This window comes from Pecten maximus, chromosome 10 (genome assembly GCF_902652985.1).
Source record: "Pecten maximus chromosome 10, xPecMax1.1, whole genome shotgun sequence".
Classification (NCBI taxonomy): Eukaryota; Metazoa; Mollusca; class Bivalvia; order Pectinida; family Pectinidae; genus Pecten; species Pecten maximus.
The window spans coordinates 42,149,501-42,221,589 of NC_047024.1; the positions used below are offsets into that span (position 1 = coordinate 42,149,501).

At 34.9% G+C, this 72,089-nt stretch overlaps 4 protein-coding genes across 7 annotated transcripts; 3 read left to right on the forward strand and 1 right to left on the reverse strand.

Annotated features, from left to right (window-relative positions):
* The first annotated feature begins 312 nt into the window (after nucleotides 1-312).
* LOC117336097 lies at nucleotides 313-36,453 on the forward strand. 4 transcript variants are annotated; one of them, XM_033896476.1, is made up of 12 exons: nucleotides 313-834; nucleotides 10,686-10,889; nucleotides 22,242-22,329; nucleotides 22,714-22,892; nucleotides 23,499-23,808; nucleotides 24,235-24,351; nucleotides 25,141-25,289; nucleotides 25,687-26,453; nucleotides 27,162-27,286; nucleotides 28,009-28,076; nucleotides 32,769-32,857; nucleotides 35,655-36,453. In XM_033896476.1, exons 2-12 carry the CDS (start codon nucleotides 10,742-10,744, stop codon nucleotides 35,760-35,762), a joined length of 2,148 nt encoding a protein of 715 aa, XP_033752367.1. In that variant the 5' UTR covers nucleotides 313-834; nucleotides 10,686-10,741; the 3' UTR covers nucleotides 35,763-36,453. The 4 variants fall into 4 exon arrangements, with proteins under 4 accessions (XP_033752367.1, XP_033752368.1, XP_033752364.1 ...); XM_033896473.1 differs by lacking the exon at nucleotides 313-834 and adding an exon at nucleotides 7,144-7,286; XM_033896475.1 differs by lacking the exons at nucleotides 313-834; nucleotides 28,009-28,076 and adding exons at nucleotides 7,144-7,286; nucleotides 27,796-27,844 and having other exon boundaries at nucleotides 35,655-36,157.
* A 10,586-nt stretch (nucleotides 36,454-47,039) lies between these two features.
* Nucleotides 47,040-61,972, forward strand: LOC117335945 (uridine 5'-monophosphate synthase-like). Its single transcript, XM_033896229.1, has 11 exons — nucleotides 47,040-47,199; nucleotides 48,927-49,025; nucleotides 50,022-50,183; nucleotides 51,056-51,159; nucleotides 52,050-52,203; nucleotides 53,169-53,300; nucleotides 55,108-55,241; nucleotides 55,844-55,973; nucleotides 59,138-59,222; nucleotides 59,948-60,046; nucleotides 60,641-61,972. The coding sequence occupies exons 1-11, from the start codon at nucleotides 47,050-47,052 to the stop codon at nucleotides 60,829-60,831; spliced, it is 1,440 nt and encodes a 479-aa protein (XP_033752120.1). The 5' UTR covers nucleotides 47,040-47,049; the 3' UTR covers nucleotides 60,832-61,972.
* A 525-nt stretch (nucleotides 61,973-62,497) lies between these two features.
* Nucleotides 62,498-66,048, reverse strand: LOC117335946 (DNA-directed RNA polymerase II subunit RPB4-like). Its single transcript, XM_033896230.1, has 5 exons — nucleotides 65,928-66,048; nucleotides 65,176-65,233; nucleotides 64,299-64,421; nucleotides 63,921-64,016; nucleotides 62,498-63,408 (listed from the first exon to the last, which is right to left on the reverse strand). The coding sequence occupies exons 1-5, from the start codon at nucleotides 65,992-65,994 to the stop codon at nucleotides 63,330-63,332; spliced, it is 423 nt and encodes a 140-aa protein (XP_033752121.1). The 5' UTR covers nucleotides 65,995-66,048; the 3' UTR covers nucleotides 62,498-63,329.
* A 1,870-nt stretch (nucleotides 66,049-67,918) lies between these two features.
* On the forward strand, nucleotides 67,919-70,790 carry LOC117335841. Its single transcript, XM_033896082.1, is given in 6 exon segments — nucleotides 67,919-68,109; nucleotides 68,399-68,625; nucleotides 68,627-68,848; nucleotides 69,115-69,285; nucleotides 69,470-69,742; nucleotides 69,975-70,790. Coding segments are annotated over 5 exon segments (1,407 nt in total). The 5' UTR covers nucleotides 67,919-68,109; nucleotides 68,399-68,406; the 3' UTR covers nucleotides 70,497-70,790.
* Nucleotides 70,791-72,089: the final 1,299 nt, after the last annotated feature.

A 72,089-nucleotide genomic window follows, 5' to 3' on the forward strand; every position in this document is an offset into this window, starting at 1 on the left:
TTTGATTCAGGAAGGTCATTGATATTTATTGATTTGTAAGCTAGCTAGGAAAACGTAGGTTAGTTTAGTTAAAGTTGGTTCTAATAAACGTCCTTGGTTGTTATTGATAAGGACGGCTATATTTTAATTGATTACGTTCGGGAAAACTCGGTGATTTTAATGGATTAAGTTCGATCGGGAAAACCATGTGATTATAATTGATTTAGTGGGTTTGCGAAAACTCTGATTTTAATTGATTGAGATGGATATGAGAAAGTCGGTGTATAATTTATACATTAATGAACACATAGGTCGAATAGCCAGTAGATTTCACTAGCTATCTAGGGAATGATCCCAAGCTGAAGAACCAATGATCGTGAAGCAATTCTGTCATAAACTGAAAGCGAGGATTTTACGTGGAATAGAAACTATTTAACACCAACGACCGTTTCATTCAACCCCGCTTTAACCAGACACGGCAGACGTTTCAAAGTCCATAAGAGTGACACGGATGCTCGAAATACACATTGATTCCCAATCTTTTTTATTTGTGGTGGTCACAATAGTACTACGTCGCTATAGATACGGTGATGATTGTGCAACACGCTAAGATTCTCGGCTGAATTCCTGTATTAATAAGGAAACTGTGCGGCTAAGCGATATCAAAATATCCTCTAATAATGCCATCCCAGCATCGCTTATAGATTTACCTGTAGTATGATGCTGTTGGATACACTCTGTGCCAGCCCTGATACACTTTTAAACTAGTCGATACCATATACCTGTTGTAAAGAGCTCTGTAGCGTGCTATAGGAATCCGTTATAGGAAGGACCAGGGATTTAACTATCGGACAGGTAAGGCAGAAAATTATTTTTTCTTAATTTTTTTTTTAACTCCCTATGTTTTGATCACACGAGGCTGCTGATCATGATACAGGCACCACATGAGGGTATCCTTTTCCTTAATTTATCATTTTTGTGGTTATTGGTAGTGAATGATCAATCCAAATCATACGAAGCTCCCTTATTAGTGTTAATGGTCATAGTATACGGGTCTATAGACTGAGGACGTATATATACTAACTAACGGCCATCGTGAATATACAGGGATACAAGGAATATTCAGGGAGCTTAATTTGCATCCGCATCATAATCAGTTATTTATTTGCATATCATGGTTTGATAATATCATTTGGTTTGATTAATTGTTTATTGAAAATAGCAATGTTCCTTGAAATTTTCGCTATGTCATGTTTTATAGCCATTGAAGTCTTATTTCCATATTCAATAGAAAGAGTTTCATAAGTTTTTTTTATTGTTGTTTTTTTAATTTGCATGTATACCGTATATTCATTATGAATAGTATATAATAGATTCATAAATGGCTTTGTTGTCTCGGTTGGTAGTTTTATAACTAGTTAAAGCTGGTTACATATTCATGATAACGATCTATGATCGTGTTATAACCATTTAAACCTTATTTAAATAATCGTGATAATCGGCATTATCAGATTTCGAATAGGTATATTACAATTACGATAATTGTTAGTAGTTTCTGCTGTCATTCATTACATAATGCTTAATGACAATGACCTTCTATTGTATGTAAATATGTACCGTTTATGTATCAAACAATTGCTATCATTAAGCCAACGAATAATGTACGAAGTAATACATGGGGAAACTTTAGTATATGATTAAAGTAACACTTTAGAGAATATAAAATTATTGCAGTATTAAATATATTCACATCTAATGAAAATTGAAACAACCTCAACGGAAATGAATTAATTGTTGTCATGCTTTGGAAGATTTGTTTTTATTTGTTTTATTTTTATTATTGATTTGTTTATGTATATATCCCGAAAAATGGTAGGACACTAGCAAAATAGCAACCTTTTAGAAATATAGATATGTACTGTATTGTATTTATACATAATCTCAATTTTATGATACGTTCCCTTCTTAAAAGCATAAACGGTACAAGACAAATCCATTGTAGTCATCTCTAGACCTAGGGCATCTATTTGTGGTTATTTTCACTCTACCTGTACTTGATAGTCTCGTTCGTTAGCCATTGTTCGGGACAATGTAGCCAATGGAAAGTCCTGAAACCGTTTCCAAATTATGATTTTTCATTCGGATGACACTTTAAAGTGACAACGTCATCAGCTGAGGCAATCATTATCATCTACGGCTTTAGGTGCCACGAGTACATAAACAATTTCCCCCTTTTTTTATTTTTATTTTTTTTTTTTTGTAAACAAATTCGTTGTTAAGCTACCCTTCCTTTATCCATTGGTAAACCTTTGGGCAGGTGTTCGATTCCATGATGTTGACAGTTAATATCGACAAGTGAATCATGCTCCTCACGGGAATTAAAGTAATTATTAAAAATGGTCTAAGCGGGAAACTAAAGTACATGGACTTGGTGCTCCAATACCTACACAGAAAGGTATTCCCATATGGGATGAATGAGTGACTATAGCATGAAAGGACAAGAATGAAATGGAATTCCCAACAGCAATAACTGATATTTTATCAATTACAACATTTTTGATTTACCGTTAATGGGTTTCGGACACAGCCAACCTTGGATAGAAACGCGTTCATTATATCGGTGCTATAAAGCGCCCATACAAATCAACGCTATACCGCTAGATAGTGAAAGACAGTTTTGTGAACTCCGACCGAATACAAACACGATATTTAAATAGAGATTCTGTCAATCATATACATATCTTGTTTTGAAGTAAACACTATAATATTTATCACTGAATAGAGAAAATGAAGGTTATTTCAGATATTAGTTTGATATGATTTTTTCTGTGATCTGAAATAAATTTATAGGCAGATTTTTCAAGCGATATATGTGTTGCGTTAGTATGGGTGAAAAAAACTGGTAGATTGTTTTGCTCACCATACGGCGAAGTACAATGGCTAACATTCTTACTGAACTATTATACCATCATCAGCTGTTTGTAAGACTACCTGTCACAGCTTATTCGTGACTCGATAAACCATTATGTTTATCAGGGGTTCCCCCATAGAAGTTTCTAGTTAATTAGATATGTATGAAGTATACATAACGAATATTTGTGTTTGAAAATTGTAGACACCGTTATCAAATTGATTCCCTAGTAAGGTCATCAAGTGACCCTTAACAATATGAAGGTGTTGGTGACCATTTTCTAGCCTTTTCTCGGTTACTGGTTACTTCTCTGAAATAGTTCTGGTTCACGGAGAGGACTAATATGTCCGGTATCTCTCTAACGAGATCGTGGATGTACTTTTTGTTCAGTAGATTAATATGTTTTATTGTAAAGCCCAAGCTATGACATCAAAGCACAGCCGTATTGAATAAACACATAGATTGATTCTTGGTGTTTCTCTGGCTAAAATGTTTTAAACCATTTCTCGTACATATTTACCATGACAAGCATGATCATCCAATACCAAGGGGAAATGAAGATGCAGCGTACCTAACTACTGTATAGTTAGTAATATTCATGGGGGTTCAATTTCGCTTCCTTCGCGGTCATTAATATAGCGTGAAAATAAGATCCCAGTGATTTTTAATTGTTTACAGGAAATTGTTTACAAGGCATGACTCCACGAAATTTGCTGCCCGCAAACTAGGTTCATCAGGGACAACCTTGAAATATGCAGTACTCTGTTGCATTCTGACCAATGCCAATACGATTATAGTCAATACGCTTTCAATAGCGGCAAGTCTTGCCTATGTTCGACACGTGAACATGTACAAAAGGGGTGAATGTCTTGATTGGATTAAAATGTTTACACAGGCATTGTTATTGGCTTTAAATATGTATATTGATATTAAGGTACTTATTTATGACTTTTTGTAGTTTTTGGCAGTTTTACAGGTAACAACAACACGTGATGATTTTAGTGTTGTTGTGTGTTTGTTAAATCCTAATTTACAAAGACAGAAGTACCTAACAGTTGTGAATACATGTTTAATGGCGACTATTGAGGTATCTAAATAATATTTCGACACACTTGTTCAATACTGATTATATGAGGGACCGATTGTGAACCTCGTATTGAAGGAGGTTGCAAGGATGTTCTTTTTAAGTCCTACTATTCTCTGACTATGACCACAATTGTGGCTTTTAATTAATTGAGGATCCGCCTTATTCACTTGATCTCGCTCCATCACATTTTCATCTATTGCCAAAACTGAAAACAGCTATTTCAGGCACCCTAACCTTAACCATAAGCTAACATGCAGTGGATGACTTTCTGAACAGCCAAGAAAAGGAGTTCGTTAAAAGTGGCATTGTGGCCCTCAAACACCACATAGATACTAAAGGGGTTATGCTGAAAAATTTTCGGCAAATATCAATTTTGCAGGTATTATTTTTTGTTACACACTTGTACACTCATATACATTAATATTTTAGTGTTTAGAAATATACAAATTCACTTATTTATCATACTATAAAGTTGCTATTCACTCCAGACACAACAGAAATGTATTTACCACTACCATTTGCAGGAACAAGGTGATGTAACAGGGACGGAAACATAATACACGTTTTCATCTTTTTATTTAACCATGTTTCCAGAATAGGTACTTGGTGTTGGTGGAATCATATTATAATTTACCGTCATTAAATATTTTATCTAATGAATTCGTCATCGTGGCATCACAAAGCTTTAAAGAAAAGTATATTGGTAAATTATGATATAAAAAAAACGTTAGTAAATATAGTTAAGGTGATACGCAAAAACGTGACATGGCGTTTAGGTTTACATTATCACACCGTTATTCTTGTGATAACATATATTCTATAACGTTGTTTATACACGGCGAAATCTAACTGAAAATTTGTCCGTTCCTACCCCGAGAAGTCCAGTTTTACAGTTTTACCCATAGACTCATATGTTTTACTTGTAACTCATTTGAATTATTCAATACATCTGAAATTCATATTAACATATATATTTAACTGCACTACGTATAATAAATTCGATTCGAGAATTAATTCTGAGATAAGTCAGCATATTCATGAGTTCTCAATTCATTTTCCCATTTTTCAGCGTAACAGCTTTCTTTTTCATCCAAGCGAAACTTATCGGCCATTTGCTCTTCGTATATATCGAAAAATAATTGGATATATGCCACACTCTCGCGGTTAGAAAACAACCAGGGTGTGATACACAGACCAGTGTGTGATACCTTTGTCTAGATCCTGGGATTACCTACAGCAGAGTCGTGGAAATGTTTGATCCACCCAGTCGACGTCTCTAAGATGTTTGTTACACAGTCCGGGTATTGTTCATTCAGTAAGGTGTACTCATAACAATCAGTGACCTTCTATGTGAACTCACTGACGCTAATAAAAGCAATCTCAACATTAATAAACATGGCTTTTGATATCAATAATCTTACCGCTGTTTATATAGGAATATATGCATCTCAATTTGATTATTGACGAGTAAAACCTATATCGGCATGCAAAAATGACTTGGTGTTCTGGCACATGATTGACTAGCCGCCATTGTTGATTCGAGTCATCAAAACGTTTTATTGCACGACACTCTTGTATTGGAGAGATATTATTGTGTCACTACTTAACGTTAAGTATTTTATTGATTATTCTGATATACACTTCATTGAAAAAAAGCTACGAAGCTTTGAAAAAAGAATAAACATTGTTTCACATTGCATAATATAATATAGTGTTTTTGGAAGTGTCTTCTAGATTTTGACCAGCTGGTATTAAAACGTTCGCTTTTGCTGTTTCTATTTGCATGCCTGCCATTTTCAAACCTGTTCTGTTCTGGCATAATCGTAGAACGCACGTTAGAGGAACAAAAACGTATATAATAAGTAAAGGGCCGTATCTCAAATTTATCTATTTTTTAGATTTTAAATAAATTACAACTACGAGTGACATTTTCTTAAAGAATTTGTACATTATATCAATTTAAATGGTCTAATTCTGTTAAAAGACAGTGTGATTCAAAAGAATTAGACAATTGCACTTGATATAAAGAACATATTCTATAAGAAAAGCTCAGTCGGAATTGTAATTCATCAAAATCTAAAAATTGATAAATATGAAATACGGCACTTTACTTCCAAGCAGGCCATGTTGGCGATACCGTACGTCCTTGTTCCTCTAAACAGTCGGTATCGAAGATACACCCCGATATTCTCTATCTTGGCGTGCATACCATTTACTAACCTGTTCTGTTCTGCCATTTGCTACCCTAATCTGACAGAACGATATGTTTTGTTAAATGTACTTGTGAAGTAAGCCGTTCTGTTCATGATTTGCACGGAGAGAAAGATATTTAACTACAGATGACGATTTAACCGATATATAGCATATACATGTATATTATAGAAAAGCTACTTTACTAAAAGAACACTCAGATTTTAAGAAACTGTATTAAACAAACAAATGGAACAGGCTGTCGATCAAAATGTTTTGGATTCGACAATTTTTACTATTCATTTTTTGTTTGTTATATATTTATTTAGATAAGAATATTTTAGATTTTTACATGTACACTAGTGAAATTCACTGCAATTCTAACCCTCAGTTATCAGAGCCAAGGAGGTGTACCTTGAAGTCAATCATTGATAAGTATATATCTTTTTGCAGGAAAAAATATTCAAATTTACACCCTCCTTTGATGTAAAAAGGAAGACCAATTCACACGTTATTTATGCATGACCATGCATGAAGGAGAGTGCTAATGGATCTGTTGATAAATGGTGACAGAATATTACACATTTTAGCATGACTAAATGCTCATCGTTAGTTGAAGCTGTTAACCGTAATGTATTCTAGAATTTGAAGGCATCAATACTATATTAGATATTGTTATATAAATAAGTATATGTAAACATGTGGTAAGTCTTCATAAACAGGTAACTATACTTAGTGGTCGGGTGGTCTTTAAATAAACAGGGATTTGCAGACGTCATAGGACGGAGAATTATGAAGATTCCGTACAGTAGAAGGTCACTGGTATTGCATTTTACTATGTGTCCTATCCCATAACGTAAAGTCCGATTAGGCGCCAGATCAATACACTGAACATTTAATCCTTATTTGTTAAATTCAGTGTAAATAAATCAAAAACAACCGAGCACTTATCGGCCTATAGTTTAGCTAACCACAGTGTGTTAATCAATGTTAGAGAGAGGAGTCTGCTACAGTAGTATTACACGGGAGTCTGCTGCTACAGTAGTATTACAAGGGAGTCTGGTACAATCGACATCATGACATCTATACAGAGCACTCCGAGATCCGCTCCTAAGGAAGGTTGTATATCAAAACTGTTGGCACGCACGATTCATTTAATGCGATCCCACACTTTTTATCTGTACCATGCTTTCAGAATTATCCAAAAAGGCTATTGATTCTTTTGTATTAGTTACACTTTTCTATTTGTTTTATATACATAGTAATGTTTGTAAACGTGAGTATAGAATTTCCAATATCTATTTCAAAATACGTAAACTGTAGTTGAATCAATATTTTTACCTTCAAAAGTTGGATTCAAAGGGATACATAGATAGTTCTGTATGCTGTCTGCTCACCGTGTAATTATATCTATCTGTTAAATAAACAATAAACAATAATAAAAACAAATGTGAAATTAATTCAATACGGGAAGGAAAATGATGAACATAACAAAATTTTAATTTAGATTTCAAACGGAATCAATCTAGGCTATGGTCCTAGATTGGAACCGTGAGCGAATGTAGTGTGGGGATGGTTAGATGGGGGACCTTGGCTCATTAGACAGTTACAGTAATTACTGATATCAAGTAATTATATGTCAACATATTAAATTGCTAAAATTGATAAAATCTGGATATTATGTTGCTGCTGATGTAAAGCATATGAAGAGTTGTTAGATCATATTGCTGATCGGGAATAGGTTTAATATGCCTCTTTTCTGGTTAAACTTCGGATAATGTAACTGACAGATCGGTGTTCTCTTTAGCAGTACCACTTCATAGCAATATCATACTTATATACTTCTTCTGAATCACACGTTTGGTCTAGCGAGGGTTTAGAAAGCTACTTTAGGTGCAGCCTTGACAAAAGCTGATAAAGTGACTTTGTCCATGTGTTTACAGCAGACTAGTTTTGTTATAGTTGGTTTGTGTTCCGTGTGTCGGGTGTGTGAGGAAAGCCAAACTAGAAATAAGTCCGTGTACATGGAGGATGGTTTAAAGCAGGCAGGCAATTGCTCATTTTGTTGAGCCTCTTTTGGGTTCAAAAGCTAATAAAATGATAATTCGATAATATAAAATCAATGTTCAACAAAATTATTTTAGAAAAGAAATCAAAAAGCTCCATTGAAAGATGGAGAATCAATATCGAGGAGGTCCCGAAGCTATTAAAAGACCAATGACTTATATAACTGAGTATCATACATCACATCAAGATAATGGAAGATTCTGTTTATCTAACAAACTAAAAAACTTTGCCAACTTTCTTAAAAACCACATGAATCAGAATTACACTATATTGTCACTCTATTCCTCTCCCTTTTGTGATGCAAGAGTTGAATCAACGTGAATCTGCAACTAATCAGAGCTCTCCTAAGTGTTACTACACACCATATGAACATTTATTACACTATATTTGGTATTACACATCACAACATCATTCATAGTATATACATTAAAAGCACTTCCTTCCCGGGATTGATTGCTGTAACTTTATTTGTGTCTATAAATTTTTTCTGGATTTCCAACAAATTTAGCCTCCCTGAATCGTCCTGGAAGGATTATGATTGTATAGTATAAATTATCTATTCTTCGTTATATCATCATTTAATACTAAAATTACATTTCAAAATATTACGCACTTTTTCTGTAGAATTCATTCAAAAGGTATGTTTTCCTTATGTTGATATACAAAAGATGGAGAGACAGACAAAAATTCAGAGGTAGTACGGAAATGTAAGCGAAACCGTAATGAAAATCGAGAGAAAAAAAAAGAAGAAAAAAGAATCTAAAGGTGGAAGACACTTGAAACAGTGATAATAAGACATTATGTTCCAGGAGGGAAGGCGTCTTCTGCTCCGTATATCAACAAGCATTGAACATATCTCACATTATGTATCTGACTCCATACAAGGAAACATTTCACAATAGGATGACACTGGCCATAAAGTTTTGCATTGTTTCATCAATCTGTACCTCTAGAAACCCTGTGTTGTTGGGGTTTCTTTTTCGTTAGCAGTCAACATCAGTCATGAAAAGATGGAAATTAGTCCTTGAATATTGAAACAGCAATGACCTGCCAATACCACACAAAGAAAATTAAAAATAACATTAATCATACATATCACATGTAGGGTGACCTGGAGAGGTTAAGATCTTGAAAAAGAAAATTAATCATTTGGAAGTAGAAATCGTCACGATTACATGTAAAACAGATATAACTCTAAATGTCCATTTGTATGGAAAGCGCTTCAACGTATGTTAAATCTATCCCTCCTTCCCTATATAATTGCTAAATACATATGATCGAGCAGACAAAACAATATATTAACCGTAAAATAGCTGGCCTAAATCATTTAAAACAACTAACGTTTCAAACGGAATTCATTAGATATCCAATACTCAATTTGTGCATAATTTACAGAGTCCCACAAAACTATTTCGCAGAGGTAGGTTAGTGATGTTTTTATAACTACTATTAGTCTTTAATATATGACACGAGTAAGAAGAATGGAGATATATGAGAACGTGCCAAGATATTTAAATACTTGGTAAAGATTCATCGTGAAGATAATCACTGTTTATCTTTAATGCAGTGTGAAAAGTCACATATTTAAATGTAGAGAATATTAACATCATAGAAAAAAGAAACTATTGAGAATTTGGTAATCTGAATAATTAGACTGTATCAGCTAAATAACGTGACAGTTTTGCATCTTTCATGGACGAAGCGTGTACTGCGATAGACATTCGACGAAACATGTTTCTAGCTTGATTTTACAACGAATGTATCAACTTATCTATATGGATATTTAAGGCTAATTTTCTTTGTGCTGATGTAGATTTTTAAAAGCATTTTGCACAGGAGGATTAACGAGAAATGGTTATACAAGGAGGAACTTTATCATGACAGAGGTGACAGGAATAGTTTCAGTAGATCTTACAGGAGACTGTGAGAATTACTGTCTGGTGCCGACGTTCAAATCTCACCGTTCTTATAACATACCGATAAACGTCAGTTGTATTTATAACAAAGGCCAAGCCCATTCCACTGCAACTTAAATGTATGTTATTCAACATACAATTGTTATTTAATGTGGACATTTGGACAGTTACACGAGTGACAGACGCAACAAAAGATAGCATACGGGTTTCCTTTTATATACGCGCGAGCGATGCTTTAACATATCACAAGTTTTCTGGATATAAATAACGACCTTGTTTGCCATCCAAATGTGTTGACACTGGTTGGCATCCATTTGGCAACATATAGGAGGATTAAAACTGAAGATATATAACATGTCATTGTTTTACGCAGCATTTGAACTTGTTTGGTGTTTACATAACGATAAGTAAATAACACAACGTTCCAGGAATATACTGATGCCGTGACCTCATTAAGGACATTTTTAATCTAGGATTTGTTTCTATTTTACTGTCTTGGAATCCGTGAAAATGAAAAAGTTCTCTTTATGTGCAGGTGTGGATATTTCCCATTTACCTGACAGTGCCATTCAAATCAACACCGCTTCCAAGATGCCTTCCGGAGATATGGCTTCCCACATCTACGACCAGGTGATTACAATCATCAAAAAGGATCCTACTGACCGCACGGAAGTGGAAATTGGAAGGATACTTCCCTGGTTCCGGAAAAAATCGGACTTATTCAAACCGTTGAAGAATGGTAAGCCATACTTTAATATATTAATTAATGTTATTAGTCCTTAATTATTTTTCTTACTCCGTATTTGACTTTTAATTCTATTAATAAGATTATTGCTCATCTTCTACTAAATTTGAGCATTTCTTCAGGCAATTTGTTTTTCTGGGGGCCGCGGTGACCGAGTGGTAAAGGTGTCCCGACACTTTATCACTAGCCCTCCACCTCTGGGTTGCCAGGTACTGACTGTAGGCCGGTGGTTTTTCTCCGGGTACTCCGGCTTTCGTCCACCTCCAAAACCTGGCACGTCCTTAAATGACCTTGGCTGTTAATAGGAAGTTAAAATAAACAAACCAAAAATTGTTTTTCTGACGTCCCTTTAGAATTTCCATGATTTGGCAGCTTGCATCAATATTGAGTCGTAGCAGTTTGGTACATGTATATGATGAATGTTTATATTTAAAAATCATTCCCGTGTGTGCGTGTCTTATATAAAGTATTTTCCATAATTGATGATTTAATTAGTTGTATTGATTTTGACTACAGACAAATGTAAATGGTGTTACCGTGTATACTTGTTCATTTAGTTCCTTAAAAACTCAAACGTAAACAAACATATGGTGTATGCAACTCTTCAGAAATTCTCTTTGTGGATTCTAAGATTAAGGTTTAACTGAAGATAAAGGACACGAACACCTTCATACTCAAACATTACTAACAAAGTGTAAACGTTTTAGGCTAAAATACGCTTATTATTGATTTCAAACGGTGTCGGTATGCATTATTTTGCTAAATATACACGCCCAAAAAATAAGGTTCATGATACAAAATGTGTTTACTATTGTCCATGTCAGGTTTTATATACTGTATTAAGGCTGTTATCAAGGATACAAAATGGCGATAATTTTTTAAAGAAGATTTTTTATATAATTTTCACAGTGGATGACAATGTAGACATATATATTTATTGTAACGTTTTGACGTTATGTGAAAGGGTTAATTTTTCAACAAAATTAGAAAAAGACGTGCAAAAGACGTTCAATAGATCTGTAACTAGCCTGTTAAAATAGCGTGTCATTCATACGTTGAACATTCATGTCGGACAATTACATTGTAATACACTCGTGTGTACACACATAAAGATATCTGAAAGTTTCACAGTTAGCGGGGGTGATCCTTTTCCTCGTTGGAGCACTCTATGTAACTTCTCTGTATGGACTACTTATCAATATGACAATCGGAGGTCAATGTGGCAGTTAATTATGGCTGAACTATGATGAATATTAACACATGATCCACATGTCTGTGATAAAGGTTACATGGTCAACAATGAGAGATAAAGGCATATTGTATTTATCAATTACTGAAAATTAGAATTATCGATTAATCGAATAATCGATTAGAATTCAAGAAAATCAATCGCCGAGAAAACGTTTCACTCACAGGTACAGTAGGTCTTATATGACTATCAATCGCGAAATGAAATCGACGCGAAAAAGTCGTTAGGCATGAAAACGAAATAAAAATAAGAGGCCGCGAAAATAGGTTGGTATACAGTATTAAATCGCCTGAAACAAATATTGGATACAAAAAGAATAAAAGGTTAAAATGTAAGTGTTTAATGTGTGATAAAGGTGCTAAAACAAAGAAATATAATATGGAAATTATAAATAAATTGTATACGTCAATAAAATAACAAATTATTTGTCAATGGTTGTTTAAGCTCAACAAATCTATTGTGTAAGTGAATTTTGCTGTTTGAACATGTCAGAATGGCAGACAAAACGTTATGTTATGCTTTTAACAGTCTTTTTTATTTCACGGCTGAATATTTGTAAATTTATTCTGCATAAACACAATCAATATTCCGTGACACGTGTAATCTCGGAAAGATCAATTTCAGACATTTACATATTATCTATTACGTCTTATTAGTATACAATTTCGGTGAATGGAATAAACTGCAGTGATTGTTATATATCGGTGACAAACGTTAATATTTATAGGTTATATCACCATATAGATGTTATATATATATATATATATATATATATTAACCGTAAAAAAACACAATACCTGTCAATAACTGCTTAAACCTTAACTATAAGAGCAATGCGTAGGCTCATCTCAAACCTTTAAAAACGCTTCGCGAAGGGAAATCCTTTGATAATTGTGAAAAGAAATTGTCCTTTTATAAGATTTAACTTTTTGTCTGTTCAAGAATGGTGTAGTTTTGAATGATGAACTAAACAGCTTCAAACAAGTCTGGTCCAATTCCCATTACTCCGAAAAGGACGTAAACTATATCATAAAAAAACTGTATTCGATAATACGGAAATCCGTTTGCATGCTATGGGAAACGTTCGTAATGGAAATAAATGTCACATACTTTGTAATAATCTTTCCAACAGACTAAACCTACTGATGAGTCTTATATGTGTGCCTTTAACTACAAAGTAGTGTTGCCTGTCTGGAATATTTGTAAAACATCACGTCTGACGAATTCTTAGTCAGTTGAAATATGATGGCATATCAATATTAATGTTCATGTATATTGACTGACTGCAGTGAAATACCTTCTTCGTTTATTCCACATTGGTCCCACTGTTGCTGTTCAAATTCAAAACACTGGATTATTAACGTCTATAATTCACGAAAGCTGTTGCCATTTAAAAATGACTGACGTCTTCTTAAGAATTCAGCAGGCCATTTTACTAATCGATTCGGAGAACAAATTATAATCAGAGTATATCATTCAATGCTCATTAGTAAAGGTTTGAAAAAAAAAGATGTGGATTTTTTTTCTGGCAATCGATAATACCGACGGTATTGAATAGGCAGTCGTTGGTATATTAGTGCTACTGCACTCAATAATTCCCCAGTATAGATTATGTTGCCAGCAATCTCTGTCACACATAACTATATCGGATTTAGCAGATAAGCTTGGGATCATCAACTCACAGTAATAGTGAACTTGTATCAGCTTTGCGATCCCCGATATTGTCCTGAAACTGGACCAAATAGGTTATCACAGTGCAAATGTATTCTCCTGATGTGTTCAACACACCAATTAATACGACACGGTGTTGTGGTTGATCTTGGTGTGTTTCTAATTGCTGTTGTAAGGACAAAACACATTTGTTACGTATAACAGAAAGTTCAGCTTTATCCCACCCCCCATTAATGTGGCTGCCATCAGATAAGACAATGGCATTTATCAAAACACCTTTTCGTTAATTAATCTTTTAGTATAATGATACATTGAAACAGTTGGTAATACGCAATTTACCGTTTGTCTTTGATAGTTGATTTCTATGAATTATAAGAGATATGAAAATTGGCAGTCATTACAACGAACGTAAAGCCAATAATTCAAAACATTATCACGGTGGTAATGGCGGCACTTCCGGTCGACGGTGTTCACTATCGTCAGACATCGGAAGGCAACTTCCGCCGTAACAGAATTAATTGGTGTACCGATGATATCGAGGCTGTTGTGTATATCAGCATGACCATGGTGACCTTTATAGGTACTCCGTCATTCCATAACCTTTGAAAAACAAAAAGAAATATCCACCATATTTTGCTTGCATACTCTGAAAACCCACTATGGCACATCATGTAATTGTCTGTATGCCTTTTGTAAATTTCTTTTTTATTCCGAAGGAGAAGTTCAGATTGATATATTGTTTAGTTTATAAAGAAATACACAACTTATTAATAACAGTAAGCGTTATTGTAGCATCCTTTCTAATGTATCATCCATTACTACCGAAAACATCAAGTCAATGCCAAAGCACACACCAAAATGGCAATTCTGACCAAAAGCAATAAACAGGTCCAGATAAACAATGTTATCACTTGGGGCAGGGAAGAGGCATACATTTAAGTGCAATAAGGCTCTTACAACGGTTACTCTTAAAACCATTAAAAATGGGGCGTTTCGTGATAACTGTACACTCCCCTTTTGATACGGACGGACACTAAAAAGAACCCGCTCACAAGACATATGAAGTAAATGTCTTTATCTCATTTACTTACTGGAGATAAAACTATGACACCATTTTCATTTTCTTAAAAGAAAAGGGCTCTATACCGATTCTGTGTTCGGTTGAGAAGTACTTTTAAGGTGGTTAATTTGAATCCTTGAAAATCCATTTATAGTAGTATTTAAATCATTAAGTTAATCTGTTTATAAAGCCCTGTGTCAATTATTGCGTACATTTAGAGGTGTCGAGTTCTTAATATTCTATTAATCCTGATTATGTCTCCTCTCAAGAGTCATATTTACTTTTCGAAAAATCCGATATCAAGCCTACTTGATAAACTATACTAGCCATTTTAAATCCTATTGCAGATTTCTAAATAATTCGAATGCATGTATATATCTTCATAATAGGTGTGTGTTGTATAAGAGCCAACGGGGTATTTAGCCGACGGGGTATTAAGCCAAGGGGGTATTTAAAGGCACGATATGTTCAGGACAGGGCGACAAGCATAAGATAATTAACTACTGAAATATCAGATAGTATAGGGTTACCAATGGAATGTAAAACTATATTGGGTTATCACTGAAATGTCAGACTATAGGGTTATAACTGAAATGTCAGACTATATAGGGTTATCACAGAAATGTCAGATTATAGGGTTATCACTGAAATGTCAGACTATATAGGGTTATCACTGAAATGTCAAATTTGATAGGATTATCACTGAAATGTCAGACTATATAGGGTTATAACTGAAATTTCAGACTATATAGGGTTATCACAGAAATGTCAGAGTATATAGGGTTATCACTGAAATGTCAGATTATATAGGGTTATCACTGAAATGTCAGATTATATAGGGTTATCACTGAAATGTCAGACTATATGGTTATCACTGAAATGTCAGACTATATAGGGCTATCACAGAAATGTCAGACTATATAGGGTTATCACTGAAATGTCAGACTATATAGGGTTATCACTGAAATGTCAGACTATATAGGGTTATCACTGAAATGTCAGACTATATAGGGTTATCACTGAAATGTCAGACTATAGGGTTATCACTGAAATGTCAGACTATATAGGTCTATCACAGAAATGTCAGACTATATAGGGTTATCACTGAAATGTCAGACTATATAGGGTTATCACTGAAATGTCACACTATATAGGGTTATCACTGAAATGTCAGACTATATAGGGTTATCACTGAAATGTCACACTATATAGGGTTATCACTGAAATGTCATACTATAGGGTTATCACAGTAATGTCAGACTATATAGGGTTATCACTGAAATGTCAGACTATATAGGGTTATCACTGAAATGTCAGAATATATAGGGTTATCACTGAAATGTCAGACTATAGGGTTATCACTGAAATGTCAGACTATATAGGGTTATCACTGAAATGTCAGATTTGATAGGGTTATCACTGAAATGTCAGATTTGATAGGGTTTTCACTGAAATGTCAGACTATATAGGGTTATCACTGAAATGTCAGACTATAGGGTTATCACTGAAATGTCAGACTATATAGGGTTATCACTGAAATGTCACACTATATAGGGTTATCACAGAAATGTCAGACTATATAGGGTTATCACTGAAATATCAGACTATATAGGGTTATCACTGAAATGTCAGATTATATAGGGTTATCACTGAAATGTCAGACTATATAGGGTTATCACTGAAATGTCAGACCATATAGGGTTATCACTGAAATGTCAGACTTAAGGGTTATCACTGAAATGTCAGACTTAAGGGTTATCACTGAAATGTCAGACTATATAGGGTTATCACTGAAATGTCAGACCATATAGGGTTATCACTGAAATGTCAGACTATAGGGTTATCACTGAAATGTCAGACTATATAGGGTTATCACAGAAATGTCACACTATATAGGGTTATCACTGAAATGTCAGACTATATAGGGTTATCACAGAAATGTCACACTATATAGGGTTATCACTGAAATGTCACACTATATAGGGTTATCACTGAAATGTCAGACTATATAGGGTTATCACTGAAATGTCAGACTATATAGGGTTATCACTGAAATGTCAGACTATAAAGGGTTATCACTGAAATGTCAGATTATATAGGGTTATCACAGAAATGTCAAAAATATGGTTTTCAACAAAATGTCAGACTTTAGGGTTTTCATGTAAATAACACAATAAGAGTTATTGCCGAAATACCAGACATCGAAGGATTGTCACCAAAACGTTATTTTAACTTTCTAACCCCTGCACACCGGGAAATTGCGAAATTTCCTTATTGTGTTCAAATCGATTCCTAGCGATGGCTATATTAGAGCTCCCATATATATCTGGAAACTCTCTATAATGATGTCTTTGAATGTGAATGTAAACACAAACAGACACAGCCTAGCTACCGAGCCGCATGGATCCTAATTACCTACCACCTCTTTCAATTGGCCATTTCACTTATCTCACGAAGCGCAATTGTCCAGAGACTGAAATCGAAATAGCACAATACTATCCTTGTTCATTCAGACAGGTAACATAAAGGAGAGATGACTTTTAAATACCAAAATTAATGTAAATTACCGTTTATTTCTTTGTTGTCGATCAATGTGCTGTTGGGGATTATAACGGCCACCTTGAATAACTTAATACATTTGTGGTGTAGTATTGTGTGTCCATTCATCATCAATTCATGGATTTCTGTTGTCGGTCGGACTCACTGCTGCGATAAAGTCGTTTACCCGGTGTCCTATGACATTTCCACAATTACGGAATATCACCAATCCATAATGATACATCTGATAACATGAATTCACACTGCACCCAACGATCCAAGTGACATTGTATATCACTTTGTCATCCGTGTTACATATACGTTAATACAGATATCTTATATGTCCAATATATATCCTGGTATATCTGAAACTCCTCCATTAATCTTAATCAGAATGTTTTCAATGACTGTAAAAAATAAACCACTTTGTACTAGGGGAAAAATATTGCTTTGCGTGAATACTGTTAACATATTTCCAGTTTTTCATTTTTAAATCATTTAAAAATATAGTAGACCATAGAACTATTTTTCTCTTATTTTTTCAGTATAAAAATAAATCAAGAAAAAAAAATAATCACATGCAGTCTACTAATTTTACTTTATCGTTATAAAGGTTCTTGGTAATGTCTACTGGTATTCCCTGAGAAATGAAATTATAGCTGTATAGCTTTTTTTCGGGAAAGCGATTTATTTTTTCATCAAAGCTAATACATATAAAAAAACTAGTATCATGTTTGTGATCCCAAAAATCTTATGAAAGATCTATGACAAAGCAAAAATTTCAGTTACATCACGGGCACACATTTACTAGCTAATACTCGACGCGATCACATGTGACCACACACTGAGGTCAGTCTTAGATTAATCCTTCATTGAATATATGTACTTATGACGTAGGCGTGTCCACATGAAATATAATTAGGGGATAATATAACTCTTGTATATCATTTAACTGACCACTTCAGAGGTTAAAGACCTCGAACGTCTGGTGCATATTTATGGAGCCAGACGCCTTAAGTTAATTCCATTAGCGGGCGGCCATACAAACATGGGATAGTCTAATTTAATACGGCTGATTGGGTGTGATAAGGAACTATAAAATACAATATCAAACACATTAATTGTAGTTAGTAGGTAAATGTATATATTATAATCGGGTTATGAAAAAAATGCACGTGCTCGAAATGTTAACCCATAACCTTTCCTAGATGAATTTAGAAAATGAACCCCGCCCTTTAGCTGGATGATTTACATGTCATCATATATGCCGCGCTGACATCTATTAATTGGTGCAAGAGGCTATCATGTTGAATAGATAAAGGAACAAATAATTAAAGGTCAACTGCGCGCGTCCATAGTTACAACATACCCCGGGTACTGAAGTCCCACAGCATTGCCTACCATGTGCATTTTCGAATTATACCACATTAATATTATTTCAATCTAAATTGGGAGTTGGTGTGGTAGTGGAACTGGTTTCGGACTCCACTGATTGGTCAACACGTTCTATACAAATGAACGTCCATATGATGGTACATTTCAGCGGCCGGGTCTGCTATGATGTTTGTTTCATTTTTGAACAGACATCTTGACCATGTGACTCGATTGTTTTTAGAATAAACGTCAGAGTTCACTGTTGTCTCCTCAAATTGCTTGTATCATTTGTAAGCATCTTTCGATATCAACGCAGCCAGTTACTCCGTAACGTGTACACCTACTGTACCTTATGTACTTGTGTGAAACAGTAATGAACAAAGATTGGCATACTTTGCATATGGCACGAAAAGTCAACACGATAGGTGAGTCAGACTATACCTCAGACGGAACGCGATAGAAGTTTATCGAGATGCAATTAATTATTTCTTTATTTCTCATTCACCAAATAGATATTGAACTTTTCGTGGCGGCAAAATTGTAAACAAGAGCTTATCCTTGAATTTTAACGATAAATCCATGAAAGCGTAAAGTGGGTAACGTTTGGTATTGTAGAACACAAGAGCTTATTCTTGATTTTTAATGATGAAACGGTTAAATCGTTAAATGTATAATTTTTGGTATTGTAGAGCAAGAGCTCATCTTTGATTTTAAACGATAAAATCAGTATTGGTTGGCGCTGTAATACTTTCAACAAGGTAGAATTTCTGTCACAAATGTTTATGACAGGAACACTCCCTTCATAATTTAAAGCGTAGTAAGGTGGTCAGCTATGATACAATGAGGTGAATATATCTGACCGGAAACAGAATTATTGATTACCAGCAGAGGTAAATAACGGCGAATATGAAAATCGGATTATGATGAATTAGTGGAAACATAGATGGTTCAGTTAAAATGCTGTATATACTAACGAAGTAGCGCGTGACGTTTACATGTACAGGTGACGTTAGCAAATCAGTAGTATACAGCCATATAGAATACGATGTATATTTCACTAAAAACAATTGGTAGTCATAGTGCTCAATGTTTTAATCAGTTTAGGCATTTAAATATTATGAATAGTAGTTGACGTTTTACGATATATCAGACACATTAGATGCAAATTACCCGACCCGATCCTTGGAATATGATTTTTCTCCTTACTTGTCCCCTACCTGTGCATGACACCCGGGCGACTTAAGGTTTCCTTCCATACCGCCCCCGTCTGCGAATGTATCTGTATACGTAACGCCAAAGTATGTCGGCGCTCTCTTGCAAGTTTGCAAGTCACATTTTTCTATTTTGTAGCAGGGGTCGGTAAGTGACAGGTATTACTTTGTCCATACCCTTTATGCTTGTTCTGGACTAGAATTAACCTTGACCGTGGTATCTCTGATGTTTGTCAAGTGGAAATAGAAAGAATATTTCTCTCTGATAATCATCAACCAAATCAAGATACCTTGTTTCTTTCAAATGGTTTTCTGCGATAACCATGAGCCGTGTTTTCTCTCTGATAATTGAATTGTATAATTGATGCTTAAATTGATCTCCCAAAAGCATGTGTGGGAGCTTGAATGACCTTTAATACAATATTGATCATTAAAAATATTATCTTAAAAAAATGAAAAAAGTAAAAAAAAAAAAAAAAAAAAAGTAAAAAAAAAAAAATTTAACATATGGTATATTGTAGCCAAGATGTTTTGCAGGAATAATCTGATTATATGAAGCGATTTTGAAAATTGCTGTTGAGTACATTGTAGATAGATCTTGCTATGCTTCCGATACTCTGTTCCTCACACATCCATATTTAAAGTTTGTTTCAAAATACCTGAAATGTAAAAATTATACGCAAAATATGCATTCATTATTGTTTCAAATACAGGTTATTAAATCTCACGACACATGTTAATCGGACTATAGTTTTACAACAGGAACGCCCCCTCCCGAAATCGATGTACCTGCAATTTATAAGCATTGTAATACAACTGACCAAAGTGAAATATCGTGATGAAATGACCGTTTAATACATGTCCCAATACCATATCTTAAAATAAACCTAATCACTACACCTGTTTCATACAGGTAGGTCAAATTGTTGCTAGAATCTGTCGCTGCCATCAGTTGCCAGCCACTGTTTGTTGACAAAGCTCGCCAGTCTATTAATCATTTCACTGTTATGAGAGACACACATGCCATCACGGATGTGACAGTTAACCTTTAACGATTAAATTCTTGTTTAAAATTGAATTTATATACATTTATGTTTTTGTTTTACTCTGGTATTCATAGCTCACGAGATAATGAGTGTTAAAAGCAATCAGTTCTCCCGATATGTAAAATTGAATATTCTTTTAAATAGGACAATAGACTAGTAGATGGAATTATGTCATATTCTACAGGACAACTAACGGTGACATATTCTCATTGTTACCATTGAAATTTTGGTGTTTTGTGATATAAAATTACACTCTGATATAAATATATAATTTATCATTCTATTATCACTTTAATGGCGATGTCTGTTCACAAACTAAAGATTGTGATAGATTCAAAATGGACGCCACTTATTCTTGTACTTCTTATATAAATATTCGCGAGGGATTTGAATTCGCATTTGACTCTCCTCGCGAATTAACGCGAAAATAAATCCCACGCGAAATATAAGTGATTTACAGTAATATACACCTCCCCGAATTATGATTAATGATACTTTACCAGATGTAAAGTAAGGGTAAACTCTGCAGCAATTGGTACCACGATGAAGAATGTACATTCCAATGTTGTCCAAATTAGAGTCTTTCCTATTTTATATAAATGACTTACAAACAGAAGATTGTGTACCATCGAGAGTTAATCGTTGATGGTAACAATACTTAAGTTACAAATTGTCATTGGAGTTCCACAGTGAGAATTGTGATTAATTTGTCTACAGCTATCCATTTGACATTGTGTTCTATACACATGTATAAACCATTACGACATGATCAGTGGTGTAGCTAGGCAAAAGTTATATGAATACTTTATAGACTTGTATCGCTCTTTCTTTCACGATGTTGTTTTTTGTTTTGTTTTTTTTCTTTTGTTTTTTTGTTGTTTTTTTCTGTTTTTTTTCTTCTGTTTTTTTGTTTTTGTTTTGGTGTTTGTTTTTTGTTTGTTTGTTGTTGTTATTTTAGCTGTTGTTGTTGTTTTTTTTGTTTTTGGTTTTTTTTTTTGTTTTTTTGTTTTTTTGTATTTTTTTTTTGTTTTTGGTTTTTTTTACTCATTTCTATTTTTTGAAAAAAAAATGTGAATGGTTTGGTATACAAACATACATTGTAGCTACGCCGCAAATGATATTAATGACAATGATATAGTTTACCTTGATCAGATAAGATAGCTAACCTGATGTTTACTTTATTTACTATATTTACAGAGGTTGTGCAGGATTTGGTGAAGAACTGTATATTCGAGTGTGTGGAGAGAGACACAGTGATTATAAAACAAGGGGACAAAGGGGACTGGTAAGTTTAGTACAACACCCTAGGGTAGATCTTGACAGGCGGATATAGAATCAAACAGGATATGTATATATATCTGTTAAAAAAAAAATTATGCCAAATACATTTTTAACATGTCTATTTCCCTATTTTAATTAACAAACAAAAAATGTCCCCTAAATTTGAAATATGCATCCATGAAATATTTTATCTTTTTTTTTTTTTAGATATATAATTTATTAATTTACAACAAATAAAGTTGAAAGTCAGAATTTTTTTTTTTGTTTTTTTGTTCTGTTTTGTTACAATTTTACAGATCTACTGTGATTCAGTACATTGAATAAGATTCTAGTACAAAAATATATAAGTTGATAGGATAAGATAATACATTCCTTGTTTTTTCTGCAGTTTCTTCATCATACTTAACGGCCTTGTATCCATACACATTAACACCACCTTTGGGTCGGATGATGATAATCCAGAGGATAGTGGTGGAGGGGAAGGAGGAGGAGAAAAGAAAGAGGAGAAAAAAGGCGAGGAGAAAAAACTCGACAGATCCAAATACGGCAATTACGTCGGGAAAATAGGTACAGGTTATCTGGTGCTAAGTGTCATTGTGACTTAAACGTTACAGAGACAAGTTTAGATATGATTTGTAGAATTAATATATGGAAATACAAATTATGTATGATTTGAAAATTCACTATGATACTATTTATAGCGAGACTTTCTGACAAAGGATTTGACAAATGTTACACAATTACATTGTAGATATTTATGAATTTTAGTAATAGATACTATTCAACATAAGAGGTCAATTTGTCGTAAGAATGATTAATCTGATCTGATTTAGAATTTTTTTTAAATACGATATTATTTGATAGTTTCATAGAGTATTTAACACAGAATTGGTTAGATTATATAAATCAAACGCACATTTTTAATTCCATAAAGATCTTCATATTGCTTGTTATTTATGCTATATATTCAAAACCGAATTGTGTAAGTTATAGAAATCCAACACAACTGTCGTTTTCATCTTTCGTTAAATAGGGATCTTCATATTGCTTACTATATAGTATGCTATATTGTCTAATACATTATAATAATATTTGAATTTCAATAGAATTTATAACACGTTTTGTGGATCCTGGAATTCATCGCCCGTTCTTTTATTTTTGATATTTTCTAAGAACCAGGAAAGAGTTTCGGAGAACTCGCTCTGATCAATGCCGACTGTGTCCGGAATGCCACGATCATTGCCGACGAGACCACGGACCTTGTCGTAGTTAACCGAGACCTTTATGATCGGTCGCTACACTACTTCCAAGCCAAGGAGTTTGAGGAGCGGAAGGCTTTCGTGGAAGGTAACCCAATGTTTTCGAACTGGCAGCCAAAGTACAAAAAGCAGATGGCGATGAGTTTAAGGAAGGAGAAGTTGACTTTCGAAGCTCCTATACTCCGGCAAGGGACACACGTTGATGGATTATGCTTCCTTCTCAGGTTGTTCACCATTTCACTCTTATTGATAAAATCCTGCTTAAAATGTTTAACTTAGAATCGAAAAATATGTGTAAGTTCTTGTGAAATGGCATTTTTTCGTTGACATTATCACTCAAAATGTGTAGTGAAGATAAAATCAAGTTTCTTCTGAAATAATCTTTAGACATTTACCTTCCAGGCGCTGATATCTTGACTAAGAAATGGACAAGTCCCGTAGATTCATTTTCAGGTGTTTGTACCGTATATGTTTATGTTCGGCATGTGGTAAAATTTCTTTCAAATATATCATTTATGATTTATGTATTAAATATATTCCAAGATATTTATTAAGTTTATTCTGATTTACTAAAGTAAAATCTAGAATTGTGTCATGAATCGTTCGCAAATAAAAAAAAAAAAATCATATTTCATCATTTTCTCCAAAAGTGGCCAGGCCAGAATAATAGCAGACAACTCGATGCACGCCACCCAATACCCAAGTTACTTTCCGCTGACAGATATTCAGGATTTACAGAAGGTGGAAGCTAGAGAATCACTACGCAGGTAATATTGTTTGTTAATTTGTTTTTGTTTAACGTCCTATCAACAGCCAGGGTCATTTAAGGACGTGCCAGGTTTTGGCGGTGGAGGAAATCCGGAGTACCCGGAGAAAAACCACCGACCTACGGTCAGTACCTGGCAACTGCCCCACGTAGGTTTCGAGCGCACAACCCAGAGGCGAAGGGCTAGTGATAAAGTGTCGGTACACCTTAACCACTCGGCCACATCATGAACAAAATACGAAAATGTCCACACAAAAATTCTCTAAGTTATGCATATCATGCAATGCACAGGTATGACTCTCTCATAGTAAATACAAATACAATACTAGTCTCTCTCAGCACAGGCGTTGGGCATCTGTTTACTATTAATAAAAGAAAATATTTGACCTTACTCCTTCTAATATATATTTTGTTGGCTATTACTACTAACCAGAAGCCGACGCCTGTGCACTCAGTGCAATTTTCTATTTCGTATAGTGTGAAAATGTCTCTTTTCCCGTCAAATCTTCTGAATCTTTCGATCATTTACATTTTTGCCTTAATTCAGTTACCGTAAGTGCGATAGAATTCTTACCAAAAAAATGATAGAATTTTGGTAATACCATTTCAGTAGAAGTTAACGAAAGCGATTTTCCCATAATCAGTAAATAGCGCACTTTTGTTATTGAAAGAATCGGGTGTATTTGGAAAATATTATGAAAATTACAAAAAGAAAAGAAAAAAAAAAACAATAATAATAACTTATTTCTATTAAATTTATAAAAATAATTATTTATTTTATAAATTTTAGGGAGCTCAGTATGCCGTCTCCAAAACCAGACGAATACAAGTATCTTTCCCGGCAGAAATCTCCGACACAAGAAACAAAAAGTGGAAAGAAGTCCCCACACATCCATCGACATGTGGAGATATGTCTCATAGGCGCCTTAGAAATCATAGGTATAAAAATATCATCTTTGAGCTTTGTATTCTTATCCTAATCAATCTGCTGATGCGATGTTGAACACATATATAGCACATATATAATAATCAATTGCAGCAATTTGCTGAATTTTTTTTATATCAAGAATCAAGAAATGATCGCTTTAAAACAATTTATATCATATACTTTAAACGTATATGTATTTTGGTGTATACATATGAAAAACAACCCAAAATAATGAAACTTCAATAAGCCTAATGCTAATTAACTGGATTTTTTTTTTTTTTTTTTTTTTTTGCAAATTCGTTAAAATAAGATACGAGTATCGCGCGAATATATATACATCCACATAAAACTGTATTACAGAATAGTTCCCTAGACAATCTACAATAAACAGTATACTCAATTTGACAGGTGACTTGGAACTGATAACTGGTCTGCCTACCTACGCTCAGACTGTCATTTGTACGCAAGAGGCCGAAGTGTATGTTCTTGACCAGAAGAACTATGATAGACTAATCGAGAAACGGAATCCTCAAGTAATTGAAATGATGAAAAGACTTCTGATGGAGAAGTATAAACTTCGGTTGTCATGGATACAAGACAAAGAACTTCCCTTAATCAGATACCTTTTGTACAAATTAGAGGAAAAGGAAAGACAAAAACGACAAAGATATTTACAACGAAACGTCACTGAAAAGGTGGCCGATTGGCCGTCAGATGGCGCCCGTCGCGGGCCATTCATTGATATGTACGGACCAGGAAGCGTCTTCTATTCCATTCGCATGAGAGAGAAACAGAAGAAACTCGAACGAATGCGATTTGGTCGACAGACTGCCAAAGAAAAGGCGGATAAAGCGTCAAATCTCAATTTAAATTCTTCTGGAATGATTACACAAATACAGTTGTCGAATTTAGAGGCGGATGAGAACTACCAAGATAACTTTGATGAAGATGGCTTTGGACTTACATCAGGAAGTCATCTGATATGTGATAATGCAAAGGAACGCGTGGAAGCTGCTGGAGATGCTTCTCCAGAGGACTTCCGGGACTTGGAAACCAGTGAGGACGCTCTTTCGAACCTGGAACAACGGATAGAGGCATGGCACACCAGTCTACCGTCCAAGGATTCCAAACGCCAATGCAAGAAGACAGTGAAATTGCATAGGTTACTGTTGGAGGTAAAGAATTGTTAGTCTATGAAAGATGACAGTCAAATCCTAGTATTTTATAAACGTACTTATTCTCGGATTCTCTACATCTAATACATACATTTCGTGTAGACGACACACTACTTATGGTGCATAGCTTTGGCCATTTTTTCCAGACTAGAGTGTATCAAGATCTGAAATATATCTTCCTTGTACCTGAAATTGTTATCATTGAAGAAATCTGTCAAATCCATTATTTTCTGGTAATCATTAAATTAAATGTTCGAACGATAATTATATGACAAGTATAATTAAATTAACGTCGAAATGTACAGTATAAAGGCATATTATTGATAATAAAAAAACAGTATGTCTTTGCGGTAATTAGTGATACCTTGGGTCGAATTAAGAAGTTTTTAGGATTTAATACTAGAAAAGGTTTGGTTTTTCTTGAGAGTAACATTGTCGTATTAATATAAAGATTATAACTTTTACTACTTGGAAAAAAAATCATATTTTCTAGTAAGTTTAATTTTGACAACATAAACTTTATTCAAACAAGGGAATGCCCCTTTAAAAGTGTTTTCTTGCTTTCCTGGTTGTCTTAATAGAGTTTTACACACACAAAAACACATTCCCTATGTTCTATTAAAGTATTACTTTAGACATATTCATCGGTTTAACATATTTGTTTAAGGTATTCACAGGATTATTTTATGAATCTTTCTTGCGTTGCAGGATAGTAGAAAACCACTCCCCGGTAAGAAAGTCTACCTCCGTCCAAAGACGAGACATAAGGCTAATTTTATACAGGATTTAAAGAATGAGCAAACACAAAGCCAGGACATGTCCCATATCTACAGGTCAGTATGCATTCCATGACGTCATCATCATTTTTGTCGTTTTTACGTTTTCGCACACGTGTAATTTTACAGTACTGTAAAATTGGACATTTTCTTATTCTGATTCATCCTGCTATTGGGAAAAGACACACACAATGCATTGGCAATGATATTGAAACGTAAATTTCGCAGTTAACTGTATGCTTTTATGTGAATAAGCTTTCGTGTCGCGAAACTCAAAACCGCGAAATGTCCTCTTTTATAGTATCTCCTTCATATTTTGTCGATTTCAAACCAATTTTAATAGCTACTAATTGTCCCTAGTACTGAAGCTTTTTTTCGACTACGATTTTCATTTTATCATATGAACTTTTTATCATATTTGCATTATTGAACCATATATGTTGTAAGATGACTTTCATACATTCTTCTCGATCTGATTAAGTTATATATGTGTTGTCAATCACCTTTTGAATGATATATTGTTTAAGCTACATCTGTATATAGAAATATGTTCTGTTGCGCTGCAGGGAAAGTGTCCCTTCCTCGAACCTCAAGTCGGAGATTTTCATTACTGAAGTAATTATTGTAGTGTTACCTGCCCGCTGTAATCCCATAGATATGGTTACGTTCACAAATCTATCGTTGTTTACTTTATTAACGCATGTTATTGTTGTTGTTGTTGTTCTGTATTGTTCACCTTAAGTTCACATTTTGATGACGTTGTTTGTTCTCCCCGTCAGTCCACCAATCAGCGACGTCCGTGCACATCACGTGACCGTGTGTTCACCGCACGAGACCCCCGATACAGGTGTGTCATTCTGTCCTCCACTCTAACGTTACCATGACGACAGCAGTCTGACGTTTATCATGACAATAGTGCATTTGAAATAGCAAGTGGCGCATTTACTAATAAAGCATACCCGTTAACGCGCATGCGTTTGAAACAACATGCTTACATATTATTTTTTGAATTATTCATCAATATGCTAAATATAGAATTGAGTCCATTAGTTAATTTGATATACATTCTAAAGGCAAATGATATATATATCCAGGATCATCATACTATACTTAAGAAATAATTAACGATGATTCGTGTATTATTGCAGGATATACAACGAGGACGAGGATATTTTGCAAGTAAATTAATAACGAAGGCCGCAGGCCTGAGTTATTAATTAAAATTGCAAAATATCTGAGTCCGAGTTGTATATCCTGCAACAATACACGAGTCAAAGTTGATTATTTCTATTCTACCATGTACTGTTTAGTTCTGAGATCGACCTCTTTCTAATAGAAAAACAGCAAAGAAACCCCGGAAAAACCTTGTAATTTATTTCTTGAGTATTGCATTATTTGTTGATGAAATATACAGGCAATACAGTTCTACGATCAAGAGCATCTATCATATGGCATTGATTTTGAAAATCAAAAAAAAAAGGATAAAAAAAAAGAAAAAAAAAGTGGGGGCCTCCGTAGGATTCGACCTCGCGTCGTGATAAAAATATATTGAAAGACTAACCCATTAGCCCACTCGACTATAGTAACCTTTTATGAAACGTGTGAATATTAGATATTTAAAATTGTAACAGCCGTGACTCACGAGCGTGTATTATTGGCACGAGCGTGGGTTATTGGAAAATAATACATGGTTTTTAACCAATCAAAACTGGCGTTACATAGCAAACATGGTAGAATAGTATTTAATTTCGTTGGGGTTATATGATTATTTATCATGATTATCATGATCAGAACTAGTTCGCGATTATCAAATTTAAACAATTTTGAAAGAATCAAATATTGTGAAATTTGTGTAATGTTGTAAGCCTTTCAGAGGTACAAAAATTGAATGTCATCAACTTGAATTACGTTAAGTTAATATTATATCAAATCTACAAATTTTATAATAAATTGAAGATAAGGAATTAATTGTCTACAATATTTGCAGAATCATGAATCTTTAAAATATATTCAAGTACTTTTGTTGTTGATGATCATGGCACACCTACATGTACCTAAGCAACCCTTAACAATAGTGTTTATACTTGTATATAAATATAATTATATACATATCTATACTTTATTTTAAACAATAGTTAAATTTTGTGGTATATTAAAATTCCCGTAAATATATACTTTATAAAACGTGAAATAAAACTACCAGGGAAAATGGTATTGAAAGAATTTAAAAGGACCACAACACTTAACTTTTTTTTAAATAATTTCGAAATACTTTATACAAATAAGTTCACGCCTAATGCGCCCCCTGGTGCATTATCTGCTGAAGCGGAAATGATGTCACTAAATTCTTGTGACTGAAACTCGTAACTTATAGCGTCCGGCTGTTGTTGTGTATATCCATAGACTTAATATCAAGTAAAATATTTCCTGAACTCATATTCGTCTCACACCTGTCTGCTACGTGACTCACCTGAACTCACACCTGTCTCCTATACTCATATACGTGACTCACCTGTACTCACACACGTTTCTACTCAGAAACACGACTCACCTATTCCTTCACCTGGCATGTGTGTCCTATTTAGTCCCGACCAGGCTTGATAGATGTGTGGCTTCTTTTTCAGAGACTCTTTTGTATTTATGTACTCACGGAGGGGAATCACGTGATCTGAAGATACAAATTCAAAATGGTGGCCACCAGTGTAGAAAGCATAAAATGAGATAAGACACTGAAAATAGTCACTTACATAGGCTTTTCATTGTAGCGAGCATATTCTATAACTCTAATCTAGACATATCCATACCTCATGTGTTCTGGAACAGTCCGTAGTTATCCGTAACATTCTGAGCAAAAATTTCGAATCGAATTCGTCAGTGGAATCCTTTCGATTCGAAATTTTGGTCAGAATGTTACGGATAACTACAAACTGTCCCAGCACACATGAGGTATGGATATGTCGAGATTATAGTATGACATATGCTCGCTACAATAAAGAAAAACCTATGTAATGAGCATTTTCAATTTCTTACCTCATTTTATGTTTTCTGCACTAGCGGCCGCCATTTTGAATTCGCATCTTCTGACCACGTGATTCCCATACCGTGGTACTTGTCGTGTTATATTCGTCGTAATGAAATAAATTTGATGGAATCCATCATATGAGAAACCTCAAGTCATCACTAAAGATTTGTTCGTTCAAGTCAACCTTTAGCTATTTCCGTCACTCCGATAGATAAAGTTTCTAACTATTGCGATTATCAGACTAAAGTTATAGTTTAACTGTTTTCGTTTTCTCAATTAGGTCCCTAATACAATTCTGTTTTTTTCGAGGGACGAAATTATACCATCATAACTAACGAAACAGATTCCGTATGAATGTTTCTCCTGCCTTCGCCATATCTTTACCGTAAATATTTCATTTTGTTTATTGTTGCAGTGATGTAAAATGTCCTGTTTCGATATTTATTATTATCATTATTGTTACATTTTTGTATTTCAAATTAGGAATCCAAAAGTATTCACCGTTCCTAGCTAATTTTAGTTTGATTTACTAAGTGAAAAATATAACAAAACCAAAACAAATTAATCCTATTATAAGCAGAAAAAATAATTGTTAATTGAATTCCAGTTTTTTCACACAGTACACAGATTGGGTACATCATGATTTATATAAAAGTCGAATTAAAGCGTAATAGTGATTGTAATAATAGGCAAAAACGCGCGTGATGAAGGAAATACTTGAAAGGTAATTACAAGTTAAACCATGAACGTTTATTTCGTTTCACTAAAGCTGTTCAATTCTTTACAGTTTCGAAATTTTCTGAAGTGTTTTGGGTATATACAAAAGATACATTGTATATCATATGTAATAGCATTAAATATGGATAACATTTACTTTTCGATTTATTCATCGGTGCATGTGATGAACTGTAGTGGTATAGTAGTATAATTATGGTAATACACAGTAATATCAGTATAGTGATATATATAGTAGTGTACAGTAGTATAAATACGGTAATATACACAGTATTATAGACTTGTGTACAGTAGTATAATTACGGTAATATACACAGTATTATAGACTTGTGTACAGTAGTATAATTACGGTAATATACACAGTATTATAGACTTGTGTACAGTAGTATAATTACGGTAATATACACAGTATTATAGACTTGTATACAGTAGTATAATTACGGTAATATACACAGTAATATCAGGGAAGTATTATAGAGTAGTGTACAGTAGTATAATTACGGTAACATACACAGTAATATAGAGTAGTGTACAGTAGTATCATTACGGTAACATACACAGTAATATAGAGTAGTGTACAGTAGTATCATTACGGTAATATACACAGTAATATCTGTGTAGTATTGTAGATTACTGTAAAGTAGTATAATTACGGTAATATACACAATAATATCAGTGTAGTATTATAGAGTAGTGTACAGTAGTATATTTACGGTAATGTACACAGTATTATAGAGTAGTGTACAGAAGTATCATTACGGTAATATACACAGTATTATAGAGTAGTGTACAGTAGTATAATTACGGTAATATACACAGTAATATCAGTGTAGTATTATAGAGTTGTGTACAGTAGTATCATTACGGTAATATACACAGTATTATAGAGTTGTGTACGGTAGTATAATTACGGTAATATACACATTATTATAGAGTTGTGTACGGTAGTATAATTACGGTAATGTACACAGTATTATAGAGTAGTGTACAGTAGTATAATTACGGTAACATACACAGTAATATCAGTGTAGTATTATATAGTAGTATACAGTAGTATAATTACGGTAATATACACAGTAATATCAGTGTAGTATTATATAGTAGTATACAGTAGTATAATTACGGTAACATACACAGTAATATCAGTGTAGTATTATAGAGTAGTGTACAGTAGTATAATTACGGTAATATACACAGTAATATCAGGGTAGTATTATAGAGTAGTGTACAGTAGTATCATTACGGTAATATACACAGTAATATCAGTGTAGTATTATATAGTAGTATACAGTAGTATAATTACGGTAATATACACAGTATTATAGAGTTGTGTACAGTAGTATAATTACGGTAATATACACAGTAATATCAGTGTAGTATTATAGAGTAGTGTACAGTAGTATAATTACGGTAATATACACAGTAATATCAGTGTAGTATTATAGAGTAGTGTACAGAAGTATTATTACGGTAATATAACGTCATTTTTTTATCATATTGATGAACAAAATTTCTGTATATAAGCGATTCTTTAATTTGACGCCGAAATGAAATGAAACTCCCACTTTAGATTTATTTTCTCCCAATTTTTTTGCACATTTGCACAGATTCCATTGATATATAGATACATAGTACTTAAAAAACTGAGACCTAAATTATGTTATCAAATGCTATTTTTGGATTATTTGCAATAGTTGATTTTGAAATATCATGCTTGATATTACACAAATTATGTATGGATTTATAAAACTTGTAAATATGTATTTGTGTATTGCGTTGCAGCCTGCTGTGTCAGCCGGAGAAGCCCCTGGGTACAGAGGCCTCAGTCTAGCCGCTCCCCCTCCGTCAGTATGGTCCTCCGGCCACGAAGGGTACAGCATTATTGGTCTTTTTTTATCATCAATCACTTAAATATCAAGAGAGATTCTGTCAATTATTCATATTCCCTATGACCAAAACAAAGTTCTGTATGTATGTCAATGGGGACAACCTACGTTATGTAAAATTTGTATATTACAATGTATGTACATGTATATGTATATGATACTGATGAGTCGGAAGACTCAAAGTCAATAAAGAACTTGAACCTACGTCACCGGAAGTGATATCGAGCGCATTTTTTTTAAGCTGCCATTAAGACTTTGTTTGTACAATGTCTTCAATGGTGCACGCAAGACTTTACAGATGGAATGTTATTAAAGACACAGATTCAACAAAAGCTTACCTTCAAGCGAGCCGTTTGCCTTCGAAAAAATGCGCCAGATATCACTTCCGGTGACGTAGGTTGTCCCCATTGGTTCCTAGCATGTAGGAGTTTTTATTTCACATAAAATTTTATGAAATGAGTCTTTGGTGTTTCTGCGAGCCTTAGCGAGCAAAAATTGAAACTTCGAGAGGAGTTTCATAAAATTTCATATGAAATAAAAAAACAAATAAAAGATCTTTTCATTATATAGTTCAGAATTTTTTTAAGGAGGCAACCATTTTATTGCGTCATTTCCAATTGATGACGTAACGGCATTGCCCTTATGAACGTGCGCAGCCAATTAAAAATGTTCCAAGGTATATTAAGCTAGTAACGTATGGAAAACACATTAGCGAATTAATTAAATAACGAGCCGATTATGTGTTAATTATATATATGTAGGTGTACTGTACTGTAAAGAATTATTGGCTATTATGTTCAAATTGTAGTACTTTCAAAAAATTAAAATGATCTTCTCGTGGAAAATATTAAACAAACAATATATTTCTCTGTTAATAGTTATATCAATGTCTTCAAGATTGGAGATTTTATTGTATCATTTAAATAACGAAAAAGGTATTGAAAGCATTTTAATTAACATTTTGATATTTTTAAAGACAGAAATGAAATGTTTCATTTACTTTATGAATAAGTAATGTGTTTAAAATAAGAATTTAAATCAATATCAGTATTTTAATTAATAATTCGACTTTTAAAGATATAACTGAAATGTTTTATTTACTTTTTTTTATTTGGAATATGTGATGAGTTAGAAATAAGAATTTAAATCAATATTAGTAATCATTGTATACATTATCTTGTGTGTCAGGAAACATGAAATCCGTTTTGTTTGGCCTAAACTAATCAATATAAGCAATTACAACTGTTACCTTACCTTTGTATTGTTATAATGTATAATTTATTTCTCCTGTTTCTCTGAGATGAAATAAAATCGTGTTTAAACAAAGTAAACGTAATCAAACACGTTTATAATTAATGGATGACACTTTGGAAAAGTCTGTCGTAATTTGTACCATCTAAAACTGGCCCGTAGTATGTACAGAGTTCCGTATTTCGCGCCCAGTAACGTTTTATCTCATTCGACTATAAAGACACTTTTCAATCGCTTCATCTAAAATGCATTACATGCTATGTACATCGTATTTACCTTTTCCGTGTATTTGTTCATATCATCTGTCAATCTTTCCGTGAATGTTTAAGAAAGAGAGAATGAAAACGAGATCTGATCTTTTGTTTCCTCTGATCAAAGGACATTTAAAAGTGAATGTTTAATACTTCCTCTCAAAAAAAGGCGAGAAATTTTTAACGTGTTCCTGATATTTTATGATCTATATGTGACCTGTAGCTGTAATTGAAGAAAATAGTAGCCATTTTTTAATAACGTTTAAATTTACTATTTAGTCACTATTGCTATCGCATAACTTGTTTGATCTGCCATATAATGTCATAAAAAAATACCTTGAATGAGTTTTCATTTCATATGAGCTTTTTTCACTTTGTGAGCCTTGGCGAGCATAAATTAAAACTTCGGGCGAGTTTCATAAAATCTCATTTGAAATGTCAGCAATTATCATCATCGTTATGTCATTGTCCATATTATGACGTCACAGTGGGTTTTTGAATGACACAGCCACTGAAGAAAAAACGCTACGTGATATATTACACTAGTCACATATGCAAAAGTATGACACGGACGAATTCACTGGATAATACACGATTATGTGATGAATACCGTTAGACACATGTATAATGGCATTATTGTGACGTCACAAATACTTTAAGGCGTCATCATGAATATGTGCCGTCGCACGATTGTCTCTGCAGACAACACTGTACCGTCGGGGTCGACTTAATATAAGAAAGAAATTTGAAAGTTTTACTTAAATCCTCATAGGTACGAGTTATGTGATAAACAGAATCTTACACTCGTAGCTATTTGTAATAGTGTTTTGAATCAGTCGGGGTACTCTTGAATAAAATTCCCATGTAATAGCGTTCGCAAAATTAAAACGCGATCCAATGATTGAAATCTAACACAGAACGGTGTATGAAAGATTACTAACTGTGCCTACAATGTTAAATAAACCAAAAACGTTGGTCTGTTACATCATGTACTAGTTTTATTTATTTATTTATCTATTTATTTATTCATATTTATTTATTTATTTATTTATCTATTTATTTATTGCGATATGTAAATTTGGACATGATAACTAACTGTACCAGAAATGTTAAATAAACCAAAAACGTTGGTCTGTTACATCATGTACTAGTTTTATTTATTTATTTATCTATTTATTTATTTATCTATCTATCTATCTAATAATTTATTTATTTATTTATTGCGATATGTAAATTTGGACATGATTTTATATTAAGACATTGTTGTCTTGTCATTACAGCCGAAATCAGCCCGACAGTACACGGTAGCCGAGTATGAGGAACTGAAGGAACAACTCCGCCAGAAACAACGAGCTTTTAAATCTTTATTGTGGAGGCCCAAAATTTAACTAAAGGCGCAGTAGTTTTACTTATATATTAAAAATAGCGTTTCGTCTTTCAATGTATCATCGAGAAATTTTGTCTACTCTGTCATTTTTATGAACCATGACAATGGACCATGTGATTGAAAAAAGCTTTTTGGTCATGAAGTAGGGTGGAACTACAATAAGATGGTTTGGTTCCTAAAGACAATGAACCCATGGTCAGCATGCAGTCGGCTGGCTTTACCTCTGAGGAATATTATATGAAGAACTGGATGTCTTGCTCATAGAAGATCTCATGGCTGAGAAAAAGTAACATGTTAAAAACTATGCAATCAGTTTATGCTCAAATAAAAAGTTTGATGTCATAATTTGAAAACCGTCTGAAAAGTGGGTCGTATCAAACCAGTAGATCTGCTAAATGGAGTACATATTTCCAGCAGTTTTTTTTTTCTTCTATCTTTTATTGACTCTTTTTTCGATAACGACATTTCAATTTACACAAAGAGGTAAACATACGCTGTTCCATTCAGCAGACAGGATACCTGGAGACGTAATACAAGATTTCTTAATAATTTAATTGTATTTGTAGGCTGAAACGGGGAATTATAATCCCAAAACATACCTTGTTCTTCATACATAATTTAACATATCTAGATATATGTATATGAAAATGAAAGACAATAACAATTTCAAAATAAAACTTACATCAAGTATAGCCATTGTCGTGTTTTATTCGATCTTTATCTGGAATTAACTGAAATAAGATAACAGTGTGGCTTATTGGTCTTATCTACATCAATATAGCAGTGGATTATCAGTCAATCTACATCAATGTATCAGTGGATTATCAGTCAATTTACATCAATATATCGGTGGATTATCGTCCATCTACATCAATGTATCGGTGGATTATCAGTCAATTTACATCAATGTATCGGTGGATTATCGTCCATCTACATCAATGTATCAGTGGATTATCAGTCAATCTACATCAATGTATCAGTGGATTATCAGTCCATCTACATCAATGTATCGGTGGATTATCAATCCATCTACAGCAATATATCGGTGGATTATCAGTCAATCTACATCAATGTATCAGTGGATTATCAGTCAATTTACATCAATATATCGGTGGATTATCAATCCATTTACATCAATATATCTGTGGATTATCAGTCCATCTATATCAATATATCGGTGGATTATCGTCCATCTACATCAATATATCGGTGAATTATCAGTCCATCTACATCAATGTATCGATGGATTATCAGTCCATCTACATCAATATATCGGTGGATTATCTGTCCATCTACATCAATATGTCGGTGGATTATTGGTCCATCTACATCAATATATCGGTGGATTATCGGTCCATCTACATCAATATATCGGCGGATTATCAGTCCATCTACATCATTGTATCGGTGGATTATTGGTTCATCTACATGAATATATCGGTGGATTATCGCCATCTACATCAATATATCAATTGATTAACAGTCATCTACATCAATATATCAATGGATTATCAGTCCATCTACATCAATATATCGGTGGATTTTATGTCCATCTACATCAATGTATCGGTGGATTATATGTCCATCAACATCAATATATCTAAGGATTGTCGATCTATTTAATCGTCTGTGGATATCAATATATCGGTGGATTATATGTCCTTCTACATCAATATATCGGTGGATTATATGTCCAACTACATCAATGTATCGGTGGATTATCGTCCATCTACATCAATATATCGGTGGATTATCAGTCCATCTACATCAATATATCGGTGGATTATCGTCCATCTATATCAATATATCGGTGTATTATCAGTCAATCTACATCAATGTATCGGTGGATTATCAGTCAATTTACATCAATATATCGGTGGATTATCAGTCCATGTACATCAATATATCGGTGGATTATCAGTCCATTTACATCAATATATCGGTGGATTATCAGTCCATCTACATCAATATATCGATGGCTTATCAGTCCACTACATCAATATAACGGTGGATTATCAGTCCATCTACAGCATTATATCGATGGATTATCAGTCCATTTACATCAATATATCGGTGAATTATCATTCCATCTACATCAATGTATCGGTGGATTATCAGTCCATCTACATCAATATATCGATGGATTATCAGTCCATCTACGTCAATATATCGGTGGATTATCATTCCATCTACATCAATATATCGGTGGATTATCAGTCCATCTACATCATTATATCGGTGGATTATCAGTCCATCTACATCAATATATCGATGGGTTATCTGTCCATCTACATCAATATATCTGTGGATTATCAGTCCATCTACATCAATATATCGGTGGATTATCGTCCATCTACATCAATATATCGATGGATTATCGGTCCATCTACATCAATATATCGGTGGATAATCAGTCCATCTGCATCATTGTATCGGTGAATTATCAATCCATCTACATCATTATATCGATGGGTTATCAGTCCGTCTATATCAATGTATCGGTGGATTATTGGTGCATCTACATCAATTTATCTGTGGATTATTGGTCCATCTACATCAATGTATCGGTGGATTATCAGTCCATCTACATCAATGTATCGGTGGAATATTAGTCCATCTACATCAATATATCGGTGGATTATCGTCCATCTACATCAATATATCGATGGATTATCGGTCCATCTACATCAATATATCGGTGGATAATCAGTCCATCTGCATCATTGTATCGGTGAATTATCAATCCATCTACATCATTATATCGATGGGTTATCAGTCCGTCTATATCAATGTATCGGTGGATTATTGGTGCATCTACATCAATTTATCTGTGGATTATTGGTCCATCTACATCAATGTATCGGTGGATTATCAATCCATCTACATCAATATATCGGTGGATTATCATTCCATCTACATCAAGGTATCGGTGGATTATTAGTCCATCTACATCAATATATCGGTGGATTATCGGTCCATCTACATCAATGTATCGGTGGATTATCTGTCCATCTACATCAATATATCGGTGGATTATCAGTCTATCTACACGAATGTATCGGTGGATTATCATTCTATTTACATCAATGTATCGGTGGATTATCATTCCATCTACATCAATATATCGGTGGATTATCAGTCCATCTACATCAATATATCTGTGGATTATCAGTCCATCTACATCATTATATCGGTGGATTATCAGTCCATTTACATCAATATATCGGTGAATTATCAGTCCATCTACATCAATATATCGGTGGATTATCAGTCCATCTACATCAATATATCGGTGGATTATCAGTCCATTTACATCAATATATCGGTGGATTATCAGTCATCTACATCAATATATCGGTGGATTATCAGTCCATCTACATCAATAAATCGGTGGATTATCAGTCCATCTACATCAATAAATCGGTGAATTATCAGTCCATCTACACCAATGTATCGGTGGATTATATGTCCATCAACATCAATATATCTAAGGATTGTCGATCTATTTAATCGTCTGTGGATATCAATATATCGGTGGATTATATGTCCATCTACATCAATATATCTAAGGATTATCGATCTATTTAATCGTCAGTGGATTATCAGTCCATCTATACATCAATGTATCGGTGGAATATTGTGTCCATGTATTGTCTTCAACATATGATAGGCTGATTTATTACGTCATGAACACGTGACAGATTGAATAGTCTTCGTCATCAGCATGTCATAGACTGCCTTTTCTGTCATCGCATGTGATTGGTTGAATTATTTACATTATCAACATAACATTATGACAAGTTGAATTGTCCACGTCATTATCAGCATGCGATAAGTCAAATTACCCACGTCATCGACATGTGGCTGGTTGTGTCCACGTAACCAAATATGGTAGGCTATTGTCTGCGTCACCAACATGACATTTGTGAAAGTAATTACCCATATAATCGGGTAGTGTGAAGCTTCACTATTTTCTGAGTCTCAAGATTTGTTTGTTAAAATATCATATACCCGTTTACGCGCTGATTTAATGTAAATAAGGTTATTCAATTGACATAGAATTACATCGATCTGTACATATTTATACATATACATTCATATAATGTTTTATTTGGTGAACGAACTGACAGTACGTTGTATGCAGATTATCCACTAAAGATTAATTACTGCATGCTTACTAAACGAAGAAAACGTGATTTGCATTACATGTATTTTCATATTCAATTTCATTAGTCCGCAAGAAGCATCAAAACTTATTCTGGATATTTTGCCACTGGAAAATTACTTACTTTGTAACATACCAGGACTAAATTTTAACTCGGCAATAAAACGAAAGGTATTTGTGCATAAACTGAGAATACAGCGGGAGGACAAGTGCTTGCATTGCCCGATATTAGAAAATGTTAATTAAGTTTGTTAGCGTGAATGGAACTTTCTCTCGTATAAAAACCCGGTTGGATATTCCAAGCACAAGCGCTTGGCCGATGATAGAAAATGTGAATTAAGTTTGTTAGCGTGAATGGAACTTTCTCTGGTATAAAACCCCGGTTGGATATTCTATTGATCCACAAGATACAAATGTAAAAAAAAAAATGTTTAATTATGACTTGTGATATACGGGTGTATAATATATATATACAATGTCAGTACGATCCTTTCAAGTTTCTATGGTGTTCCCTTACAGCCAAATTGACCCTGGCTGTTAATAGGACGTTAAACAAAAACAAACCAAATTAGGGCAAAATTTCCAATATTGTTCCTTCGCTCCTTCGACCTAGACGCGAAGGAGCGAAAATACGATGGCGAAGGAGCGAAGGAGCGATATTGGAAATTTGGCCCTAACGTAACACCATACGTTTCACTTTTATAGCTCTACTATTGAAGAAGATACTGACAATTAATCAAGGTGCAGTGTAATGAAATGTGTGACACAGACATAGTGTCACATATCAAGTTAATAATCAATTACACTCGAGAAATACAAAAAAAAAATATAGCGTAAAATATTCTATTCTGAATGATTACATAACTCCAAGTATCGGTATTAGGTAATCCGTATTTGGATTCAATTTGATTCTCAACGCAATCCCAGTTGGACAATGTCATCCACACTTATATTCAACATTTAAAAGGCATAGCAAAACAATAATTTCTTCCCATACGAAATATTTCAATAAACAATTCAGCAGCACATTTCTTATTTCAGAACGTTGAATGGAGAAACGAAAGCCCACTTTCATCTTTTCGTCACAATATTAGATCAAAGTAAATACCATTATGTGGCGAGTAAATAGAAACAGACGGGGAAATATGAGATGAAAAACCACCCCCATGCCACCATTATTACATCATTGTCTAATCAGGAAATCCATTTCATGTTTTCCAGGTTTGGTAATTGTTTGTCTAAGTTAGTCCCGATTTAGAACGAGTGATGTCTACGATTAAAAATATTAGCTTTCACACCTAAACAAAACTGTAGATTGCTATTTAAGATACATTTAATTCGTTCGGGATTTTAAGTGTCGAACCCTCCGTGTTATTGACTACGGGAGTCAGTATTTGTCTCTATAGTAGCAACATGAATCCCTCTTTTTCTGTATGGAATTAACTATACCTATAGTGGAACTTCGTTAACTCGAACTCGGAAAAACTCGAGTACCCCGCTTAACTCGAAGTACTTCGTCAGTCCCGGCCGAATTCTCTCTTTATCTCAGTAAAGAAAACTCGGAAAACTCGAAAAACTCGGATAATACGAAGTGAAAATTTGGTCCCAACAATCAAAATACTACTTGAAATGATCGAATAACTCGAAGTATATTTTGTTTGTGTCCAAAAACGATCGGTGGTAAACGCCGACATTTTTAAACAGCGAAATTCCGTTTGTAATACTGAAGATATCGGCACTGCAAACCTACTTATTATTACATGCTATTATAAGTATTTCATAAATTCATTAAAGAAATTGTCGGCGGAATCTTATAACAACAACTTTTGGTGATAAACGGTACTGCTTTACTTACATCAGGTAAGTTCCTGAGGCGGTCGCCGATAATACATGTAGTACACACGATAGTCAACAACTCATCTAACTTGTATATCATTGTTGTACTATGTGTGTTTAGTATAGGCAACATATGAGTATAGTAAACTGTATACATGCAAACTATTGCTTATTTCATCTAAATGTGTTTTAGACGAGGTAGGGGGTGGGGGCATGCAAATGTAATTCGTCTCCGTTGGTGAAAAATGCTTCTCGCTGTGTACACAGTGCATGGTGACCGTAATATATACTACGGTCATCAAAGATGGATGCAGGCGAAATCGGTGAGTTTCAGGGTTTTTTTACCGAATTTGCTAGTTTACGATAACATTGAAAGTTTCTGAGGCGAGCCGTAGGAAGATTTTAACATGCTGTTTCGAAATATCATATAATATATTCTTGACAATAACCCATTTTAACGTAAGAAGCGTTGGGAAAATATCTCCTAGATGACCGTAATATACAACGTGTTTTGAAAACGGCTGACCGTAATATGTTTCGTAGATGGCCGTAATACAGAGGAAGAGTTTTGTTACTGAAGTATGAAACCGTGGTCAGTCATTCATACTCACTACTTATATTTAAGTCATTACATTTTCTGTTCTTACAGCAAATATGGCCGACACATCAGACTTGATGAGTATCATTTCACGTCACCTTTTCATGTATTTCAAACCTTATGAAATAGAAACAATGTATATGATAATGATGAGATATTAACGTTCCGTTATTGTTTTAGTTTACAACGTGCAACAATTTGTTTATTTACTATGATGTAAGTGCTAATAGAATATTTTACAGGTAGCGACATGAACGCAGGTAAACATTGAAGCTTTTATTCGTTCATGTTGTTTATATTTCTTTGAATCATTGATCAAATTTCAGTTTCGTGTTTTTTTCGAAGTTTGTATTTTGTGTGTTTGTTTATTCATACATGAAAATTACCATTTGGTTTTGTTGCGTTCATTTGCAGTTAATAAATGATACATACATCTATTGTATGTGTGACATTTAGTATACATGTATATACATTGTATACATGTGTCCTCTCATTTATGCACAGAAGTGAAATTATACTATACATTAAAATATATAGGCTATTCGGCATGTATAATAAAGAAAAGATTACAATGACAACGTTTTACCAGACATTTTAGTTATTTGATTCTATGTGTATAGTGCACATAAATCTAGTCCCGAGTTCCTCCGGCCCTTACACCAGACTAAGACATTCTTACATATAAATGTTTTGATGTTATCCGAGTTTCCTCTGACTCGAACACCGAACCTCAACATTCCTTCGGATAATTGTCTGGAGTTGCCCTAGCTTGGTCCGCCTCTGACACCAACTGTTAGACATAATGATATATTTGTGGTGTTAGTCCAAGTCCTGGAGCCTAAACAGGCATCCGTCCGTTAGGATACCCAATTCTTATGTCAGGGTCTTTCTGATACATGTAGCTTACTCATCATGGTTAAAAAAACTCATGATGACGTCACTCATATCAATTTGTTACTATTTAATATTGTTTCTTTTTATTGTTTGGGAATGTTTATGTTTGATTGTGTAACAGTGAACCAATAACAAATATGCCAGTATTATGACTTGCTTAGTCATGAAATTACTTACCTGGAACAAATGAGTAAATTATTGATTTTTTTTCTGTTGTAATTTTAGAGTGTAAACTGTTTACTGAATGAATATACTGCAAGTGTGCATTTCAATATTGTTTCAATTTTATTGATATGTACTTGTATCTTCTCATGTTACATGTACGTAAACTGGGTAGTCACCAGCTGCTATGATATTATTATTTTTTTCAATACTTGATACAGTTCTTATTACATAGCCGAGGTACCAATTATAAACTCAACGAACCAAACAACAATCGGTGTGCAACATAAACGAAGGTATTGCATGTATATGTTTATCAATTTACAGAAATACACGGAATTGAAGGTTCTTTCTTGGCATATTACGGTCATCCTTACGGTCACTCTTTCAATTACTACGGTCATCATAGTTTGATATTATGGTCATCTCGGAGATATTTTTTTCCAACGCTTCTTGCGTTAAAATGGATTATTGTTAAGAATATATTATATGATATTTCGAAACAGCATGTTAAAATCTTCCTACGGCTCGCCTCAGAAACTTTCAATGTTATCGTAAACTAGCAAATTCGGTAAAAAAAACCGAAACTCACCGATTTCGCCGGCATCCATCTTTGATGACCGTAGTATATATTACGGTCACCACTGTGTGTGTACTTAGTGGCTTCTTGAATTGTTAGCGCAAACTGTTTTAGATGTAAAAGTTAAATATTGACTGCCGATTTGTAACATTAACATCATTAATGTTCCAGAAATATATATAAATGTTGTAATTAATGAACAGTTTATATTTTCCTGGAAATAATACGGATGAATATAAATTTAAGTATTAGGTGAGGTGTGATACCCGGTGAATATATACGATGGCATGGCCCTCTCCAACTTCTCCTTTGAAAAGGAGAGTATCGTATTGAACACCCTTGGCTAACGAAGTTTCGCCCTCTCTCCCAGTTGCAAATGTATGTCACAGGGGCTTGGCACGATTTTCCAAATGATAGTCTATATATATATGTATATAGTATCGATACTATATACATATATATATGGACTATCATTTGGAAAATCGTGCCAAGCCCCTGTGTGCAGAATATGAGAGGTACATGTGAATGTCTTTCTATGTATTTGTAGTGAAAATCTTCTGAAAATTAAAATATACATCCAAAGCACAAATCGACTCCGTGAAGATCTGAATCTTGCCTCGTTTCAACTCCGAACCTGACACTTGCGTTGTGGTTTCGTTGTCAACACTATGGTCCTCATTTTTGTGTTCATGACGTTAGCAAAATTTAGTTTACACGACATGACATGGCCATAGATGAACAGAAAATACCGGAGGGATCGGATGACACACTGGTAACACCTTTTACCTAAGTTTGGTTTATTTTGTTTTACGTCATATTGACAGCCAGCGTCATTTTGGAGTCGGAGGAAATCCGGAGTACCCAGAGAAAAACCTACGGTCAGTACCTGGCAACTGTCCCACGTGGGTTTCAAACTAGCAAATCAGAGGTTGAGGGCTAGTGATAAAGTGTTGGGACACCTTAACCACTCGGCCCCTATATAAGTGGCCGGGGTTCGATTCCCTATACTATGGCGTGAAAAGGTATATGGAGTCATGATCGTCTGTCCCACTGCATGAGTTTTCTCAGGGAACTCAAATTTCCTCACATAGTAATCACCCTCACTCGTTAAGAGTGTGACGATAGTCAAAGCGTGGCAATATTTCTTTTAAGTGTTCAACCGATATCGGCTTTGTCAGATAATTCAGTAAACTATAACTGTTGATATTGAAATAAGATATTTTAGAAAACAATCTATTTTCTCTAAACACTCCGAAAACCATGACTGTATCATTCGGAAAATAGATAACGTCAATGTCTGAGACGCCCATAAATACTATACCTTTTCTACATTGTTCTTCCTTAGCATTCAAAACAAATCTATCGTGATATTCTGTCATGTCTTCTGTAAACTGCAATGTCGTTAATTCCATGTACATAACAATTATCGATATTAGCGGCCTATATGACATGTGCCGACAAAATTCCGTCATTTATTGTAAAATATAACGTTCAATTATTCCTCCCGATCAACCATACTTCCATCTTATTTTCCTGTATACATGTATATAGTCTCTCTCTTAATTGGTACGACATGTGGTCGCCGATTAAAACACATGTTAATTGACGGTAGCTTAAATTAGCCAGTCAGAGGCTACCAACAGGAACATCTGGTGTCAGAATCTCCCAACAGACTTTGATATTTCATAGGTGCACCTAGATCAAGCAGGACATGTAAAACACACAGCATTATCCAAGAAACAGTATCAATCACAGGGGACTGTAGCATTATATATTCCTCCCATATACAGTACCAGTCAGGATGCACACGGAAATATACTATAGAGGCCGTGGTGGTCGAGTGGTTAAGGTGTCCCGACACTTTATCACTAGCCCTCCACCTCTGGGTAGCGAGTTCGAAACCTACGTGGGGCAGTTGCCAGGTACTGACTGTAGGCCGGTGTTTTTTCTCCGGGTACTCCGGCTTTCCTTCACCTCCAAAACCTGGCACGCCCTTAAATGACCATGGCTGTTAATAGGACGTTAAGCAAAAACAAACCAAATCATTAGGAACTTCCATACATACAGTATCAATCACATGGAACTCTACCATTATTATAATTTCGGGAAAAATATGGTTAGATTAAGCATCATAATTTTCAACGCCATATAGATACATTTTCCGTCATCAATTCTAAAACAATAGCCGGTCCGTTTTAGTTAATTGATTAGCTAGAAAGAATGTTATTACATCTAATTAGATACATACCAATTTAGTTGTTGGCATAACCTGTGTAGGCAATCCAAGCAACACTTTATTATACATACATGTATGTGCAATGTATATCAACATATAAGCCATATGAAGGCTTAAGTTCATAAAGTAAAATTATGAATTCATCTCTCATAGATGGCAGAAATACATGTACCTAGCCATAAATTTCTTTTTCTCAAAGTCATTGTAGAAATTATAAATATGCATCTTTAATATATAATATACACGTTATATATAATTACTACTAGCCCGAGTTTTCTCTGGCCCTGTCACCATGTCTGGTACACCAGACATGGTGATAGAGCCTTGAGAAAACTCGGGCTAAATTATACTACACGCGTGCATATCAAACACAGGGGAGGCCGTCCTTATAAATGACCATAGCTGTTAAAAGGTTTGGAATAATACAAAATCAAACCGAATCATTAGAAGTCACTAAACGTACATGTATCATGCATACTATATATACATACATGTATATGTAAGTGTCAAATATGTTATGATCGTCATCCACACATTTCACATGTATCTAAAAATTGTATAGACTATTATACATGTATATCCACAGCTGTATTCGGATATACAATAAACAATGTACATTTTCCATTTCTATGTATGTAAATATTTATAGGAGTTTTGAAAATTGATAATTCAAAGTTCAACTAAATGTCACTTGAACTCTATTTTTTTGTATTTTTAATAACATTTTGTGACGTGATCAAAACGAAAGTAGTGATATAAATAACGTGAGTTGAGATACGTCGTTCGGAACACCTCGGTCATTGCATATGTTCCAAAAATGGCGAGCCAAGACAACCGTCTCGACAATTTTATAGTGAAGTTGTTTGAAATTGAGGCGATTAAGTTTGGAACTTTTAAGCTCAAGTCTGGTATAGAGTCCCCCGTGTACTTTGACCTGCGCGTGATCGTCTCGTTCCCAGATGTCATGGTAACTATCAACTTATAATCACCCACGTGTTTCGATACTAACTGACACATGTGTAATCAAACATGTATGCTCTACATGTGTACATACACTGATGTAGGAAAACTGAAGTTTCTTTCTTAAAATACTTATTGATAATAGGCCTATTAGGTTGACAAAACAGGATTAATCCAATAGATTGATGTCATTAACAAAGCGTTTATAAATAAACTCAATAAAAGTTGCTGTACATGTACAAGAATAGATGGATACTATTCCTAATTGTAGTCTGAGCATCTTACTTTAGAAATGTAAAACAAAATAAATGTAAATTTATATCAAATAAAATGTATTAGATGAGGACACAAATGGGAGATATCTGTTTACTACAAAGGAGGGTTATAACAAACAAATGGGAAGAAGGTAATTGTAAACTACATTGATGACTACTAAGGGGAGAAAACTGTACAACATACAAAAGAGCAGAGTATAAGGCATTCATTATAACGGTTGGTGATAAAATGAAGTAATTTTGAAAAGGGGAGGTAACTCACAAGGATTGTTACAAAGGGGAAGTAACTATCAACACAACATAAGATACCATTTCAAGGAATAAAGAGGCAAATATAGGGGAAGCACTGCAGCACAAGGGGTTGACAAAAACTAGGGAGGTAATTGTAACAACAAAGGGTGACAAAGGCCGGGAAGGTAACTTTAACACCAGAGGGTGACAAAGGCCGGGAAGGTAACTTTAACACCAGAGGGTGACAAAGGCCGGGGAGGTAACTTTAACACCAGGGAGTGACAAAGGCCGGGGAGGTAACTTTAACACCAGGGAGTGACAAAGGCCGGGGAGGTAACTTTAACACCAGGGAGTGACAAAGGCCGGGGAGGTAACTTTAACACCAGGGAGTGACAAAGGCCGGGGAGGTAACTTTAACACCAGGGAGTGACAAAGGCCGGGGAGGTAACTTTAACACCAGAGGGTGACAAAGGCCGGGGAGGTAACTTTAACACCAGGGAGTGACAAAGGCCGGGGAGGTAACTTTAACACCAGAGGGTGACAAAGGCCGGGGAGGTAACTTTAACACCAGAGGGTGACAAAGGCCGGGGAGGTAACTTTAACAGCAGAGGGTGACAAAGGCCGGGGAGGTAACTTTAACACCAGAGGGTGACAAAGGCCGGGGAGGTAACTTTAACACCAGAGGGTGACAAAGGCCGGGGAGGTAACTTTAACAGCAGAGGGTGACAAGGGCCGGGGAGGAAACTTTAACACCAGAGGGTGACAAAGGCCGGGGAGGTAACTTTAACACCAGAGGGTGACAAGGGGCAGGAAGGTAACTTTAACACCAGAGGTTGACAAAGGCCGGGGAGGTAACTTTAACACCGGAGGGTGACAAAGGAGTGGTAAATGGAACATAAAATGATGAGAAAGTGAAGGTATCTGTAACTTAAGAGGGAAACAAGGGGAGGTAACTTATATAAGAGGGTGACAAAGGGGAGATAATCATATATATGGAAACTTTTGACAGTTACAAAGTACAAAGGGTATATCAGTTTACCAGAAACAGAAAGGGGGGGGGGGGGGGGGGGGGAGGAAGGACCACAACTTCAGGCCGGTACATGTTATACTATTGAAATGAATATATATATAAAAGGAGTCAATTAGAAATAGAAGCTGAGATACACGCATTGTAATACAGGTAGATGTTGTAAGCAGAGAATTTTTACAATGTTGCTTTTATTTACAGAATCAAGTATCCGCCCTTATGTGGGAAACTATTGAAAAGACTGGATGTAAATTCAAGTCAATATGTGGGGTGCCTTATACTGCCTTGCCTATAGCTACAGTAAGTTGACACACCAAGTACTTCTGTCTATATCTTATTGTTCTGGTTCTACAGACGAGGAACCACACAAAAATAGAGATTTAGATATACTGTTTGTTTATTTTAATGTTACATATCAAGGATTTTTCTGCAATAGAAACAGGGTTCCTTTAAAAGACCCATTCCCTTAAAAAACCTTGTAATTTTAAAATTCTCAATTTGTCACAGCTAGGAGTCAATTAGATTTAGAGTGCACTTCTGCAGTTTTATCTACAAAGACCTAGATACTAAGGTATTTTTAAAAAGTAAAAAAAAACAGCTATAGATTTAACAAAATGAAATCAAAAAATAATATAAAGGCAATATTCATCAAAGAAAAACTGAAATTTGTAGGAGTTTTACTATTTCTTGTTTTTTCCAATATCACATTTTGTCGCATTGAAATTCCCAATTCAGTGGATCCTGGAGGAAAATTCCTGCATATATGATAAACAATATTAAGCTGTTAGACACACAGCACCTTGATTTATATGTATGATTAATATACTTTCAATGCCGTTCAATGCTTATATTTACCATCTGCGATTTTTTATTTGTTGTGCGATTTTTTTTTGAAATTTTCAAATTCAAATTTCAGTTGGCAGTTCATAAGCTGGTGAACTCGCAACTGAATTGGTAGGGTTATATAGTGGCAGTGCCATACAATGGTAAATATAGGTTAGTTCACATACACAGGTACATAACAGGTATGTTTTTACAGGTACACGTTTTACATGTATAATGAAATAAATTGAATGAGTACTCATCAGTGTCGGGTTGTATTAACACGTATAACAATTTTTTAATTAATTTTTATTCCTTTTCGTTTTATTTATACAACTAACTGCTTGTACAACGAATTTTAAAAATTTCAAGGTCCCTGGATTAGTTTCTTATAAACTGTATTACTTCTCAAAGCATGTTGTTTTCCTTGTACGATGGAGCTGGGGATGCTGTCATTGTTTATTGTCGTTACAGTGTATCTGTGTCCAGAACAACTTCCCGATGTTGATTCGCCGTAAAGAAGCGAAAGACTACGGCACGCGGCGCATGATAGAGGGTCGTTATGAAGATGGTGACGTGTGTCTCATAGTGGAGGATGTTGTCACCAGTGGAAGCTCCGTCCGTGAGACAGCTGAGGTGTGTAACATAATATATATATAAATATACAAATAAAATATATATATATATATAAAATAAATAAATAAAATATACCATAAATAATAATAAAACGGACTTAGCTGTAATAATAATTTGGTGGCTGAATGTCTAGTTTTCATTCTCCTTTAAATAATTCACTATTCATCTACAACCATTAACTAAAGGAACCCTTCATTCAAGGTCTTAATATTTTCAAAGAAAATTTCTGAAAGAAGAGCATATGAAGAACTGCATATTTAGTCAGAGAAAATATCAGCATCCAAAATATGAGTTATCTCTAATCTGCCTTGAAGTGAATGTTTAAATATGGGCTGTTTTGATCGAGTAATTTTATTATGACATGGTGATGTGTATGTTGTGGAATTTCCAAAATAGCATTTTGTTTTTATAAAAAAATCTATTGATATACCATATTTGTCATTACATAGTTGCTTTCAATTTCAGTTGATATTTCCTAAAATTAGTTAAAATCAGAATTGATTAATTCAACAAAGTGTTACATATTTGCACACATATAGGTGAACTTCAACCATCACATCATGTCTGTAAGAGTTATGTCCCCATGGACCACATCCAGATAGTTCATCTTGTAGACCTTGGCGTTCATGTATTTGAAAAGAAAAATGACATTGACTTAAGATAACAAACAGTGTAAATTGTACCTGCAGAAAAGGGAGGTAACTCATGATTTAAAGAAGTTATAAGTGTACCACAAAATAGATAAAGCAAATTGTTAATCTCCAGAAATTTATCAAGGTCTGTATAGGAGACTATGAGTGAAGAAAAATGTTTCAAATTTGATGCTTTTATTTGAGATGAAAATATCATAAAATAATATTTTTTATTTGAAGTCATTACAAAATGAAAAGATCAAAGTAACGGATGCCATTGTGTTGCTGGACCGAGAACAGGGAGGAAAGGTTGCCCTCGAGAGGAAGGGGATTAAGCTATACAGGTATAATTAATGTTTGGTCCGGTTAATGTGACGTTTAACTAACTTATAATGGTATTCCAGTCAGGCTTTCAGCTTCTACACTATCTCTGAAGTCCACACTTAACTATATCTTGTAGTTGATACCTCTGTGATGTGATTTAAAAGCCACACATTGTACGTCACATGAATCTCAAAATTTCAATGCAGCCATACTACATTATTGGATTGTGATTAAAACATTCATAAATTTTCCCCATTTTTGTCTAAGGTCCATTGTTGTGACTTATCAATATATCAATCAATGTAACACTCACAAACATTTGAGAAAAAATCATTGGTTTATGATAAGGATTCAAATTGATACTCGGAGGATTTGAGGACCTAGCCTCCGGGGCAGCAGAGGAAGGACGTCCAAAGCAAACATCTCAAGGTCTTAATTCACATATCTCATCTAATTATTCTTAGATTATAAGATTTATAAGTTGTATGTGTCTTTGCTGTAAATTATCTGGGTCAATAAGTGGCTTTACTGTAAATTGTCTGGGTCAGTTAGAGGCTTTACTGTAAACTGTCTGGGTCAATCAGTTGCTTTACTGTAAACTGTCTGGGTCAATCGGTTGCTTTGCTGTAAGTTGTCTGGGTCAATCAGTTGCTTTACTGTAAATTGTCTGGGTCAATCAGTTGCTTTTCTGTAAGTTGTCAGGTTCACTAGGTTGCTTTGCTCGTAAGTTGTCTGGGTAACTATAAGTGGCTTTGCTGTAAGTTGTCTGGGTCACTAAGTTGATTTGCTGTTGATTGTCTGAATTATATGAAGGCATTTATTGTATGTCTCAGATTCAGGGTCATTTGGAGATTTTTTTGTGATGTAAGATTTCTTGTCACATTTTGGAATATTTACTACTTTATTTCAGTGTTATAACTCTGTCCCAAGTGCTATCCACCCTCGAGAGACTTAACAGACTTGACAGTGATACAGTTAACAGGACCAACCGCTTCATACAGGACAACAGGTTCGATGGGCCTGTTGATGCCAGCAAGGCAGGCAATGGCTCAACTGTTCCAAAGGTAGGTTCCTGAACTTTTTACTTGTCTGCTTACTGTCCCGCAAGCTCTATTTAATTTACAAAACCATATTATGATAAAACTCTAATGTTATTTACACAGCAAGACATAATTTATATAGCTACATGAAATGTCTACAGCAACTACAAAACCTGTTATAAATGACACATGTAATTGGCGAGACATGTTACAGATGACACATGTTACCGATGAGACATATTCTGTTTGAGACATGTTAAGGTTGACAAATGTTACAGGTGACACGTGTTACGGGTGACACATGTTATTTCTGACACATGTTACAGGTGACACATGTTATTGGTGACACATGTTACAGGTGACCAATGTTACTGGTGACACATGTTACAGGTGACACATGCTACAGGTGACACATGTTACGGGTGACACATGTTATTTCTGACACATGTTACGGGTGACACATGTTATTGGTGACACATGTTACAGGTGACCAATGTTACTGGTGACACATGTTACAGGTGACACATGCTACAGGTGACACATGTTACGGGTGACACATGTTATTTCTGACACATGTTACGGGTGTCACATGTTATTGGTGACACATGTTACAGGTGACCCATGCTACAGGTGACACATGTTACAGGTGAGACATGTTACAGGTGACACATGTTACAGGTGACACATGTTACAGGTGACCCATGCTACAGGTGAGACATGTCACTGGTGACGCATGTTACAGGTGACACATGTTACTGGTGACACATGTTACAGGTGACACATGCTACAGGTGAGACATGTTACTGGTGACACATGTTACTGGTGACACATGTTACTGGTGACACATGTTACAGGTGACACATGTTACGGGTGACACATGTTATTGGTGACACATGTAACAGGTGACACATGTTACAGGTGAGACATGTCACTGGTGACACATGTTACAGGTGACACATATTACAACAGGTGAATGCCTTACTCTACAGGTGATGAGCCACAAGGAACGAGGCGTTAAGTGCAGCCATCCATTGGTACGATCTCTCTACTCTATCATGGCTCAGAAGGAGACCAATCTGTGTGTCTCTGTAGACTGTTCCAGTAGTCAAGAGCTTCTACAGGTGAGTAACATTTAGGTCAATTAATGTTGACCGACGGTAGAGATGGAAGGTTCGACCACACTTGTTTTTGTTTATATGTGGTGAGTAGTGTTGTTTACAGATGGCAGAGAAAATTTCACCACACACATGTAGGTTATTTACGTTGTTGACATACAGTGGAGAAGGTTTGACCACACATTCGTGGTTTGTTTACTTTGCGTTGTTGACATACAGTGGAGTAGGTTTGACCACACCTTTGTTGTTTGTTTACTTTGCGTTGTTGACATACAGTGAAGTAGGTTTGACCACACCTTTGTTGTTTGTTTACTTTGCGTTGTTGACATACAGTGGAGTAGGTTTGACCACACCTTTGTTGTTTGTTTACTTTACGTTGTTGACATACAGTGGAGAAGGTTTGATCACACTTTTGTTGTTTGTTTACTTTGCGTTGTTGACATACAGTGGAGTAGGTTTGACCACACTTTTGTTGTTTGTTTACTTTGCGTTGTTGACATACAGTGGAGTAGGTTTGACCACACTTTTGTTGTTTGTTTACTTTGCGTTGTTGACATACAGTGGAGTAGGTTTGACCACACTTTTGTTGTTTGTTTACTTTGCGTTGTTGACATACAGTGGAGAAGTTTGGACCACACATTCGTGGTTTGTTTACTTTGCGTTGTTGACATACCGTGGAGAAGTTTGGACCACACATTCGTGGTTTGTTTACTTTGCGTTGTTGACATACAGTGGAGAAGGTTTGACCACACATTCGTGGTTTGTTTACTTTGCGTTGTTGACATACACTGGAGAAGTTTGGACCACACATTCGTGGTTTGTTTACTTTGCGTTGTTGACATACCGTGGAGAAGTTTGGACCACACATTCGTGGTTTGTTTACTTTGCGTTGTTGACATACAGTGGAGTGGGTTTGACCACACCTTTGTTGTTTGTTTACTTTGCGTTGTTGACATACAGTGGAGAAGTTTGGACCACACATTCGTGGTTTGTTTACTTTGCCTTGTTGACATACAGTGGAGAAGTTTGGACCACACATTCGTGGTTTGTTTACTTTGCCTTGTTGACATACAGTGGAGAAGTTTGGACTACACCTTTGTTGTTTGTTTACTTTGCGTTGTTGACATACAGTGGAGTAGGTTTGACCACACCTTTGTTGTTTGTTTACTTTGCGTTGTTGACATACAGTGGAGAAGTTTGGACCACACATTCGTGGTTTGTTTACTTTGCGTTGTTGACATACAGTGGAGAAGGTTTGACCACACATTCGTGGTTTGTTTACTTTGCGTTGTTGACATACCGTGGAGAAGTTTGGACCACACATTCGTGGTTTGTTTACTTTGCGTTGTTGACATACCGTGGAGAAGTTTGGACCACACATTCGTGGTTTGTTTACTTTGCGTTGTTGACATACCGTGGAGAAGTTTGGACCACACATTCGTGATTTGTTTACTTTGCGTTGTTGACATACCGTGGAGAAGTTTGGACCACACATTCGTGGTTTGTTTACTTTGCGTTGTTGACATACAGTGGAGAAGTTTGGACCAAACCTTTGTTGTTTGTTTACTTTGCCTTGTTGACATACAGTGGAGAAGTTTGGACCACACATTCGTGGTTTGTTTACTTTGCCTTGTTGACATACAGTGGAGAAGTTTGGACCACACATTCGTGGTTTGTTTACTTTGCGTTGTTGACATACAGTGGAGTAGTTTGGACCACACATTCGTGTTTTGTTTACTTTGCGTTGTTGACATACAGTGAAGAAGTTTGGACCACACATGTGTACTTTGTTTACATTATATGTTATTTACAGATGGCAGACAAGGTTGGGCCACATGTGTGTCTGGTGAAGACACACATAGACATGTTGGAGGACTTTACAACAGACATCACAGATCAGCTACAGAGGCTGGCAGACAAACACAACTTTCTCATCTTTGAAGACAGGTAAGTGTCTTCTCCATAAGAAGAAATAAGGTCAAACTCTTCATTGTACATATGTGAAACTGTTATCATAAACTTAGTTATATCTTAATTTCAATTCATGGAGACAAGTTTATATATGCATGTATAATATGGTATACTATTCAAAATATCAGATTATCTGTTTGTCAAACGTTAGAGGATGAAAAAATGAAACTTTAATTGTTAAAATTCATACAAATTCAGCAAAGGAGTAAAAATAATAGTTTTGCAGTTTCTGCTATAGTTTAGAAAATGCAGTTGAAAGCAGTGACCTGGTTTATCATTTGGACTTTTTTTATATCAAATATTTTTAAAAACCCTTTGAAAATTTTGAGTAATCAAACCCATAACTTGGCAACAATGCTAATCACTATATTCAGATCATGATCTAATCAGTTATTGAAATAAGCCATAAACATGTAATTATATGGCTCACTTTATAGAGTTATTGCCCTTTGTTTAGTAAGATTTCTTAACCTGTTAACGGCTAGGGTAGGTGCTAAAGAGATTTTTAAATAGTGATATATATATAGAATATGTAGATATACAGTTATTGAACACGGTGGATTATGTTTTATCTAAAGGAAATTTGGTGACATTGGTAAGACGGTGTGCACACAGTATCAGGGTGGAATGTACAAGATTTCAAGCTGGGCACACATCACAAACGCCCACCCTGTGCCTGGGCCGGGCATCGTGAGCGCTCTCGCAGAGGTACGTAATTAGTCACTTATAGGGGATATTTTATGGAGCCAGACGTCGTGAGTGTTCTCACAGAGGTACGTAATTAGTCACCTATAGGGGATGTTTTATGGAGCCAGGCATCGTGAGTGTTCTCACAGAGGTACGTAATTAGTCACCTATAGGGGATGTTTTATGGAGCCAGGCATCGTGAGTGTTCTCACAGAGGTACGTAATTAGTCACTTATAGGGGATGTTTTATGGGGCCAGACATCCAGAGTGTTCTCACAGAGGTACGTAATTAGTCACCTATAGGGGATGTTTTATGGGATCAGGCATCGTGAGTGTTCTCACAGAGGTACGTAATTAGTCACCTATAGGGGATATTTTATGGGGCCAGACATCGTGAGTGTTCTCACAGAGGTACGTACGTAATTAGTCACCTATAGGGGATGTTTTATGGAGCCAGACATCGTGAGTGTCCTCACAGAGGTACGTAATTAGTCACCTATAGGGGATGTTTTATGGAGCCAGACATCGTGAGTGTCCTCACAGAGGTACGTAATTAGTCACCTATAGGGGATGTTTTATGGAGCCAGACATCGTGAGTGTTCTCGCAGAGGTACGTAATTAGTCACCTATAGGGGATGTTTTATGGAGCCAGACATCGTGAGTGTTCTTGCAGAGGTACGTAATTAGTCACCTATAGGGGATGTTTTATGGAGCCAGACATCGTGAGTGTTCTTGCAGAGGTACGTAATTAGTCACCTATAGGGGATGTTTTATGGAGCCAGAAATCGTGAGTGTTCTTGCAGAGGTACGTAATTAGTCACCTATAGGGGATGTTTTATGGAGCCAGACATCGTGAGTGTTCTCACAGAGGTACGTAATTAGTCAACTATGGGGATGTTTTATGGAGCCAGACATCGTGAGTGTTCTTGCAGAGGTACGTAATTAGTCACCTATAGGGGATGTTTTATGGAGCCAGAAATCGTGAGTGTTCTTGCAGAGGTACGTAATTAGTCACCTATAGGGGATGTTTTATGGAGCCAGACATCGTGAGTGTTCTCACAGAGGTACGTAATTAGTCAACTATGGGGATGTTTTATGGAGCCAGACATCGTGAGTGTTCTCACAGAGGTACGTAATTAGTCACCTATAGGGGATGTTTTATGGAGCCAGGCATCGTGAGTGTTCTCACAGAGGTACATAATTAGTCACCTATAGGGGATGTTTTATGGAGCCAGAAATCGTGAGTGTTCTCACAGAGGTACGTAATTAGTCACCTATAGGGGATATTTTGTGGGGCCAGACATCGTGAGTGTTCTTGCAGAGGTACGTAATTAGTCACCTATAGGGGATGTTTTATGGAGCCAGGCATTGTGAGTGTTCTCACAGAGGTACGTAATTAGTCACCTTTAGGGGATGTTTTATGGAGCCAGGCATTGTGAGTGTTCTCACAGAGGTACGTAATTAGTCACCTATAGGGGATGTTTTATGGAGCCAGGCATCGTGAGTGTTCTCACAGAGGTACGTAATTAGTCACCTATAGGGGATGTTTTATGGGGTCAGGCATCGTGAGTGTTCTCACAGAGGTACGTAATTAGTCACCTATAGGGGATGTTTTATGGAGCCAGGCGTCGTGAGTGTCCTCACAGAGGTATGTAATTAGTCACTTATAGGGGATGTTTTATGGAGCCAGAAATCATGAGTGTTCTCACAGAGGTACGTAATTAGTCACCTATAGGGGATATTTTGTGGGGCCAGACATCGTGAGTGTTCTTGCAGAGGTACGTACGTAATTAGTCACCTGTAGGGGATGTTTTATGGAGCCAGGCATTGTGAGTGTTCTCACAGAGGTACGTAATTAGTCACCTATAGGGGATGTTTTATGGAGCCAGGCATTGTGAGTGTTCTCACAGAGGTACGTAATTAGTCACCTATAGGGGATGTTTTATGGAGCCAGGCATCGTGAGTGTTCTCACAGAGGTACGTAATTAGTCACCTATAGGGGATGTTTTATGGGGTCAGGCATCGTGAGTGTTCTCACAGAGGTACGTAATTAGTCACCTATAGGGGATGTTTTATGGAGCCAGGCAGCGTGAGTGTTCTCACAGAGGTACGTAATTAGTCACTTACAGGGGATGTTTTATGGCGCCAGGCATCGTGAGTGTTCTGACAGAAGTATGTATTTAGTCACTTATAGGGGATGTTTTATGGGATCAGGCATCGTGAGTGTTCTCACAGAGGTACGTAATTAGTCACCTATAGGGGATGTTTTGTGGGGCCAGGCATCGTGAGTGTTCTCACAGAGGTACGTAATTAGTCACCTATAGGGGATGTTTTATGGAGCCAGGCATCGTGAGTGTTCTCACAGAGGTACGTAATTAGTCACCTGGAGGCGATGTTTTATATCACCAACAGGTTAGGCTGAACCTATATCTTGGTCTGTAATCTACAGCAGTAGATCATCCTGGCAAGATGTTTCATGCCTGTCTGCAGCTAGAAAATACTGTCATAGTATTTACACATATCAGTTTATATACAATCTTGCTTTAGAGTTACTTGTTATTTGATCTATTCTTTCCATATATTCACAGACGTATGGATATTATTTGACAATTAAGATTTTTTATTTAAGTTTCAATTTCAAAGAATGCTGTAGAAGAACTAGCATGTAGATATAGTTCAGTTGTCATTTACAGTGTATTATATATATATAGAATCCAAAAATTAATAACATCTACAATTAAATCAAAACAGACAAGGAGGATATTTTGTCTCCACAAAATCTACCTTGTAGGACCCAAATAACTCATCTGATGTTTTGTAAGTTATAACTGAAGAGAAAATATAATTAAAATAATTTTTGTCCAAAATGTTTCTGTTTTTGTACACAATATCTTCTTATATCATCATAGCAACAATTCTTAGCCATATCCAGGGAGACAATTATACAGTATCTGTTCCTCATCCTAAATACAACATGAATTTTGTTCAAAAGAATGTAACTGTTCCATTGTTTAAACAAAATGTCATGGCTGTTTTACTTTATTATCTATCTTTACCTATATTTAAGCCGGCATACCTTTCTTCAAAGGAATTGAAAAGAAAATGAAAGCTAGGACAAACATTCAGAATAGACAAAGTAATGATTGAGGTATAGGTTATGATTTATTTCAATGATTGTTGGTCAGGTTGGTAAGCCTCTGGGACGTGGATGTTTGATGGTGGCCGAGATGAGCTCCGCAGGAAACCTTGCTACAGGGGAGTACACCAAAGGTACTTTTGATTACAGAGGATGAAGTCTCTTACCCAGCGTTGTGTTTGACCATTCGATGGATTAGATAGCAATTCATCATTGTCTGTTTAGATTTTATCATTGATATAAGAGTATTATTAGTAGTAGATCATGTCATCAGGATTTCAATGCTGAAAAAAAAAAATTATTTTCCAAAGGTAATATTTCGTATTTATGTCCTAACTGACTCACAAAAAGGGGAAAAGTTATCAACTACCAGGTAGTTATTATATACAGCAGAATTTAGCAAAAACAATTGTACCCAGAGAGATCTGAATATATATCATGTTATTTTTCTGATTTGACCAATCAGAACACTGCTTACAAATGACAATTGGGAAAATCAAGATTTGCATATAGCTCTAGCTCTGTCTTGTTGTATGATGTCATAATGCAAGATAGAATACGTAACGTCACAATTTGGCGTACATTTGTGAGCTGTTGACAGGGGACTGCAATGAATTCTGGGAGAGATTGAGCTGCCTTCGTGTATTTTGCTATAAATGTAATAAACAGAATATCTAACAGTATCTTAAGTAATACTAAATATGTTTCACTTGTGTGCTATGCAATCGTGAAAAATATCAAAATATTAGCCACACTCATGAAATATATGTTGTATTATTGAAGACACTGTTAGATATCCTCTATATCATGATATTTTCATATTCCTCACTGATGTTAATGGCTAGCGTTTCTGTTACAGCTGCCGTGAAGATGGCCGAGGGTAACAAGGACTTTGTGATTGGCTATATATCTCAGTCTCGACTGTCAACAGACCCCGACTTTGTTCACATGACACCTGGTATGCATCACAATAAGTCCACTGTATAAAACAATTCATGATTCTAAAATATTAAATATCAAGTGATTCAGTATATAAAAACCTAATTCCTTTGATATCTTGTCTTATATCGGGTGTATTTTCATAAATGAGGATATGGACTGTTTGTAATCAATGATGTTGGCTATCATAGATAGAAATACTTATATATCAAGTTTATTTTAACTTGTTTCATTTTCATTTTCATCACCAACCATGAAGTTGCATGATAGCACTAGACTTTGAATCCAAGAAATGTCACTTTTCTTGATAAGTCAAGTAAACTTACTATATAAAACAGCTTTTGCAGCTCAACACCATTAAGATTCCTCTTGGCATACAACAGCTGAAATGATTTCAACTATATATGTATATGTTGTATTTGGTATAATTTGAGTATTACATTGTAATTCGCTATGATACTTTCCTTGGTTAAGATTGTTCAGCGTTGTATTTTTCACTATAAACTTGCATTGGCTGATTGTTTAAATCACATTGAAATTGATACAGTTTAGTAATCTATATTGTCTAGAATTAATGTACAGTATGTTATATGTGTTTAACTTCCTGACACAGGTGTCAAGATCCAAATGGGCGGGGACTCCCTGGGGCAGCGATATGTATCCCCACAGACAGCAGTAACTGAGAGGGGAGCAGACGTAATCATCGTTGGACGTGGAATTACGGGGGCGTCAGATCCTCTTGGGGCAGCTAAAGAGTATAAGCAAGCTGGGTACTCGGCCTATCTGAACACTCTTAACCACTAGTCAAATGATGAAGAAATCAGATGACTGTGAATCACTAATGATATGAACCCATCCGACAACCATGAACAACTAAACATCTGAACAAGTCGGACAACCATGAACCACTAAACATTTGAACCAGTCCGACAACCATGAACAACTGATCATCTGACCAAATCTGACAACCATTAACGGCTGATCATCTGAATCAGCCTGACAGCCATGAACCACAGATCATCTGAACCAGTCAGACAACCATTGACTGCTGATTATCTGAACCAGTCAGACAACCATTGACTGCTGATTATCTGAACCTTAAGGGTTTTTAATGGCTCAAATTTTTGCAGCATTATTTAAATCTTTGGACCAAAAAGTATTTTTTCCTCCATATTAAGCAGATCATTTTGGAAGATTGTATTAACTGATTATTGTCATTGCAAATCAATTATATATTGGATCATTGATGTACATGAATGCATTATTCCCTTAAAGACCTTGTTGTGTATCAAAGTATGTTTTCATTTCGAATTATCATTTACATTCAGAAATTATAATCATGTATAAAATATGCCATTTGCATTTTAATACTCACAAATAACATATTTGATGAATGGTTGTAAAACAAGTATTATTTTAAGTGATTACAATAATAGCATATATCTTGTTAATTGTGGTGTTTTCTACCTCATTTCTTTTCACTTAAACGAAATGTGTTATAAGTCCTCAGCTATTTGCTCCAATAAAAAATGTCCTTAGATCAAATAAATTTCTACCTGTGGACAACCTTAAAGTGCATATAAGCATGTGATTTTATATTATTCATAAATGTCTTAAAGATAACAGTTAGTATGTGTATGAAAGATTTTCAAAAAATATGTATAATTGTGAGCAGTTATTCAGAAAAAGGGTTTTTAATGAATCTCAGTGCTAATTAACTATACTATTAACTACAATGTATACTGTAAACAGTATGTTCATTGTTTGTGTGTAAATAAGATGCATGTAATGTATCTCACTTGGCCAGAAAAAAAATGTGTTCATGTTAATAAATTGTTTAATGAAGTTTAATACATTGTTCAACGATGACAATTACAGGTCTCGCGTATTTCTGTATTCATGGTTTGTCAACATTTAATAGAACAATAAAATTTGAAGTAAAATTGTTTTATAGTATTTTTCACATCCGATAATTGAAGATGGTGTCTTTAAGAACAAATCTACTTAGAGTTCACACTTGTGCTGTTATACAATTGCACTATACTGCATGTACGGTATGACTAATTTTTTGACATTGTTTGATTAATTAATTTCATATATCTAGTATCACTGGTTGAGGACGCGGTGGCCGAGTGGTTAATTTGTCCCGACACTTTATCACTAGCCCTCCACGTCCGGGTTGGGAGTTCGAAACCTACTGGGGCAGTTGCAAGGTACTGACCGTAGGCCGGTGGTTTTTCTCTGGGTACTCCAAAACCTGGCACGTCCTTAAATGACCCTGGCTGTTAATAGGACATTAAACAAAAACAAACAAACCATAGTATCACTGGTTATAATCATTTCCCTAAGGCACAACATACTTTAGGCATTTGTAGAATGTACAATGCAACTTTGATTTAGATAATCTATATAAGGGAGACAACTCTTCTGCATTAAATGTTCTTGACAAACAAACTACAAGGAATCTACATTAAATGTGTTATTACATATTTAATGAAAAGTGAAACATACATAAATTACAAAGTTGTCACATAAATTTCCATGATGATCAAACAACAGATGACATTATTTTTCTATGTATTAAGATTTTTCCTGAATTCTATAAACTGGCTGGATACAGATTATATCAAAAGATTGAAAAGATGACATGAAATTTCTTCTTAAATGCTAATGTAAAATTACAACATGATAATTTTAATGAAGAATTTTAGTGTTTAACAAATCCTAATGCTATGTTGATGTATAAATGTTTTGAATAACTGAGATAGAATCATTTTGATGGTAAATCTACATGTATCTTTCCAGTCTACTAAAAATGCTGCTTGACAATACCACAATTATCAAATATGTATGTCTCTCTGAGGTTTATAAAACATCATAAAATATTATGAAAATGAAAAAATAAAAAGATAAAATGTTTAATGTAGATGTATTAAGCATTAATTAATTGTTTATGATTTGACTGAACAAACCTCATTAAGTGCACATGGCCTTTAATTTACAACTTCTGGTTATACCAGTAACCAGACTAGTAATGATGCGAGCTGTCACAAACTAAGGAGCTTATTAAAGCACCAAATCCTCAATGGACAACATATTATGACCAGGAAAATTTCCTTTTTCAATATCACGGTCCGACTTGAAAACAAATGCTATTTGCAATGTCTCCAGATCACTCAAGTTGTATGGACCTTTTATCGGACAGCTCCTTGTCTGGGGTAAAAAGCAGAGACTCCCTGTTCACCTGACTGGAACTTCTACAGTTTGTCTGAATATTCTCCCAATGTTCTACATTCTTATCCTCAATACTGAAAGCTCCGCTTGGTCTGAATGTCCTCCAGAATCTGTTTGAGTTCATCATCTTCAAAGCGACCTTCCAAGCTGTAACATAATTGTCACCGTTACCATGGCGATTGGAATGGTAAACATTTAAATAACTTCAATTTCAAGAAATTTGATAAAAATTTGATAAAAACTGGAATATGAATATGAACTTGATTAAATACAAGGGGAGATAATCGACGTCTGTAGATAATTTTATAAGTTTACTTGTTTAAGGAAACATATTTAACATATTTGTTATAAGTGCATTTACAAGTCTTCCTACATGTCTTTACAAAAATAAATATCATCATATTTACAAATTCATGCAATGAATTTTTTTTTTCTTAATAATACCAGACCAAGATATCAGAATGAAATTTTGATTGATTACAACTCATGGAAGTTCATGATAAGCCAAACTAGATTTTATTCTGGATGACCCACATAAACGTGAAGATTTTTCTAGATCTTTCACCTCAAAGGACATCTAATTTTGGACAATAATTGGGATATAATAATAGACAATAGTCTATGAATACAGTGAAAGGAACAATAATATATCAATTTACCTTGGAATTAAGGATTTGGCCTCATCTGCATTTTCTGGACAGAGATTTGCAAGGGCAGCCAGCTCAAACTTGTGCAATTTCTTCTGCATTAGTAGACTGAAATGACAGATTTATAAATTCTTAATTGGATCATGTACATTGTTATTGAATCACTTCTCCAGTATTAAATAATGTTTGCAGTGTAATGAGAAATTAGAAGGTCCAACTCAAGTTTCAGTCTGGCAGTTATACATACATTACAGACTACAAACTAAATATGATTGTGTGTGCAATTTATATCTGATCTTGTCACAGTTACATTAGTCAGTCAAATGTTCTGATATACATTGTATTGTAGGTATGTATTTTGCTCTCAAAAACATATACTTGTTTCTCTACCTTCTGACGGCTGATATGGTTTCTCTATTTTTGAATTTTGAAAATCTGCTGGTGTAATTAAGCGTCTTCATGAACACCTCTGATAATTCCTGTTCTTCCTCAGCACTCTCATTCTGTTGTTTCCTGGTTAAGAATACATTATTATATATTGTACATATGGTGATTTGGATAAAGTATATATAAATAGTTTATAGATAAATGAAATCCTTAATAGATCAAAAATAAGTTCATTTTATACAGATTATTCAATGACTGAGTCTGTCAAAAGTTAATCCGACATTTTAAGTTTATATTAATCATAATCATAATCATGTAAATCATTTTAGTTCCCTGTAGTTACCATTTGATTTAAATGAACAGTTTAAAAATAGCAATAGATTATTATGATATAAATTTCAGATCTTAATTTGTTGTTAGATTCTAGAATGTATATTTGTATCGCCATGTAACTGTTTATTATTACTGAGTGCAATAATGCAATTGTATAGATTACAGCTAAGTTTGCAGTAAAAAATACCTAAAATCATAATATATGTATAGCATTAGAATTGAATAAATGACATCATTGTATTTACAATTATACATGAGTCTATTGAAAGACGATCTTAGCGCCAGTTCACAAGAGAAAAGGCTAAATTATCTCATTCATTGGGAAAGCCAACAGGTTACATTTACTGACAGTCCTAGCTTGATATTGTAGATATATATGTACACCAGTATTGCTAATACCAAAAGATCAGATACAAACCTTACTCCAACAATGTTAGAGGTTTTACACGGCGAGATACTTTTGACAGGCGCCGTGTAACCGGCAAAATAATATCCGATAGAAAAAGAGCCGACCAGCGGCCTCTTATGTTATAGGAGTAATACAAACCTGTGATCCAGCAACATCTGTACTTCGGATATCAACAATGTTTCTGCATTTTCAAATTCTGTGAAGGCAAAAGATATAAAACGTAAATAAATGGTATATTTGAATAAAACGAATACATACAATATTTTCATGGCTTAGCCTTACACCAGTACTAGCAGTACTAGTAGAACCTTGTATGTTTTATTGTTTAATCCTCAAAATTAGATTTGACTCTTAGATTGAAGGGACATCTCTACTGACTGTAAGCGATACATTAACCCACAACTTTTACAGTAGCCCATTCAGAGGCGAACCCCTATTTCTCAGAAATCTGAAAGGTACCATATATGTTCCTGTGGTATTATATACTTATTTGAGGTACAATATATGTCCCTGTGGTATTATATACTTATTTGTGAGTAATGTGTTGTGTCTGTAGTGAAACGGAGTTACCTCCCTTAGTCCGAACGACAGCTAGTTGAGGACAAGTTTCCATTGTATCTCATTAAAAACCTCATTTGCCAAACCACACATGACCATCACACACCGTAATGTGAAGAAAGAATTATCTCTTCTTTCTGTCCGCCACTTCTTGAACAAATATCAATTGATTTTGAAAAGTATGGCTTAGTATAATGGCTACGACAATGACACATGTTTATGATGTCACTCTCGGGGTTTGTGTTACAAACATTATACACCTATGACAAATATATCATGAGTGGTATTAACACGGAGTCACTATATATTAAATAATAAACACGTTATATAACCTTTAGGAAACAGAAGTTCGGAAGCATCTTCATCCGCCTGTTCGTTTGGAAGTGGAGCTGCCGCCATGTTGTTTTGAAATAACGTCTAACTAAACACCGAATCGGATGAAAACCGGAAGTATATAAAATCCGGACGTTTCATGTGCAAATTATTGCACTTTTACATAGCAGTGCAACAAGCTGTCATAATATTATTTGCAAAGAAATGAGATCTTAGACCGGTATTTAAATTTGATATAACTAACTAGGAAGAACATTTAAAATGGGTTACCGCGCATTTACGCTCAATATTTGTTCCCATGAAAATATTTAATGATTTCTTCTCCCTGAATTGCTTAATTCATGAGTTTATAAAGTTACTCACGGTATAAGTTATACATTTCTTTCGTGGTTGTGTTATTGGACACGACACTTTCCCCTAATTTCTCTGGATGGCATGTTACGGGCCTCCCGCATGTTGTTCAGTGGTAGTCACCAACTACTACAAGAAAACCCCACCTCAGAATCACTCTAGCTGTATGTTCACCAGACGATAAGCGCTGCGAAAAACCAGAACAAGGAACTGGCTTTATGTAGGATTTAATAAGTCCCCCCCCCCCCCCCCCCCCCCCCCCCTTCCCCCTTCCCCCACAATCAAATGCATGAAGCCCGATATCAGACCAATCGTACAAATGATCGTGTATCGACACGTGCACCATCTACGTCATTGTGGATTCATTCACGAGGTTTCATACCAAAACAAACTTTATAAATCTGCATATACCCAAAGGGCATTAATCATGGCAAAATCCAGCAGAATGGCATTTCCTTCTGAAACTTTCTAATGAACTGTCCAAATGTTTTAAAAACAGAAATAATTGCGTTTCTTTATAGATGGTAACTGGATTCGCATCGTTGATAACACTACGCTACGTTACATTTGATAAGTGAAAGCTAGCGTAGCGTAGTGTAGTCTCCGACGATGATGATTTGGGGAATACTACCCATTATTATTTCCTTATTTTCTCTAAATTGAAGAGTTACAAAACGAAAATAAATGTACTTTGTTGTCAAAATATAAATCAAATATTAAAACAATATTCCAACAACAAAGTGTAGAAGGTAAACAAGAAAGAAATTGTTGTTGACTGTCTACACAATAGCGATTCTATAGTTACCTCTATTTCATATCATATATTGTCACGTGATTGTCTGTTTACCACCCTGACACGACAAGTAGGCGATTTAATGCGGGACTTAAATAAATTAGAGGTTCATGTACAGCGAGTTATTTCACAGATATGTCATTAACGGAAAGCTCATAACTAGGAAAAGTACCAAAAATAAAAAAATAAAAGAATAAGTAAACAAACAAAAGAAAACAATGAATAAATATTTTACAGGGAACATAATATGAAAGCAAATAAAAAAAAAAACATACACACAAAAGAAAAAACCTCTTGAATCCATCTTTAACTACGAATTGTCAAACAATATATTGAATATTTCATACTAAAAAATATAAGATTTTTTGTATCAAATATTTAAACAAATATTAATCACTTTGTTATCAATAATTATTCAACGCCCTTTTCAAGTAAAATAACTATGTGCGTGTATATGGCTTTCGTCTGCATGAAGAGAAAAATAGTAGTTTGAGTTTTTAAGATCAAATAAACCCTTATAATTATCTATGGTTCGGCATCCATTAGATGTTTGAATAAAAATTAAGAATAATGTTCAAATAATGATATCGAATATTCTTTACATTAAATGTCAATTTTTACACGGATTAATTTACTCGCCATATCAAAACAAACACACTGCTAATTGTTTATCTATGTGTTGCTATGATAAAACCCATAAGACCCTCTAGAGTATTTCGTAGTACACTCGGAACTCTAAACATATTGATGTTTTCATTGCTAGTCCGATACACACAGATTCATGAATGGACATGGGACATTAATCGGAACCCCTCGTAAAACACCTTCGTTAACGTTTGCCAGAGGGAGGCGAGGTGTTCCGACTAAGTAGGACAAGTTCATTCTCGTTCCGACGAGTCAGCTATTCGTGTTCGTTCTGATGTGACGTCAGCATGTCGAAGTGTATATAAGCGCGCAACTGTACACACAGCCTCACACAACGACTGTTGAGCGCATTGATTAACAAGTCTACTTCAATACACCAACTGTCAAATCAGGTAAAGCTCTATATTTGCGACTTATTCATTTTAATTATAGCCAGATCTAAAAGTGTAAATTTATTGAAAAACAAGTGTTCAATAACACTCCGTTCAACCAATAATAATTATATTTATGCTATCAATTAAGTTCCGTTTTTTTTTTAAAGAAATGTATTATTCCTAGATTTATTCTCATGGATAGTAGAGTTATAAATTATACTTTAAAATTTATGAAGATGTTCTTTTTCATGCTTTAAACTATCCATCAATTCAGTAATGAAATGACAATTATGAAAAATAATTTCAGAACAAAAGATGGCTGTACCACCAGGCGGACTACAGGAGATATGCTTCTCCTTTGACACAACTGGTTCCATGTATAGCTGTCTGGACGAGGTTCGTGGACGTATCCAGGATATGATCCAACGTCTCCAGGCCGACATTCCCGGTATCAGGATCGCTGTCTTCGCTCACGGCGACTACTGTGACAGAAACAACTACATTACTAAACACATCGACTTCTCCACCGACGTGACGGCGCTTGTGTAAATGGGTTAATGACGTAGGTAGGACAGGCGGCGGCGACGCAGACGAATGCTATGAGCTGGTTCTGCACGAGGTCCAGAGTCTGAATTGGACGCCGGGATCACAGAGGGCGCTAGTCATGCTTGGAGACAACAACCCACATGAACCTGGATATCCCCAAAACAAGAAGAAATTGAATTGGAGGACAGAGGCAGATAACCTATCAAAAATGGTAAGTATTGCTTGATGATCACACAGCACTTAAACATAAATTCCTCTATTACTTGTGTAGATTTGTATTTTGTATATATATTATATTTTATTAATAGAACAGCGTTCTGTATGGTATTAAATATTTAATACACGCACGCACATATATATGTGTGTGTGTGAATATACATATATCAAAACAATGAACTGATGTCAAACACTACAAATATTGAACACACACAAGTGAAGTCTGTGCTTACGGTAACCATTCTTCTCCTTTTATTTTAGGGTGTCCGAATTTATTCGGTCCAATGTCAAGATTACTCAGGGGCAGACCACTTCTATCAAACCATAGCCGAGAAAACTGATGGCCATTACCTCAAACTCGCACAATTCACCAATATATTTGATTTCATCATGTCTATCTGCTACAGAGAAAAGGGCGCAGAATTTTTACAGGTAAGTTTACCCCGTACCTACATCAACATTATATGATTCTAAATGTAGAAATATGTACCCAAAATTCAACGAATATTTTAAAGGAACTCAATCTTTTACAGTGTTTATAAACGTTGAAGTGTAGTGTTATATTTATCTAATTTTACTTCCAATCTTACAAATGTGCAAAATTTATATACTTCAGGATTACGAGAAGGAGGTGAGGGCGAGAGAAGCCACCGGCGGTATTCACAAAGATTTGGATACGCTTTTCGGAGTTTTCCGGCGAGCTGATAGTAGCCGTGACGACACAAAGATGGACACAACGGTAACTACTGCGACAAAACCTTTGCGTCTGATCAAGCCGCCGTCCCTCACAAAAGTCCCATCTTTGACAAGCATGAAGAAAAAACTAGGGAAAAAATCATTGACATCCAAACGTACACGGATAGGAAGGAAAGCTCGCACAGAAATGAAGGTATGTAAACTTTTTTATATATATATTAAAAAAAAGTCTAATTGACAAAAATCTTTATTGTAAGTCCACATGATCAAGATGGATTTGTTGGAATGAGCTTATTGGCTATGCATTTAGAAGCATAGTCCTCTATATACTGTATGTTTTGGGATAAGATAAAACATGTGCATTTGCCTTTATCTAATGAACCACGGAATTTTCATTTTTTGATATCCTTTAATTGTCATTGCAGAAAGAAGCTTCACAGAAGCCGAGAAGAGAAAACGTATCTGAATCTAACTTTGCTTTATCCGGCCGAAAGTGGAGCAATTGGCAAACATGTCTGTCATGTGATAAGACTGATAGTGACTTGTGGGAAAAAAGAAATGGCGGCCATCTTGGCTTCAGGAGGAAACAAATCTTTGATGGGAAACTGACAAGACCCACTATTTACGAATTCTCAGTTCAAACAACTCCCGGCCACAAAAGGCATATAATGTACTCCAAACTTTGTCATGGAATGACCTCGCCAGACAAATGGGAACATCGTCTGCTTGGACAGAAAGACATTCGGGGCCAAGTTGAGGACATCCTCTCTAAAGGCTGTTCTGTTGCTGTGAGGAGACTGAAACTCGTCAACCGAAAAACAAGCAAATCTAAGGCAATTAATTCCTTACGTTGCTATGACTACGCCTGGCGTCGACACGGCAGTCTGCGGACAACACACCGACCTGTGATCAAAGGGTCCGTCCAGATCTCAAACGATGTCTTCTAAATGTCTTCAAGTACAAACTTCCTTCATTTCATAAAATCAGGATGACATTTATGTTATAATCATGCCCGCTTGATACAATTCCAATATTTGTTGATGGACAGTGTAAATTAGTTAAACTTGCCATGAATGATGCGAATTGAGACTCAATTGTTAATGAGTTACAGATCTGCGAAGAACCGTGCAATTATATGTATACATTCTGCGATGTGTTGTTATGATATTATGTTTATAGAAACCTGTTATGTATCATTATTTGTTTATTGTTAAAATGTATCAAATAAAAGAAACATTTGAAATAGATCATGTTTCAATTATCTATATATCTGATTAAAGCGACAATTAAGTGAACAAGCCAATAAGAAATTGGTCTGGTACTGGAAATATATCACTGATAATGAAAACATATATTATTGATAATAAGATAACGAAACCGGTTAATTGTCACTTAAATCAGTGAAATAGAACTTTCACATACAGAATGGCATTACCAATAATTATATTTATTTGAAAAACAAGCCTTATTGACGGCATATTCAGACGTATCATGTTTATTTGGTATAAAATATATGATATATACAGTATATACAAATCGCTGATATTACGTAACAAACATACTTGATACACAATGAAATTTTATACACAACGAATTTTTATACGCAGCAAATGTTTATACACCACGAAAGTTTATCCACAAACAATGTTTATACACCACGAAAGTTTATCCACAAACAATGTTTATACACAACGAATGTTTGTACACAACGAAAGTTTATACACAACGAACGTTTATACACGACGAAAGTTTATACACAACGAATGTTTATACGCAACGACCGTTTATACACAACGAAAGTTTATACACAACGAATGTTTATGCGCAACGAACGTTTATACGCAACGAACTTTTATACACAACGAAATATTATACACAACGAAAGTTTATACATAACGAATGTTTATACACAGCGAAAGTTTATACACAACGAAAGTTTATACACAACGAAAGTTTATACACAAAGAATGTGTATACACAGCGAATGTTTATGCATAACTTATGCTTCATATTGTACAGTAATTACATTCAGGATCTCCATGTTTATTCCCTACACTCAGTGACGAATCCCAGGAGTAATAAATATCTGTAATGACACATTCATTTTATTATTAATTATAAAGTCGCTCATCACTCGTTTGTTTTTGTATAATTATCCATTCGAGATAAATCTGCCCAGATTATAATGCATTAAAGCAAATTCAAAAGTTTTAATCAATATTTACGATAGAAATTTTGGTTATCTCAGAAGATGTCAATAAACTTGATGTATTTTTCATTTTATTAGCGAAAATGTTAATGCATTTTTCCCTACGTATTTACAATTAACACATTTCAACCGTTTTTCCAACTGAATAGTTTTAACTATTATTATACATATTTCATCAATCGTGTTAAACAGTAATGAGGAGACTATAAACCAATTTCTCTCGCTAAGGTTATCACTCATATCAGAACATCGTTTAACATTTTTATATAAAAAAGTAACAGGTATATTTTATTTGGGATCTTTGTTCTATTTCAAACAAAAACAAAAACAT

Excerpts from the sequence above, each read along its gene's own strand:
- LOC117335946 (XM_033896230.1), bottom strand. The coding sequence starts at position 65,994 with ATGGCGGCAGCTCCACTTCCAAACGAACAGGCGGATGAAGATGCTTCC. Across the intron at positions 64,017-64,298 it reads ACCATATCAGCCGTCAGAAG|TCTACTAATGCAGAAGAAAT; the intron begins GTAGAGAAACAA and ends CTGTCATTTCAG. Across the intron at positions 63,409-63,920 it reads GCCAAATCCTTAATTCCAAG|CTTGGAAGGTCGCTTTGAAG; the intron begins GTAAATTGATAT and ends ATTATGTTACAG.
- LOC117336097 (XM_033896473.1), top strand. The coding sequence starts at position 7,244 with ATGACATCTATACAGAGCACTCCGAGATCCGCTCCTAAGGAAG. Across the intron at positions 25,290-25,686 it reads AGGCGCCTTAGAAATCATAG|GTGACTTGGAACTGATAACT; the intron begins GTATAAAAATAT and ends TCAATTTGACAG. Across the intron at positions 26,454-27,161 it reads TGCATAGGTTACTGTTGGAG|GATAGTAGAAAACCACTCCC; the intron begins GTAAAGAATTGT and ends CTTGCGTTGCAG.
- LOC117335945 (XM_033896229.1), top strand. The coding sequence starts at position 47,050 with ATGGCGAGCCAAGACAACCGTCTCGACAATTTTATAGTGAAGTTGTTT. Across the intron at positions 47,200-48,926 it reads TCTCGTTCCCAGATGTCATG|AATCAAGTATCCGCCCTTAT; the intron begins GTAACTATCAAC and ends TTTTATTTACAG. Across the intron at positions 50,184-51,055 it reads CCGTCCGTGAGACAGCTGAG|TCATTACAAAATGAAAAGAT; the intron begins GTGTGTAACATA and ends TTTTATTTGAAG.